The sequence below is a fragment of the Onychostruthus taczanowskii genome, unplaced genomic scaffold, assembly GCF_017590055.1.
Source record: "Onychostruthus taczanowskii isolate IOZ18803 unplaced genomic scaffold, ASM1759005v1 scaffold16, whole genome shotgun sequence".
NCBI lineage: Eukaryota > Metazoa > Chordata > Aves > Passeriformes > Passeridae > Onychostruthus > Onychostruthus taczanowskii.
The window spans coordinates 13,734,689-13,806,455 of record NW_024498795.1 but is presented as its reverse complement, the minus strand read 5'-3'; the positions used below and the strand labels follow the sequence as shown (position 1 = coordinate 13,806,455).

Genomic DNA, 71,767 nt, shown 5'->3' with positions numbered 1-71,767 from the left:
TATCTTTACTAATATTTTTTTACATCCCTTGTTAATACAAAGGAAAAGGACCAGGTCATTTATTTTCTATGTTAATGCAAATATAGTGACCAAGATATATTAAATTGTTTTGTTTGTCACAGTTACTCAACTCTTTAGGAACCAAAGACCGATTTCTGCTCCCATAAAGAATGGAAAGCAGTATATATAATAAGGATTGTTTATCCATAGAGTGTTCTGTAAGAGTGTTGACAAAGAATCCTAACTTTAAGTCATTACTATATGTTGGTTTCCTGAATTGCTGCCACAGATGGCGTGGTGCTTTGTATATTTTAAGTTTGTTCGCCATAAACACCTTTTATTTATTTGGCATCCCAGCAGCAAATTTTGCCCTTAGCCATCCTTCGGTAACATTATGAGCTTACCTGTAGGCATCCCAAATATTTAGTAGAAATATTATTATTTAATTTAGTAGTTGAGAGCAATTGTAAAGGATATTTTATACCATACTGGAATTACCTTAATATCTACCAGCTAATCTAATATGCTTTAGGAATGATGTAATAAAATGAAAATAACTAAAAGCATAAAGTGAAGAAAACATCCTTCAAAAGCATGCTTAAGTGGTTTGCTCATCTCCTGGCAGATTTTCTTATAACTGGGTGTATATAACATTCTGAAGCATATGGAGAAAGCTGAGATAATACACTGTATAAACAATTATATCTTCAAAATAAAATTAGTCTTATTTCATAGCAGACTGATACAGTTCTTTAAGAACAGTTGAATAAATTTTTAAATCCCTCATGTAACTTTGAAGTGATTCCTGGTTTTCAGTACAGGTTTACCTACAATTTCACACCTACAATAATGAAACATCCTTTGGTATCGTAGGTCTGTACTGTTTTCTGAAGCATGCTTTTGTTCCCATTTCTTAGGCATTCTGTGAAGTTTATGTGTAATTTAAAAAAATCTAATGCATATATATGTATATATACTTACATATATACATACTATATTACACATATGCTGTGGCTGAACTAATATAACTTTACAGCTTTAAGTGACTGATCATGTATGGTCCTAGAAAAATGTGAATTAAACCAGTATGTGAATGGATTGTGACATATAGCTGAGTTCTTAAAATTTTGCATTTTGGTGCCCCAAAATGATGGATGTTAAATTATGAATTGTTGACCAACACTCTTCTCTAAATACCTTTTATCACTTTGTTGGGAAGTTTTAGAAATTGCCATCTTAAATTACATCAAAACAGTGTTTGTATACTACCTGTCTGAACTCAGTACTCTTCTGTAGTGAATTTTAACATAGCCAGTGCCTTCAAACAAAATAAATATGATGCAGAACTAAGAGTTGTGCACATTCCTTTTGATAATTTCATGGTTCTTGTAAAATATAGAGAGAAGCCAATCACATTGGCTTTTGTATTGCTGACAAGGCAAATAAGGGATGTCTTCGAGGAGTGAACATGGAGGGAGAAGAAGAAGGGAGTATTTTACAAGATCCTGAAGGTCTTGAAAATTAGCAAGTAAAAACATTACTGAAATATTAAGAGTAGAATCTGATTAATATGCTAAGATACTCTCAAGCCCATTTTCTATATCTCAGATTTAAGTAGGAGAATATTAAAGTCCATTTTGCAAATAGGTGGTGTATTAAAAAGCAAGTGCAAAATGTCCTTTTTCTTGGATCTGCCACTCTATTTTTCTATTGTTATGTTTACTAATTGTTGTAGTGGGTTACTAATGAACCAGCTCTTTAAAAAAAATTAAAAGGATCCATTGCATATCAGCAAACGGAAGTGTACTTAAGATTATTTTATTTGTAGAGGTATGTAAGATAGGCTCAATGAAAAAATGCACTGAAACAAATGCTGGGAATTTCCTGTGTACTATCATAGTTTTGGTTTTTTTTGTTCATGAAAATGTTTGTACTTTTTTATCATTGTCTTTTATGAAATATAATGTTCTAAAGATTGTGTTGGTTTGTTTATTCTGAGCTTCTGTGGAAAAGATATCATCTTTGTGTTTTGTTTCTAGATAAAATGTTCGTTTTTCTAGTGCTCGGTACCCCAAAGTAACAGCAAAAAAAAAAAAGACACGCCTGTCCAAATACATCAGGTTAGACTGTGATGGGATCAAGCCTTTAGGCTAGCAGGGCATTTCCCTTTTTTTATATTTATAGACTTTCAGCTTTTGGTTTTATTAGGCTAAGTGACTCAACCTTTTTACGTACTTTTCCAAGAGAGGGTTGTTCTTCTGTTGAATCTCCTAATGGTTCTTCCCTATTTAGGAATCACTAGAATGGGAATAGAAGGATTCATCCATATTTTTCCTGGAATTAAATAGGAAACTGATTTTCTTAGGATTCATCAGTTATCCTTATTTTTATTTGCATTTTACAGCTATTATGAAAATGTCTGATGGTTTGAGGTATGCAAGTAATTCTGGGGAGTACTTTAACTTGGGACAATATTTGCAGAATTTTCTGCAAATATATGAATAAAGTTCTTCAAGCATGTTTGAGTGATATACTTTTCTGAAACACAGCCTTCTGGTCTGTCCTTGAAAATGTCACCAATTGTGATATATTGGAAAACAGGAAAGAAGGCATCTTAAGTATCTGTAGCCTGCTTAGCGTCTTTAAATGCTGTTCTACTATGCTGTCACCTTTACCTGCTTTCACTTCCATGTCTCCAAAATCAGAATTGAGAGGTGAGTTTATCTGATTATTATGGGGGGTCCTGAGTAAGTAATCCCATGTGACTTCTTCTGTTGTGGGCTTCATTAATAAAACATAGGAGATGGTAGTGGTGGACTGTATTTTCCATCTGCTTGCTTTTCATGAGACGCCTTTCACAGATGTGTTTTGTTCAATTCCTTTGCAAGAAGAAATTTAGTTTATCAGCTTCATAGAAGACTAGTTTGTTGTCAGAGACCCCATAATGGAATTACAATAAATTTTTTCCTGAGGTTAATGTGTTTTTTTCAAATCCTAAACTTTTACTCAGAAGGGCAATACTGACAATACAGAAATGCAGAATACTTTTATTTGGAAGAGTATTTGAAAACAAAGTCAATACACTTTCTTCCTAAAGTTAACAAAGTGAATAAAAAACTTAGTGATTTACTAAGAAATCTAAAGCTGTTGATACATTCAGATATGAAGTTCTTATCATTTATGGAAATTTTAATTTACACAACTGAATTTTCATGCTTAATGTCAGCTTTTATTCCACTGGCTCACTAACTACTGCTGTGGTTGAGTAAGAGAAGGGACTGAGGACAACAGCAATCTTGTAACGCCGATTACCAGCATCATTAGCTGTGAACACCACCTGGAAAAAGAAAAAACAAATATGAGACAAAATGAGAAATGATCTCTAGATAAAAGCCTAGATAGAAACATTGTGATCATTGTATGTAATTTCACATGAAACTTCAGAAATATTGCCACTCTGAAGTGTGACTGCTTGTAACACAGCTTTTACACTGGTTAAATACCCTTTATTAAAAGTATAAATGTCACATTATTTAAGACTTTATTCAGTCCCTTTATCCAAATTGGCATTTCCTTGTTGGTACTCATAAATAGCAACAAGACATTTTTCTTGTTTCCTTATGGTCTTCTATGAACCCCACTGATTGTCTTTATTTTAAAAAAAGCTAACACATTTGCCCATTCTTTCAAGTGTTGGAATGCTTTTGTTGCTCTTACCATGTTCTGTACTTCAAGGAACAGAATTAGACAGCGCTACATTAGCTGTCATTAGGCCAGAGTATAAAACAATGAGTTTCTTTAGTTCTGATTCAAACTCAATAGTTAGAGAAAGACTGCATTAGTTATCTGGCCACAGCATGATAATAACCTTATATATCAATTATTTACCACAGCCCTATTAACATCTCCCTGACCAGGGACATTCTGTCCTTTGATTTCTCACTCCACATAATACATTATTTTGTGTTGTGAGATAAGAGGTGTCAGCTTTTAAAATAGACAGTTTAATAGCATTCTGTGATGCACAGCTTGTGCTCCTTTCAACATTAATAAAAAAGATGCATATGAAACAACCAGTGAAGTGAGGGAAATGTGTTCCCTACTGAGGCTTATTTTTAAGAAAGAAGGCTCTTGGACTGTAGATTGAATTAATTTCCAAGCAACCATTATCTTGATATACAATCAATTTACTTACATGCTGTAAATCCTTCTTTTTCCCTTTTTTATTTCACTTCCCACAGAATGCAAGGCTATTAACCTTCATTATTGTCTAGTATAAGAATGTCACCTTTCGTTTGTCAGAAGACAGAGAATTTAATCCAGGTGTTAGCCACCTTTTCTTCATGGAGATAAGGAACAGCTAAGCAGATCTGTCACAGTCCAACAAACAACTAATACAGAGCTGCTGCTACTGAAAGCTCATAGGAAAGCACTAATGCTGTTGAGGGGAAGGAGACAGTCCCCAAATCCTCCAGCAGTACCTGGTTTGGAACACCTTTCTCTAACCAGTTTAGTTGTCCTAGGCAAATTAAAGAGGCATGTTGTACCTCTTTTTTTTTTCTGTTGTAAACTGGGGCTCCAAGCATCCAGAACATAGCACATACTTTTCTTTCTTTAAAAATCTAAATTATGAACTTTGTCTGTAGCCATACAACTGTTATCTGCAAAAGACAGATCAATGCTTTTCCCAGGGGACTTTACAGAGTACACCACTTGTTGTCCCTCAGACAGAATAATCACAAAAACAACCATGGGCTTAAGTAGAGGTAGAAGGAATGAAATCCTCTCCATAAATAATGTATGTAGGAGCTTTGAGACTTGTGGGGGAGCTAGCAACGAGGTTCTGTCATGACTGTGTTCCTACAAAGCTTTGAGACTGTGGATTTAAAGTGTTAATATAAAAATAATTTAAAGTGTAAATGAAGTTCAACATATGCAGTTAGTTGTAGCTATGATATTTTATTAAAAATCCTTTCCTAGGATTTTTCTCTTCCCGAGGAGCTGGAAGCCTCAGGAAAGAAATGTAAACAATAACTATCTGCTGCTGTGGAATGCAACAGGTGCATCTTCAGTTGGTCCATGTGGATTGTTTTCAATTGATGACCAGTCACAGCCACCTGTGCCAAGGCTGTGAGCAGGATTTTTGTTATGCATTCTGTTCTATTCTTGTTCTTTGTAGCCTTCTGATCTTCTTTTCTTTCTGTTCTTTTAGTATAGTTTTAATGTAGTATTTTAATACAATATATAACATAATAAATCAACCTTCTGAGAAAATGGAGTCAAGCCTTGTGTCTCCACACACGGGGAGTTACTGACAGTTAGTAACTGAAGTCCACGCATATTAAGTATCTTTATTCTTTGCAACTGAAGTAGAGGAAAAAAGGAATACTCACATCAGCATGTTGGTGGAAGGGATTCAAGCCCAGACTCTTCCAGTAAGAGGCTGTATCAATCTCAAGCTTGTATAACCCTGCTGCAAATTGTTCTTTAGTTGTAAGCTCTGGGAGGCTGCCTTTGTCATTGGTTTGCCTGTGTAATGGTAGAAGAACACACTTTTATAGTTTGGTTAAAAACCTGAGAAAGATGCATTTTTAGCAATTGAACTTGAGTGGTGTGTGGCTTAAGTAATAGGATGAATATTTCTATTGATCTGGAACGGCTTATGTCCATCTGTATTATGGATGCCTCAGAGCTTATCTTGGCATTTTCTACTTCCACAGTGACCACAGCAGATGGCTGCCTGCCATCTCATTAACTCTGCATGGTTTGGGGGAGAGCCAAAAACTGGCATTATTGTTCATAGACTCTTGGCAGAGTCTTGGACTTCAATTAAATGAACCCACTCAGAGGGAAATTTCACCACTGCTGTAAGCAATGTGGAAGCTCTATGATGCACTCACTTTTCAACTAAGCAGTGTCAAGTATCCTGAGTTTCCCATGGTTTTCTTTCTTATTTAAATTCTTTGAGTTGTTTTATCAGTGTAAGTTTTGTTTACAGTTGGCTATTAGAAATTTGAGATCTGTTATTTGTGATGACTATAGGTCAGCTAGCAGTGCAGCCTCATGGAATTCCTTGTGGTTTGTATTGGCCTCAACAAACAGGCAGTTTTGTTTGATTTGAAGGTACTATCAATGTTATATAAAGCCATAGCACTGGTATGATACCATACATCATTGAAAACCAACTCATTTAGGGGTCCAGAAGCAATATTGAATGCTGTCTCTCAGACATGTCTCTTTTTTGAAACACCTTTCTGTGTTTCACCTTCCTGTGAAATAAGTTTTGTAATACTAGGAGGTTTTTTATTAGGTAGGTTATTTACAAATAACAGAGCTGCCAGTGCCTAATTTTGGTATGTAAACACCACTGTCTTTTGTTCTAGCTGCCAAATTTTTTTGAACATATTTAATTCAAATTGCATGCAGAGGAAAATAATATCATTGTGCATTGCAATACTTAGGATTTGTTTTTTCATGTAGCTTAGAAAAAAAAGCATAGAATACCATTTATATCTCACAAGATGCTCCATAACCAGTTATCAGAAGTTTGATATCTGTTCAATTGCATCTTTTTTTTTTACTTTGTCATAGATTGATCATTGCTAGATAACTGGTCACTTCTCTATTAAGCTTTTTCAGATAATTCCAAATGCATCTTTGATTGAGAACATTTGTTACAGGACATCTTGCTAGCATTCAATTATTTACAAATTATCAAGGTGGGAGAGGTTGGTTTAGTATGACTTTTGCTTACCTTATCTTGAGGTTACTTTGCTCCTTTTTTCAAATGTTAAATGTGTTTTTGAGACTTCAGTCAACATCCAGCTGTTATGAGTATCTTTATATAGAGTCTCTAAGCTCAGAAGTGAAGATAAGTGAACTGAACACTCTTACTGGAAAATTTCACGCATTTACAGTGATAGAATATGTGTGAAATTTTCTTCTGACTTGAGGGAGTGAGGCAATTTAAGCAGGACAACATGAATAGATTGTTTTCCCCACATTGTACAAGTAAGTGTGACCTTCACTGTACCTATATTTTGCAATGACACATGAGAGCAGTGTTACTTGTGCCAGCCCACTGCTCCACGACACCAAAGAGGCATATGAGCAGTTTCTGCAGAAATGTATAGAAATGCATCTGAGCCCAGGATTCCACTGTTGAAGTTCATGTGCTATGCCAGCTCTAGCCCTTGAGAGCCCTTTCTCACTGTTTTTTAGAGGTGAATAGACTGTTAGCACACCTAGAAAGTTCTCAGGTGAGACTTTGCAACTATCATGAGGAGCTTAGTGTGAAAGTGGAATATTGCTTGGTGAATAAAAAATGCTCATTCTGCGTATCTCCTAAGAATGTTTCCAATTTAACTTCAGGCTATACTTTAAGTAAAAATTGCTTTTTATTTTTTTTAAGTGTTAATATACACTAAAATAGAGGGCAATTTAAAAAAAGTCATCTGTATCTTAAATTCTACAATTATGTTTTTCAAAAGACTTGGCAATATTTATATATCTGGAGGGTCTTTTTTATTTTTTGAGGTATGATTGCTTCTCTGTGGGGGAGAAGGTGAGAACAATGTATCCCCATATTTTCTCCTTTTGGCTAAGTCCTTTATCTTGAAGTAAAGAAGGCTACCAAATATGATGTGGTATATGTTCAAAACAGTTTCTTTTTAAAACTGTGGTGTTGTAAGAAATTAAAATCCATTTAGAAAGATGGAAAATGGCCAGTAAAGGTAGGATTCTCAACAGAGTCTTGGTTTCAAAATGTAAGAGTCTATCTGATACTGCTGGTAACAATGAAGCAGTTCATTGCTGGGTCCTTAATGGTAATATAGACCTTTGCAACAAAATTAAAGAGAAGTGATGATTCAATTAAAGGATAGTTTAAAATGTTTTCTTGTGTTTGTAAGATTTATAAAGCGCTATAAAACCATTTTTGTAGTTGAAACTGCTGTACATTTAGAAGAGAGTCTGCAGCAAGTTAATTCAACTGTATGTTAGCTATCCTCTGAGCGACACAGACATCTCACTTTAGAGAATGTGGAGTAGCTCTTTCAACTATTTGACCTCTTCCCATTGCTTTTCCTCTCTTTCACTCATAATTTTAGTGTGACTTACTTTGAATTTAACAGTTCCCAAGATCCATCTGCAGCTTCTTTATATAATTTAACTGCCACATTTGGAGCTGGACTTCCTCGGACGGAATCCACAACTTTTACGGAAAGAGGATGCTTGGCATCAAGAGGGTCCTGCAATAGGAAGTGAGAATTTTTATGTTTGTGAGAAGGGTAAGTAACATTGCATCATAAAATAGTAAGGAATATTATTCTTCAGATCTACAGTAGAGACCATATTTTCCACCAGAATATTGCTGTGTACTGAGGAAACATAATCTGAAGCTTTCTGTGGGCTGGATATGGTAGAGCCAGGAAGGAAGACTTCAGGAGCTGTTGGGCATGTAGCCATGTACACCAAGGAGGCGCTGCAGGTGTGAGACCACATTTCTATTTCTTCTTTGGCATGGCTTAGCTACACATCAGGTCCAGCATGAAGTTGTAACTAAATTGTGGCCTCAACAGGAAATAATTACATCCTCAAAGGTAGTAGGAATATCTGCCAAGTCTTCCTCTGTATTTTGGACTGGCAATTTGAGCGCAGCTTTCTGGATTTGAGAGCCTCTGATACCTTGTTCCGTAGAATTATCTCTGTTGCCACAGAGTTACAGTTCTGCTGTGAACATGACAAGCATCACATACAGACTCTCTCCTAACAGCATGTTGAATCAGATTTGTCAACCCTGACAGCTACACAAAGACAGGAGAGGAAAACTTTCCTTCAAATACAGGATGACTATGGTTTCATCCCGATACATCCATCACAAGTAGTGATTATGGCCTGATGTTTTACCTTTTCAAAAATAGAGTTGAGTCAGTGCTTTGACTTTACCTAATTCTGCAGATGAAGAGTGAGAAAACAGAGCTTTGTAGAAGGTGCTAAGCAGGGATGATCTCAAAATAGCAGCCATTTAATCATTGTAAAATGAATTGTGATGTAGATGGTTAAAAATTAAGAGCCTTCTCTTTCATTAAGAGCCAGGAACTCTGTCTAGTATCATACCAAGGTATCAGCGTGTATCTATACTGCCTGTATGCCCAGATTCCTCATGCTCCCTTTCTGGGATGCAGTGGCTCCTCACTGGCGTTACTCGTGAGGCCTTGGCAAGAAGGGCTGCACTGCCACCGCTGATTTTCCTGACTTTTGCACCCTGGGAGTTCAATGAAGCCCTAATTCCTCAACAATGTTAGTCAAGTATTATTTTCCCAAAGATCAGAGTTGAGAGGAAAAATGAGTAGTTGAGGAGAGGCTGTTGTAGGAGAATTTCAGGCTGAAGTGTCTGAGTCTTTAGCTTGCTTTCCTGGGATAAATGAGCTCTCTGGAAGAAGAATCCTGACTTTAGCTCTGTTCTTTACTTACATGGGATTAAGCGGTAGTGAGTAGAGCAGTAAGGCAGAAGTCTAGAGAAGGCCTTTCTCTAGCATTGATTTTGTAACAGGAGATTAATTTCTCATGACACAGATTATTCATTATGTTATGAATGCTCAAGGTTTTTTGTCTAGTGAATACAATAGTTTTCCTTTCTTGTTGTCCTTTGTTTTTCATGTAGTTGCTGTGTCTAATGACAAGTGCTACTTCTCTACCCACAAAGACCTCTCACTAATCACTAGAGCAGGAGAAAGAAGAACCAGAAAAGAGCAGCAGCAGAGAACTACAGTCAGTACATACTGTAAAATCAAAACAATAATGAAAAAAAGAATTAAAAAAAAAAGAATTGGGACTACATGAGTAGAAGGACTTCAGTCCTGAGACACTTACCAATGGTGCGGCTTCGGAGCAAAGTGCCAGGCCAGCTAAGAAAACCAGAAATACAGAATGAAAAGCCATTTTGCCTACCACTAGAACTCTGTGTCAGCAAGCAGAAAATGGTGAAAGCTGTGATTTTTATATCAAGGCCTCTGAAATGAAGCTACTTATCAGAAAACTCCTATGACTTTCAACACGTAGATTCATACTATTTACTTAGTAAACAATGAGAAAATAAGTAACCCATACAAACATGAACCTTGTCTGTGAAAATAAGCCTTTTCTATCCTTGTCTGTGGAAATATTGTGAACATAGCCTAGTACAACTACTGTGTTAATTTTCTTCGAAGAAATGTCTATTCTGTATTTTTCTCTTTTTATTGAGGAATAATGCTGTATTGAGGAATAATTGGTGTATATACCTGAGAGAAATACCAATTTTATGTCAACTCAGCAATTTCAGTGAGAAATTCTCTGTGATTATGGCTTGGCCTAACTGAGTCACCCATGCTCATATATTAAGAGATTTCTCTCTGTGTTGCTCTCCTCCCCATCTCTAATAAGATGTGTGGATAATCTGTGGGCTACTTTGTTATCTTACGCATTCCCTAGGAAGAAAAATATAGTACTTTTGGTTTTCAACATGGCATCAAGATACCTCCACACCAACTTCCTAAGCACATTTTAACAGTATTTTAAGTTGTGTCTCTTGTCCCTTAGATTCAGTACAAGCTCAGGACTTTCCCTATATAGCTGCAAGTCAACTCCTACTGGAAGCATCTGATTCATTTGAGGGAAATGTGGCTTCTTGAAATTCAACTTTGTATTTCTGATCTTTGCTCAGACATATGTACATACACTCTTTTACTAGATTTATCCTCTCATCAGATGGATGAGTACAAGCAGAGTAGTTTTTTTCTCTTTGTTTTGTTTTGGTTTTTTTCTGAGTATATCTATATGAGTAAATTTAAGTCCTATTTTGAGGGCTTAGCATAAGACGCTTCAAATGAAGCCTACTGGTTTTCAAGCTCCAGGAATAGCAGGATCCCATAAAATCTCCATATTTTATGATGGTTGCTGTTTTGAAACTGTTTGCACTATTTACAAGAGTTGTGTAACTATGGTAGCATCTAGAAATCCATGAAAAAGTAACCAGTGAAATGTTAAAGGCAAGCTTTTGTAACTTGTGAATTCACTTGCTATGCCGTCATCCTGGCAGAGTCTGGGTATAAACTCCAAGGTCAGTGGCAAATGAGTGCTGCAGGTTTCTGGCTGGCATGATTTCAGTTTCTTTCTCTGTAGTTTATGTAATCCAGTTAGAACAAATTCCTCTACTTCAGGATATTTTAAATACAATACAGAGATCATTGCTAAAAGCCTCAAAGCCTTTACTATAGTCAGTTTATCAGAAACTTCATTTGAATCACAGTCACTCTACAGCTTACGTTTTCCTATTTCTAAAAATATGAAGAGACTATTAAGATTACACTTCTCTTTTTGGACTTTTTTTTAATTTGACTTATTAGGGATTTAACTGGAATGCACCTATATAGGGTAGTCAGCTGTGTTATGTCAAATAATTACTATTAAAGATGTTAATAAGAGTGCTAATTGAAATTACTTCTGTAGTTCCTGGATTGATTGAGCAGCAAACTTTCCTCTTGAGACATCAATGTGTTGAGGTTTACCTGAAGTTTTAAGCAAAGGTACACAGATTTTAACTCTTTCAGCTCTCTGGTCATACTTATTTCAATGGTTTCTGCATTGTTTGTTCTGCTGCTAGGTATTCAGAATTTCACCTATTCACCCTGTGACCTGGTTGATAGTGGGACCATATTTTCTATGTGTAAACTTGGAGTAGCACAGATGACTTTCTTATTTTGAGCACGTTTATTTGTAATTTTTTTAAGGTAACACAACTATATGAATTTCCTGTTTTGAGCCAATGTATTTGGTGAGACTTCTTTAAGGCAATGGAGGAAGATAACAAAACTAAATTAAGTGTCATCCCACGTGTGCTTTTCAGATGTCCTTTGCACTTTAATGCAAATCATAATATTTTAGAAAACAATAAAATTCCCCTAACTGAGTCAAAATTATTTTAAAGAAGTAATATTTTATTGACTTGTTTGAAGTTTGCCAGGTTACAAAATGGAAAAAAACCAACTAATGTAGCAAAAAGTTATGCATTAGCAGTAGGAAAAACCTTCTCCCTAAAAGCCTATGATAGTTCTAGTGGAGGAAAGTGTGAAAAGATGGTACATGTTTATTCCTGGGGATCAGTGACAACAGCAGTGGTTGAGTAGGAGAAAGGGCTGAGGAGAGCAGCGATGGTGTAGTGGCGGTGACCGGAATCGTTAGCAGTGAACACCACCTGGAAAAGGGAAAATTTGTGGTCATGATAAACAACATACACTTATTAACAACTAGGCAGCCCACCCCACTTCATCTGCAGAGCACTTTGCTGGTTCTGTTCAATGCTTTTACCCTTCTGAAGGGTAATGCTTCCATTACTTTGTGATTGCCAGGGACTCAGATATTTGTGAGGTTTGGGTCGAGGTCCACAGAGAGCCTCAGCTGCAGTGAAGCTGGATGGAAATACCCACACCTGAGCCAGGCAAACTGCTTTGTGATGTGGAATAGGAGGGTAAGGGGGTGGTATCTCAAATAACCAGTAAGAAAGACAGGGGTGAAATTCCACCCAGGGAATTTAAATACAACCCTTGTGTGACGTGGCCAACAAGGCAGGCAGCTGGAGCCCAAAACAATTTTCTGTACTTCAGTGCCCCCTCCTGTTTTTAGGACCACTGGTGATGGGTCAGTTTTTGCATTAAGAACTGAGGGGTTAGACATCCCAGAAGAAGGAGAGACCCTTGCCCTAGGACCATTCAAATCTTCTGCTCTTCAAATTAGTCCAATGGGACTTGGGACACACAATTCCCAGGAAAGTATTGTCACCTGGGTTAAATTCCAGCTTTCTTTAGCCTGCTATTTGATCTATTTTATACACCATGAGACATTTTCTATAAGTGGTCTAGAGAGTTTTCTCCTATGACCAAATTCTAAGCTGCTGGGGCTTGAGGACTGCAGGCTTCAGTTACCCTGTACACAGTCAGTCCCTGAACTCTCCCAAGCTAGCTTGTTGGCCTGTAGGCTGTTGTGTCAAGGAAAAGCTCCTTCAGCCTATCTGGAACAATCTCAGTCAGGCACTTTTAAGCACCTTCTGAGGTGTAGCCCTTACAACTTTCAGACATCCAAATGGTTAGGGAATACTTTTGAGGTTTCTTTTTTTGACTTAAATCACCCAAACAGCACCTCAGACTTTATGGACCTGGGACATAGTATTTTGTTTTAGTTTTCCACTAGAGCTCTGTGAACCTGTGGTTTGAAATGTTCTACACCACCACCAGTAGCTGTTCCAGTTGGGGAAAGACAAACTTAATGACAGATTAAGACTGAAGAATTTAAACAACTTTTTGGATATGCTAAGTAAATGCAGTAAAATAGAGTACACAATAAATCAGTGTAGCACTGAAAGCAAAGGGAGAGATAGGACATTATCACATTTCTGGCCTGCTTGTGAAATTTGAGTGCCAACAAAATAGTCAATTTTCTTTTCCCACTATGGTTATTTCTTTACTTTTTTTTATACCTTCTTTATTTTTAGTTGTATATTTTGGTACTGAACATCATTTAAAAAAAAGGCACACCAGAAAGAATTGTTGCTTCCCTGTAATTACATGTCATATTAGAATTCAGGGATTTTCATGTCACTGATATGGGGGAAATACCTCTATAGGATTTAAGCATAGCTTATTTCCTGTAAAATTAGGGTTTCCAAATCTCTCTATTCTTTCAGCATGAGTAAAAGCAGTCTCTTTTTTTTTTTTTTTTCTTTTTGTTTTTCTTTGCTTGTTTTTATAAACACTGTCTACTATTGAATAATGTAGCTCTTTTCAAGCAAGACTCCCTACGGGTATGAGTGGGTGAATGGGCACAGCTACACTTTGGAAGAGCTGTGTCAGCATTTGCAGGGAAGTGGGCTTCTTCCTGTGGCTGAGCTGGATATTTACTGCCTCTATTTGCCCAGGCTGTGTGGCAGTGAACCACTTCATTGAGTGTTGCTGCTCCTTCAGTATTAAAGGGCTGTGTTTGCTCTTTCCAGCTGATGCCACTAGGGATTGTGTACAGGTTATCAAGGATATTTGCCACTACTCACATCAGCGTATTCATGGAATGCAGAAAGCCCGAGTGCCTTCCAGTAGGAGCTGGTTTCAAACTTCACCATGTACTTTCCCTCTACAAACTGTTCTTCTGTTGTGAGATCATGAATCTCCCCATACTCTGTGGTCTTCCTGAAATGATTAAATAGCTATATAAATATTTTATATTATCATTTAGATGCTAAACAGAAACAGTCAGTGTGGAATATTAAATAGCAAGATGTGCCTAATTCTACACTGAGCAGCATCTGAAATAATTTCTTCCCTCTGTGTAATGTATATTTCCATACATTGCAGAGTCTGCCCTTGCTACCAACTTACCCATATACATCACAAATCAAAACTGGCTGGTTTAAGGTCCCTCTTTTAGCATCATGTTTAACTTGTACCCAATGTCCTCTGGAACCAAAGGTCACTGTTTTAGGAGAAGGAATGTCATGATGAGAGGCAAGATGCCAAAACTAAAAATAAAACTAAGGACAGAAGAGAAATTTTATTGGAAAATTATTTTGTTTTCTAGTTATTAGCACTGAAGGTCTGGAGTTTATTCTTATACAGTGATGTGATTTTATGTGACTCTTAGTGGTAATATCTTGAAAAAGAAGTTTAGCATCATAAGATTTTAATAATTTGAATTACAATGCCTTGGTCAAAGAGCAGGGGCCTCTTCCACTGGGTACTATATAAATGAGCAATAGGAATTCCCATCTCAGAGCTTATGTGCTCAGCTCAGAACAAAAAACTGTGGACGAAGAAACTCCAGTAGCAAGAAGGAATTATAGCTGGCACTGCACCCTATTTGTTTGAAAAGGAGGCTTTTCAAGCTTTGTATGACAGCTGTTTAAATATTTACATACTTAGCTCCTAAACCCCATTTATCTCTTTTCCCTCCTTTTACTTAGTTTCTGATTTTTTAACCTTTTGTGTTTGTTTGTTTTTGTTTGGGTCTTTTTCTGCTGAAAATATTTATTTGATATTTATAGCACTTCATAATCACATCATTTAGTTGAAGGAAAAATGAAGAAAGCCTTGACTGGGAGAACTAGTGGAACTTTTCTGTCTTATGGCAAGGAGAAATTGCCTAGGCAGAAAACAAACTTGAGGAGGATGAGTGGAAGTGGAGAAATCAGTGGCATGCTGCTTATCTGGGACAGGATCACTTGTGCTGTTGGGCTTTTCTTTCCCAGTCCCTTTCTCTTCCTTCACCTTATTTGTAATCTTTGGTTAATGGTGGTAAATAAAAAAAAGACTGAATGACAGAACTTTTGCTAAATTAAGAGGTAGCAGGATTAAAAATCCCATGCTAATTTTCATTTTTCTTATTTTCAAGACTGACAAAATCTCACTGGTCCAATACTAGTGTAATCAAGTGTATCCAGGGCAGACCAAACTGCAGAGAATCAAAGTCCTATTTGAAAAGAGTATCACAGTCTGTTTGTAAAGTATATGCATCTGGTTTCTTTTAGTTTAATTAGTAATTCCTGCTTTGATCTATATTGCTTTAATAAAAGAAGAAAAAATTAATTTGTGAGTGTCCTTGAAGCTGTGAAACAGAATTACTGAGATCCTGCAGAAAAGAGAAGTTAGCAATCCATGTACTTCTGCCTATAATCTGGATAGTCTAGACAAGCAATTAAAAGGAAAAATGGTGTCTGCCTCAAAATCTTCATTCAGAAAAACAAATTAGTTTTAGTTTGAGAAAAGCATGGATGGAGCTGGAATGGTGCTTTCCCTAAGGGGTTCTGCTCCAGAGTGTCAGATGTTAACCATCCAGACCAGCTGGGAAACTGGAAACAAGAGCTCACTTGAAAAGGCATGCCCACTACCAGAAGTTAATGGCACTTTCTTTATTTTAATTATTAAGTGGTAGCCATTCAAAGCAACTGGTCTCACAAGGAAACCCTTCAGCATTACTGCTGCACTGACAGCCAACAGGACAGTGTGTGATTCAGAGCCTGGAGGGGATTAGCACAAGGCAGAGGATGCTCAGCATTCAGCACTGGTAGCAAAATGCTGTGATTTCTTCTGAACAGCACTTGTATTTCTGTCTGAGTGGGGGACTAAATATAACATGGTTCCTTATTCTTAACAGGATGTGGACTGCCGGCATCTGCTGTAAGATGGGCAGTTAAATTAAAAAGCTGTTCTTTTCCAGTAAAGTTACTACAGTGCCAGCCCATAGTGCAGTCCTTATCCTCTTTTTGACTGGACCTTAGCTGTGTATTGTGGTCTGGTTAAATCTACACTATCTGTACAATGATGTTTATGAACTCTTAAGACATACTGCACTGAGATAAACTGTGCTCTCGGATGCAGACTGATGAGGAAATATGTCAGGAACATTAGTTCTTATTTTGGAGTTAAAAAAAAAAAAAAAAAGGAGGGTTGGGTAACCACTGCAAAATACACAGAAGTCTTTTCTTTCATGACTTGTAACCTAGGTCACATGAAAACTGTGTTCACTGACTGCAACTTTTGAACCACATGATAAGACCTAGATTTCAAAAAACTTGTGAGGAGTGAGAAGATCAAAGCTAGTCATGGGAGGAGCTCATAAAGAATTCAAATCACATGTTCTAAAACCTTCCCCAGTATGTCTTAGCTCCAGTTATCTCTTCTTGTGTATTTTCAGATAGAGTCATTTTGAAATAAGTCTCTTAATAAAGTCAGCTCCTACTGTTCTAACTCCCCCACTACACTTTAAACACCATTACTCAAATTCAACAGTTGCTAAGTACATTTGCTTAATTCCATGTGTGCAAAGTAAACATAAGAAAACAAAATGGTAAAAACATAATTACAACAGACATTTGTACAAAATGTAACTTTCCTGTATGTGTCTACTAGGTACTGTAAGTTCAAAACGTTATTCAACTGACAGGAGTATTTACAGATCATGTTCATGGATTCATTCATATTTTCAGCTGTTTTAACACAGGGAAATTCTGGCTTCCCCAAAAGAATAAAATTGTAATTGCATATGAAAACTTGGTTCAAACAACTGTCATCACCTAAAGTCAATGGTATCACTGAAAGCAGCCTTGGTTATGATGCGAGTCAAGAAAAATGTCAAAATCTTTACCTGTAATAAAAATTGTGGTTTAATGTTCATTCACTGCCATCCCCCAGCAAAATGGTTCTCACTTGCCTATGGTTAATCTTCTCAATTTATGTTTAAGAAGGTGTGATTTGATTTTCTTATTTGTGCTAACCTAAAGTGTCAGCAGAAGTTGCCTAAGAACTACAGGGTTTGTCTCCATGGGCTTGTTGAGAGCAGGGTTGCAAACTGAACAAGAAAACACTGTTATGCCCCAGAAGTGAGGCATTTAATAATGTCATTACATTTCTCTTATTCTTCTGTAAACTGTATTTTGTATTAACTGCTAAACAATACTTGATGAAACATTTGAAATAATTTGGTTTTCTAATAATGAAAGGAATGTTCACTAGGGATAAGATGTTATCCTTGTCTTTACTTTCCTTGAAAAAAATGTGTCACTTTTCTTGGAGTTTCTCTGTTCATTAAAGTATATAAATCCATTTTAGGAGTAATTTGTTCATAGGTTAACACTCAGCACTTGAGAGTAGAGTTATTTGTTTTTTCAGACTTGTAAACTTTATTGCTACTTTTCAATGGGAAAAGCGTTTTTTGGTTTTCATTATATAAAAAGAAACCATTCAGATGGAGAGAAAGTTATTTCTCCTTACAGTCTTCTTTTCTGGACCTTTCTTTTTTCTTTTCCCCTGCTGCTTATGTGTAAATCATGCTATAAAAATCTTAGTAAAATACAGCTAAATGTACAGTTGACTCCTATCCATTCTTGTGCTTATCATTCTGTGCTTGAATATTCTGCTTCTACTGGAGACTTCTCTTGAGTTATTTAAAAATCTGTTCAAGTTAAATGTCTAAATACCTCAGCTACTTGAATTTTAGTAAATTGTGTTCTTCTGTTACCAATACACCTGTCAAAGACTGAAGGTATTATTGTCTGACCCTCTGTGATGTCATAAGGTATTTGTAAGAATGCTAGGTATCTGTTGGTATTGGTTTGTCATTCTAGAAAAAGACATTCAGAGCTAGAGAAATGGCCTCAAACTGCTGAGATTTTGCTTTTGTGCTGTGTTACAATAGCACTCCTAAAAACTTTCTGGTCAAGGAGTTTCTTCCAACCAGCACATTTGGTACAGAAAAGATGAATAATGCAATTATTATTTACATGTATGCAGACAAAACTTACAGAGAGGATTTTGTATGTGACTGCTGCAAATAGAGCTCTATATTCATTGCATATGAAGACAGGTTAGTCTAGATTACCTTCAAAGCACTGGTAAATAGGCTTTTTGTTTTCTTTCTATAGAAAGGAAAGATAATACTGAATATAGGAGAAAAAATAAGTATCAAAACTAGTACCTTACAAACATAAGATGAGCATCTGAACATATTTTTGCAGTTAACATTTCAGTCAGGATAAGTTCCACTTAAATCTAACAGATTTGAGATCAGAATTCACGCACTGTGAACACTGATAGTGTGGCACATGTGTCAGAAAACATATTTCTGCTTTGATCAGAGCTCCATTCCTTTAACTCCTCAGTTACTTGCCCAAGGTGCCTTGAAAATGTCTCTGGACGATCACACAACTTACCCAACAGCAAAGTCCTGCCAGCTTCCATCTTCAGCCTGTTTAAAAACTTTAACATTTACGTCAGATGCAGGGCTTCCTCTGACTGCATCCAGCACTTTCACCATAAGAGGGCATTTGGAATCAACAGAGCCATGGGAGACCTTGGGGAAAGGAGGAGAAGTTGTATAGGAACTGTTCACCAAGCCTGCAAAAACCTCCTCCCAAAGAAAAGATAGATTCTAATTGAAGAATTACCATTCACTTAGAAGCAAATTCTCTGCAAATGCTATTCAAAGTTAATTCCCAAACATCTATTTCTTAAACAGAATATCTTAGAGCTTTATACTGATACTTTATTACACACACACACACACACATTGCTTGATCAATATTTAGAGTTGTTCTAAATGGCTGTAGGAAAATGGTATAATGTTATACCTTTATATTATGACCACAAATATGAAAATAGCGAATTCTTTTAAGTGCAGACAAAGTATGTTATCTAGGGAAACCAACAAAGAAATACATATGACATCCTAATGTTGAAAGAATATCCCTCTCTTAGGCTTCATTACATTATGAGGAATCCTTAGTCATACCTCAAAAATATTTTTTAGCGCTTTAGAGAAGCTCTTGTTTGGTGAAGCTGCGTCTTTTTTGAGGATATGGGATGTGAGTCATGAACAGATAGAAACAAAGCAAAATAAAAGGTCACATCACCTAGATCCCTGACCCTTCCTTAATACCTTAAAATAGGTAGGTAAAATACAAGAAAAGAAAAAGGTTTTAAGAATTCTGAAGAATATTATTAAAAAATCCCAGAAATAGCATTCTGGAAAAAACCAATGGTTACAGAATTTCATGGATGAGGAGGATGCTAGTCATCTAGAAAATCTAATTATCATTCTTGTAATGATTGAGTTTGAAAACAAAGAAACTCACCAGTGGTGCAGCTTCAGAGAAAAATACCAGTCCAGCTAAAAAAACAAAGAGCACAGACTGAAAGGCCATTCTGCTTGCTGTTAGTGAGCCTTGGTGCCAGCAGGCAGGAGCTGAGGGGATTTGGGATTTTATAGCCAATCCAACAACAAAACAGGCTGCTTATTGGGTGCCCATATGACTCCAAAACTGCTGATTCTGATTATTTGCTTAGTAAATAGGCCAATCCTAGAGTCAGTCCATTGCTTCATGGCACTGCCATTGAAGTCAATGGAAGGACTGCAGGATCACTAGAGAAAAGAAAATAAGTAACGGACACAAACATGACCCTTGCCTGGGGAGATTACACTCATAGAAAGCCCTCCACAAAATAACACAAACGACCTTTTTTTGCCCAGAAATCCAACTAGTTCTAGGAGAATTTTTCTATCTTGCCCTCAGGTTGTGCATGATAATGCCCCAATGCTTTCTCTGCATCTGCCCCATGTTTCTTCTCTGTATACTCAGTGCTTTCTGAGGATCAGATCCCACATACAGGTGCCGACTCAGTACATGGGTGATGGAGTTTGTTCATTGTTGGCTCAAGCAGTGCTGGATTCCCAGTCAGTCTCCCTGCCTGTTGGAAAGGACAATGTCTCTGTTTTGAGACACAACTTAGATGGGATCTGACACAATCTGTGTCCCCACCAGAAGTTTGTAATGATTCATCTTGCCCAACCTTCAGGTAGACACTGAGGTTTCCTCTTAGTCACTGGGAAAAGACCTCTAGAGAGATGTCCCCCTGGGAAGCTAATGGTCTCAGAAAAGTTAAATGAATCCTCTCTTGCACCATGTACCCCAGAAGGAGCCAAGGCAGCCAGCAAAGACTGGTAGATTTTGTTAACATCTGGCTAAGATTCCAGTTGCCAAACCTTTATTATGCTGAGACCATTATTGTTACATGTATGTTTGTATATTTCTACATTTGCAAGTGTACAAATGTACATTTCAGAGGTTTTTCAGGGGTGGACTCAGCCACAGACTAAGCTGGGAGAAGTCATCTGAGGGAGTTGGCATGATATAGCTGGTTTTGTTGAGCTGCATCACATAGAGTGTCCATACTGTACCTTGTGACAGTTGAGAGAAAAAGAAACTGCCCTGTTTAGCACTTCTTTTTCCCCCACGTCCTAACCCTGAATCTACACTTTTCAGGAGCTGGCACTCATTTTTTACTATTTCACAGTATTCTAACAAAAAGCAATTTTCTTGAATAGGATTATGATGGAAGTCTTAGAGAGAAATCATGGGTGGTATTCTCCAGAGACTTTTGTGCCTTCAGGCTGCTTTAGGCAGTTTTTTTCTCTAGGCAAAGTTGATTTTTGAGAAAAAATCTATAGTACAGTAATCTCCTGCACTGGGATCAAAGTGCCCTTTGTCCTTACAGCAAAGCAGGCTGACACGTAGGTAACATTCTACACACATTTTGCTTGCATGTAAAAGTCAGTGCAAGGTGCCCAGCAGTAACAAACCATGCTGCAATCTAATGCTTGGGGGTTGTATTAAAATCTAGGAAAGTTAAATGCTGCTCCTAGATCTGTGCAACAACATATTACCTCATTGTTTTGTTCTCATTTGTGAATATTTCTCTGAAGCAATAAAGTTTTGTATGTCTGGAAGAGAAATGATCTGTATTCTAGGGCAAGTAGTCTGTCCTGTGTTTTGCTGTCATCTGTTCTGCAAGGAGATAACGCCAAGGAGTTAATTATATTGGCACTTGTCTGCATGAGAAATTGCTCTCCTACTGGACAATTACTTAAATAAATTATTATTTTCTTTTAGGTTTTCCTGCAAAGTAGCAGTTTCTGAAAAATCAGGTCTACAGGGATACTACATTTCAGCTGTCTATATTATTTTGCTTCCCTCTTTTATAACATTGATTGACTTTTTGGCAGCTGCTTCTTAGAGTGAATAATGAGCAAGAAAAATTCTAACCCCAATATGATTTTTATTCCTTGTCCTTCATTTGCTGTTTTTTTCAACTCTCAGCATCCCACACATAACTCAGACAGGGATTCTTTGAATACTAGCAGAGACACCAGTTTGAGTGGAAAATTAGTCTTTATGTTCGTGACTCTTCATTCACACATTTTTCACAAAACTAGATCATTTATATATATATATGTTATATATATGATATGTGAGTTCTAAGATATAGGTGGACTCAGTGAGATGGCAAAAAAAGAGTATCTACTGCATCTCTGATCATGAACCATCCAGAATTTATAGAGAATTCTATTAAAATCCATGTGAACCTAATTTAAAATTACTATAGGCTAGTGAAAGCAATGCTAGGTTGATCTTCCCCTTTCCATTGTCAGCCTCAACTTAGTACCAAAATGGGGTAATATTTTCCATAAAATGCATGTGAAAGCTCAGAGATTTGGAACAGCTGGTGGAGAATGATGGTTCTCCCTTGGCAGAGAATCAAAATGTGGTTATGGGAGGGAAAAGGAGAAAGAGGATGGATAACTGCTGAGCATCCAGCAGGTGCTGATTGACTGTTGTCTGCCTGTTGTTAAATGTTCTTAAACATTTTCTGTGCAACAGGATTCTGAAACTTACATACTGAATAGCTTATTCCAGATAAAAAATAAGAGAAGGTGAAATGAAAAGGGGGCTGAGCTCTGAAATGTAAGAGGGGCTGGCAAACTCTAGACCTTCTGAAGGAGGAAAGAAGCTGGCATGAAGAGAGGCAAAGAGGACAGATCCCAGAGACTGCTAGCAGGATACATGCCCCAGGAAAAGTTATGCCACACAAAGCCGTAGCACAGAGCAGTAGCATAAATGCCCTTTTGTAAGAAAAGAGTAAACTGAGTTACTGAAAACTCAACAGAAAGAGATATTTAGGAATCCTGGTGTGGAAGAAGCTGTAGGGTAACATAGCTAAAACAGAGGTAGTATGAGGATATATAGTGCAAGCATCTGGGATCTAGGGGACTCATGAGACCCCGAAGAAGGAGTGCTCACCCAGCACACAAGCACACAGGGTTATTAGCGTGCTGGAGAACAGAATGGCCAAGAGTCCCTGGACCCAGTTCCCTCAGCTTTATGGAAGCCAACAAGTGTGAGACCCCCAGTCATGGAAAAATTTAGATAACCTTCAAATATGTGAATGCTTTGAGGCTTATCTGAATTCCAAATCAATTGAAGTTCATCTCTGAAAAATTAGGATTAATGCTTATTTCTAATGAAAGTGTGTTCCCTGCTTGGAAGCATTAGAGTGTTCAGGTCAAGAGCAAACATGTCCTATGGCTAATACTCTTGTTTATGTCAAGGATTTTTCCCACTATGCTATGGTATTTTTCTCTCTCTTCTATGTAGTCTCACACACTTAGGCTTGCTTTACACAGATAATCTCCTTATTCTCTGCAGCATTCCCTTTTATTTGACTTTATTTAGAAAGCCAACTGCTTCTACATAGCAAAATGCTCAGACATGCTGGAATACCTGACTTTGACCATAAAAACCTGTAAGCTTCTCCTATGACATTGGAATGAAAGGGCCTCATAGATGTAAGCCATTCAGTAATCTGGATAGAATTCCCAAACTCCCTGTTTGAAGAATTAATGAATTCCTGGGCTCTGAAAAAATCCTTTCTATAATATGGAGACCAGAATGTGACACCTTTTTTCACTTCTCTGGAGTAACATTCCAGAGGGACTTACAGGAAAAGACCTGAGATTTACCTCTCAAAGGAGTTCACCTAAATTTTCTAGGTGAAAAAAGAGTCAAGAACTCTGTGAGTTTTACTTCAGGAGTCTGCCAGCTCAGTTGCATGTCAGAGCTCTGGCACTTAAGGAGAGTGCTCAATGCAGTAACTGCTTGAAGCCAGTGCGAAATCTTCTGCTGCTTTCACTATTTGCTAATTATATAACATTCTCTCTCCCTGCAAAGCCAGGGATAATGCTTTTCTAATTAATAAATGTGCTCAGGGAGGTTCATGTTTGAGCTTGAATTTCAATCTGTAAAGAATGGGATTAAAAATTGTGGCACTCCAGGTATGTGTGGTGTTTGCATGTTTATCAGTCTTTTTCATTTTCATTTTTGTTGAGGAGTACATCTGTATTTTGAGTTTTAATGGTCATTATCAGATTTTCACAGGACTAACACTGCCTAGTTATTTGGAAGTAAGGAAATACTACTGATCTTATGCAGAAAAATAAGAAAAACATCCTTATTTTGTATCTTAAATCAAATTCAGTTACTTCAAAAGTGAGGAGGTGGATACTGGTAGCAAACAATTTTGAAGACAGATGGGTTGGGTTGGTCTTGAGGTATAAAATCACAGGGTTTTTTTATAATTTCAAAGGTTGTGTCCGGGGAGCATCCTGGGACATAGCTCAAAGTCCAAAAAAAAGAAACATATAAATAGATGACTCTTGCTTTAGGGCATTTGTAATGTATGAATTCACCTGCTCATCTCAGCAGGCTCTGAAGTGTTTAAACTCCAAGGTCACTGGGCACTGATCATTACTTCTCCATCAGCTACCCCTATAGGTCTTGTGATCTCTCAAAACCAAACTTCTGTTATTCAACTTTGATATGGATTCATGTCTACATACTAATCTATCAGTCTAGACAAGTGATTAAAAAAAAAAAAAAACAAACTAATTCAGTTTATGCACAAAGCCAACTGAATATCCTTGTGCCAGACTTAATATTTCCTGTGTTTGAAAGATGCTGGAACTTGCCATGAGATCAATGTTTTTAAAGGTCAATCTACTTATTAGTAAAATGATTAGTGGTTTATATTTTAAATTTAGTTTTTGTGCCATTCTTACAGGAAGACATACACAATAAATCTACAGCATGATGCAAATGTTTCAATAGCAAAAAAAAAAAACCTTAACACAGGTCACTATTTTCCTGGGGTCTTGGCTAGGCTCTTTTGGGAGTGTATTATATTTTTAAGTGAATTTCCATCAATTATCCATTTGTTCTCAGTGGACTGCAGATATCAAATGATTAATTAAAACAGACATGACAATCAAAATCTTCCTCTAGCAATAATGACCAAAAGAGGTTCTGTAGAGTTAAATTATAATCTTTTCTTAGGTTATATATATTTGCTAAGCTATTGCAGCTATGTACTTTGTTCATCATCTTGCTGTTTAAGATTGTAAAATGCTGAGTCTAGGGCACTTCATTCTGGTACCTAAATACAAATAGGTGTGAGGAAATGCCTGTTTTTCCATCACTCAGGGCCACCTGAACAGGGTTTTGAAAAGCTTCTGCAAATTTGCACAGGGCCAAATTAGCCATTGGTTAATGTCTTTTGAATTACTCAAGTCTCTGTTTAGTGGAGATCATTGTGGATACAGGCAGATCACCACATAGGCTCACCTGGATGCAGCTTCCCTGCGAACTATGGCTGGTGTGCCTGTGGGTGCCTTTGCACTCTGTCATGTGTCCTGAGACATGTGGACCATGTCTCCCCCCGTCCATCTGTCCCACCTTGTAATAAGATCCCCATCTGCCCTGCAATAAAATCCGCTGGGCACGTTGTTGAGTGGGAAGTTACCAAGTGACAGTGACAGTGATACATTTATGCCTTTCTTTTTATTAATTGAACTGGTGCCTGCTTCCTGCCAAAAGCTCTGAGGAAATGCTATACTAATCATTTTATCTCATAAACAGAGTTCCTGTATCCACCACAGGCTTCACTGAACATTGGCATCAGCTTCCAAGCACATTTACCAATGTCACAGTGACAAAAACCAATGAATGCCTCATGAAAATGAATCTGAGAGGAAACAACCTTGTATCTTGTAAGGGATACAAAGAAAACGGTATTTCAAAAGGTAAGAGACAGAACAGATCATGACCCTATGTACAATGCATTAATAACATCTGTTTTTCCTTTTTTTTTTTTTTTTTTCTTTTTGTTCTTATTCAGATTTTAAAGACAAGAATAGAGTATACTACAGCATTTTTGGGAGAAAAGCCCAAGGGCTAGACACTTTTGTAATGTGGAACCAGCAAAATAAAAGTGTTAATAGCTATTTTAGGCAAGGCACTGGTTGTAGATTTTTTGCTTTCTGAGCCAAAAGCTCTTCTAGTTCTGCCTGTAGCAGATGTGAAAGCTAGTTCTGTGACCTAGGTAGGAAATATTGGGTGAAGGCATACTAAACAAAACAGGAGTAGCTTTGAGGTAGTGCTTCTCAGCATGTTACCCATTATCCTGAGCTGTACAGACAAAAATGATTCACACATTTTGAAATGCAGTGGGATACGCAAGTCAACAGGAGATTGGTATATTGTAAAGGAAAAATCTTGCTTGTGTATGAAATTCACAAACTCTCCAGTGTGCTTTCTGCACAAACTGCTGTGTGCCTTACACAGTGGCAAACACAGGTTGCTGTTTAAATGGATGGACAAAGGCAATGTGTGTATACTTTTCCATGGTTAAGCTTCTGTGGTTATATCCCCCTTTACCTACTGCCAGCCAAGCTGGGAGACTGAATTCCAATCACGTAACAGATACATGCTCAGGTTTATAGAGTGCAAGCTTGTGAATAAGTCAATGCAACACTTGCTGCAGATAAAAATAGCAATTTCTTTTCTCACTATCTCTGAACTAGGTTCAGAACACCTCCTGTACCAGAAAAAGAAAATAAGTATCAGCTGAGCCTACAGCTTAGCTGTATATATGACTCTTGTGCCACTGTTCTAGATCTACAGTCACAGCTGTTACAGAGAATGCTTTTTGCAGTTAAAGCGCATTTTATTCCTGCACTGTGTTAGTGTATATTCTTTCTGAAGAGCCTTTAGTTTCTCCTCCTTGGCCTGCATAGTATATAGGACCCCACATACCACTGCTGAGAAACTGTTCAGTATCTGGACTGTTCACAAATTTTTCTGCATTTGCCAGTAATTGCAGCAAAGCAGAGGCTACTCTGCCTTTAAGACAAACTCAAGCAGAACAACCACCATCCTATTCAACAGACCTCTATGTGTCACACAGTTTGTAGCGTCCAGGGGGTCCAGTGGCTGGTTTACAGCAGCCAGTTATGTCCCTGGTAGAGTTAAGAAAAATTATTATTGCCTGTACTCAGGTCCAAGAGGAATTATGTTTGAGCTCCTGGTTCCCAAAAGCTTGCTTTACAAACCTGGAGTCCACATTGTAATTTTAAGCATTTAAAAAAAATCCACTCTGCAAGTGGAGTGATGCACAGTGCTGGATGAGTATGGAGCTGTCAGGGAATTATTCCTACTCCTCACTGTCATGAGGTGTGGGGGTCAAGTATGAATTATCATTGCTGTATTGCTCTTCTAGCAGTAGTTCCCAGACCAGACCACTCCTGTTCCTTGTACCCCAGCCTTCATGCAGAGCTGATCTGGGAGCCACATCTGATCCTGGGGGCCAGGTAGTGCCCTCCCTGTTTGTAGGGCAGCACTCTGGTCCCTTCACTACTACACCATGCAGTGCACAACATCCCATGTCTTCCTGAAAGTGCATCACATTGGAGCCACTGGAAACCAGCTTAGGGAAATATGTACTGGTAAACTAAACTCGTTTAATCCCCTTCACCTCTCTGATTTTCTCCTCTAATCGTGAGTCAAAAGAATTTTAATCCCTCTCATGTAGGCTGGAGAAGGAATGGAGGCCAGCAGTTTGTCCACACCTAGCAGAACTGTTGCCACTCTTTATGTTCTCATTCTGCCTTAACAAACTCTCAAGTATGGCCAAATAAACAAGTCCTTGGAATTGCTTTGATGCTTCAAAAGGCTTTCAAAGTTCAGATCAAAATCCTTACCCACACTTGCTAACTAGCATTCTCCCTCAACAGAGGACAAAAGACCCATGCACTCTAAATGACTTTCTTTATTCTGCTCTCCTTCTTGCAATTTAACAGATTCCCTCTGTCCTCAGTACTGGACTCCACAACACTGTTGGCTACTGCTTTGTACTGATGATTTCCAATGAGCTTGACATCATTAGCTATTGAACTCCTGGTGGCAAGGGAAAAGTAAAAAAGTAAATTTTAGCTTTTTCTTTAAAGATGACACTCAGCAAGTAGGTGCTTTAGTCTTTGAAAAGTGATGAAAGAAGCATAGCTTGAGGTGGGAAAAACCAGCAAATAACTCCAGCTCACGACTATTATCTGGGAATATTTGACTATAGACAGAACTGTAGATCTTTTATTAGTATCAGCTTGATGAGTCTATTGAAGTTTCTCCACAAAGTACAGAAAGTCACATGAAAAGAGGAACACATACTAATTTTGCTCTTTCTTTGTGCTATTATGTGAGGAAGGCTGCAAATAGCAGAAGTGTGTAATTGCTAGTCACACTCCTTTCTGTTGAGCAATTTGGCTTTTTTTTTTTTTTACACCCAGGGTTGCCATGCAGAAGTTGGGGAGATCTCAGTGCAGGAAAGCACTGAGTTACACATGGCTTATGAAACTTTTTACCTCCTCTGCCTGAAGTGCAAGCAAAACTGTGCTGCATACATGCAGCCGGCTTGCTGATGGTGGATGGTGGATCTATTTCCTGCACAAGTCCATAAGTGCTCTTGTAACATCTACCAGCACAGGTGTAATTGCCTTGAGAAACATCCCCTGGGCTCTTTTGAAAGCCAGAACTCTACTGGCCCATGGCATGGTACCCAGCAGCCATGGAGCTCTGCAGGCCCCTTGGACAGACCCTGCTACTGTGCTTTGTTTGGTCAGGAATGAAGAACTCCAGCAATCTGGAGCAGAGCCATGCTGTGGTACACAGAGCCTCTCTTAAACAGGGTGCATGGGTCTGCATAGGCAGGTCTTGGCTGCTCAGTATCAGAGCAAAACACTACTGTAAAAACAAAACAAGCAAAAAAAAGCCATGTCCTTGGCTGAAGATAAACACAGCAAAGCAAATTCAATCCTTTTAAAATGTAAATATTAATTTAAACTTTCATTTTAACAGCACCCTTGGGTCTGTTGCCCTTTGGCTGAAATACCTCCCCTCTCTCCTCACTACTGGGATGGGAGCCCATCCTTTCCACAGTACAGGGAACAAATTGCTCAAGGTGGGAGGAAGCTGTCGTTGTAGGAGACTTGTCTCTGGGACAAGACACATGTAAAGGAAAAGGCATCCAAGCTGGACTATGGGAAGAATCTTCTGAATGCCAAGCAGACCATGCAGTCCCACCAGGCACTCCAAGATGTGGCTGAGCCTGGTTGTTAGGCAGCTTTCAGCATGTCTTTGAGCTGTCTCTCTGTCCCAGACTCACAGCAGCACCGCAAAAGATGATGCCTTATCTGACTGCTCAACTCTGTAGGCAAGAAGCACAGGAAAAGAAAAAAGGTGAGGAAAAGAATGAAAAACAAGGTAAGAAGGAGATGGAAAGAAGAGGATAAAAAGAGCATGGTGGCAGTCACTTAAATTTACCTCTTTTCTGATTATGAAAATAAGAGGCCTCAGGTATGCTGCCACTCTGTTGGGTCCAAAATGTCCCAAAGAAAGGACAATGAGGTCCAGTGGCTCTGAGTAGAGATCACTGCTAAAGACTACCACCCTCCTTCACCCCTCCTGAGCATCTCTGTGACACTGTAGATCTCCCAAAAATATGATGATTGCTGTTTGACCCAGCAGTTAAGAATAATTTCTACTGCAGCAGTTTTGGCTCAACAGTCCCTTCTTCCACATTCCCCCTTCTGAAGATGTATGATTTTAATGGAGTTTGTGGACATGTGTGTCTGAATTAATCTTGTGTTTCTGTGAGTAAAATTTACTAATTCTTATAAACAATGTTATTTGCCCAACTGAGCTGTTCTTCCGGCAACTTGAAATTCAGGTGTCTGAACTTATATTGTGCTGAAAGGCACAATTCCCAGTAGCTGGGAAACCTGTTGTGCCTGCTCAGCGAGGGACCTTTTTTCATCTCTGCCCAGCAAAGAGAGGAATTTTAAGTCAACCTGGCTTTCCTCAGTTTGTAATTCTGTTGCTAAGTGGCAATGAAAGAAGATTATCGACTCACAGATTAACAGAAACCTCTATTCAGTGCTCGTGTGTAATTATACATTTCAGTTACTTACTTGAGAACTGAGCTTTAGCTTCTGTGCTCCTACCTCAGCCTCACCCCTCCAGAGATTTTTATCCTCAGAGTCTGATCAGGATTCTGATAAACTGGCCTTTCTTTTCTGCACTTAGCCTCTGCACCCTGGGGTGGCTCTGCCTGCAAGAGTACCCTGAGGGTCTCTGCTCTCAGGGGGGTCTCAGAAACTAAAGTCCTACTCTAGTCTTTTGGAATTATTTATTTTGGGAGACAGCAGGAAGAGTATATTAAATGGTTTAAAGAGTTGAGACCCATCAGAGGCTACCCATTTTCTTCCTCCACTGATAAATTCCCTGTTTTTGTCTCTCTTTTCCAAGATAATATGTTCCACTTTCTCAGTCAAAAGTGACCAAGCAGCATCAAAAAGTTGAGGAAGACACAAGCCTGAGTGGCCAAGGTACATATTAAATGTTAAGGGTGAACCTCTGGCAGAAATTTAGAGTGGGTTTTGAGGGGAACACAGTAGAAAGAGCACAGAAAAACCAGGAAACAGCATATCTGGCTAATGTTGGAATGCAGACAGAAAGGGAAGGAGAAGTCTGGAAAGAAGATGTAGTTTGTCAGCTGTGAGAAGCAGGTAGTACACAGCATGTACATTCATAGTGCAAGTGTGAGGTGCAAAGGCCTCCTTATGGAAGAAAAATTTTTGATTATTTTAAGTAGAAGAACTGCACCAGGGAGAACCATGAAGGAACAGGAGACAGAAGAAGGGCAGAGCTGTGTGGGGATCCATCTCTGTAACTGAGCAGGAGGAAAGAACATGAATTAAGCATTCAACAGGAGAAGGGAAGGGGAATGGTTGGAGGAATCACCTGGCGTAAATTCAAGTAAAAGGAAGAAATGGCATGGAGGGATGGTGAGAAACAAGAGCTGCAAAAACAACAGAAGGGAAGGCTGTGGGCAGGGAGAGATGATACGCTTTCAGGTGGTGATGGCCCCAGACTGTCATACAAATAAAACAAAGAAACAGAAAGCAGCAATGTATAGAAAAGCAAATCTGTTGGCAGTTCAATATACCCACTTTACAGGGGACTGGTACTTTCAAAGTCTTATGCTCAAGTCTCCAAGGAAAGCAGCAACTCAAGAACAAACAAGGCTAAAATAATATTTTCTGAGTCAGTCTCTGTGTTTTAAGCTGTAACTGACATTAAACATGTGCTGCCCCTATGCCTACGCAGGACTGTGTTTGCTGGACATCCTGTTTTACAGGATGTAAAGGAGACAATGGGTTTTTTGCAAAAGAGACACTGGGTTTTTTGGTCTCAAATTTTAGATGGAATCAATACACACTTTCCTTTATTTCTGAAGAGCTTGTGTAATTCTCCTGTCAGCCCACTCTGCTGCAGCTTTGCATGTAATTTCTCTTTGGAGGTATCTGTGCTGTTTCCAAGTAGGACACCTTTTCACTAAGATCAGTTTTAGATCAGCTACCTCAGGGTAGCCACTGCCTAGAGCCATGGGTCAAAAAATGGATCTCCTCTTGGGATGAATCAGCTGTTCAAACACAGGTTAACATTCACCTTGTGGCTCCTACACCAGAACAAATTTTTCCCATGTATATTATGGGTCTCCTTCAGAGTAAAAGAAGAGAATTGGCAAACTGCAGGAGGTGTTTGCTGCCCTTGAGGTTTGGACACAGCATCCTGGATGAGGACAGGATGTTACTTCCTTTCTTTCCTCATCCAAATAAATTATAATCTGAGACACAGTGTTTTTGAATTTCAGTCTGAAGAGGTAGCATTGACATCATCATTGCAGTGCCCATGGACCACTCCAGAATTAAGGGCTTGGAAGAGCTTGCCATGTGGAGATGGCAGAAACCAGAGAAGTGAGCAAGCAGATGAACCAGCTTGTACTTCTGAGCAGTGATATATAGCTTGTGATTGCTGACCCCATGAGCAGCCTACTTTTGGGGGAAAAAATAAATAAATTGTGAAGTACCTGGTAAGGTCCTTTCTTCTGAAGTAATTTTGGAAGGAAGAAAAATACTCTTCAAAAATAGAAAGCATTCTCTTTTCATTCCTACAGACATCCTGCTGTTTTTGTGGTTAGTCATCTGAAGTATAAACTCCAACTTTAACCAGAGTTATCAAACACTAAATTGCTTGTACCCATGAAAAATAAATTACTAGGACTATGTCAGCCTTGCTGTTTGCCAGAGTATTCAGTTATGACAGGATGACTAATTTATCCCTCACCTTGTAATTACAAATGTTCCCCTATATGACTGATGTGATTAACAGAAACTCCCATTAGAATGACATTTTCCTCTCATGACAGGCTGAGCCCTGCTCACAAGGAAAAGAAATTTCTGGATCCTCTCATGGTGTCCCTGTCATTAAGTTGAAGAAACTACCTAGAGAACCCTGATGAAGCAAACACAATGGTGCCTTCATGGCAAAAAGGATCTAGTCTTGACCCTAGGTCAAGTTTAGTTTCCTCTTACAAATCTTCCAGAATAGTGAGGTGGAAAAAGAAAGAAGCATTGATAAAAGAAAAACTGCTTTCTGTGGAAATACTGTAAAGCATGGACAGAGAAAAGGGGTGGAAAACATACCCTAGTGCAAAGCACATAACAAGATGTTTCTTTTTCCGAGGGGACCAGGAGACATCCTGTGCTGTGTTGTGCAATATTTTTTATCAACTGCTTCCTAATTTTTGCTGTTTAAAAAAAAATTTCAAAAATCAACATCCGTAATAGGTCCCTTTTTAAAGATGTCACTGATAGGTTGCTCCTTTTGACTTAAGAGTGACAGCCATACAGAAGCTACCACTCAGTGAACTGCAGTGCTGAGATGCTATTTTGTCTCCTCCTGTAGCTTGCCTCACCACCTGTATAAGCCCAGCACATGAGTAGAGCTATCTCCGGCCAAAACTACACAAAGCTGAGAAGAAAAACAGTGATGGAAATGGAGATGGAAATGTTGCTCTGGCATTACTTGATGATTTGAGTGCTGATCCTTCAGGGCACTGTTTGTTAGCTGCAGTTCTATTAATCAGGTTGTGTATTGTTTCTCTTTTCTTTACAGCATGCGTCAAAACTTCTGAAAGAAAAATGCTGTAAGGGAGTCCTAAGGGATTCACCTTTTGAGAGCAGGAATGTGCTGCCGGTGTGTTGCCAGGGAACCTCTTATTTAAGTGATCAATGACAAAGCTGGGAAAAAAATCTTTATTATTTGGAAGGGATTTGTCACCTACATGAAAGGAAGCACTAGAAGAGAGAGGCTGTATTGCAGCCCCGGACCTCATCCTTTGTTCCCATGGGCTTTACTGAGCCCAGCTGGTTACAGTTCAGCGCCACTAGCGATGTGCTCGTAACCCAACCAAAAACCTTTCAGATGCAAGAAGGCAGGAGCGTTCTCAGCGGCAGTGGCGAGTGGTGTGAGGGCAGTTCTGCAGCCGCTCGCTGCCCGTCCCTGGCAGAGGTGTCGCCGTGTCACCCTCCCGCACCCCCGGCAGGCAGGGGACACGCGGTCACGGGCTGCCACCTGCTGGCCTGGGCGCTGCTCGCCTTTTACTCACACCCCCGGGCGTCTTCCACCGATTCTAGGAAAAATACTTCTTCTTATTATTATTTTTCTTCTTCTTTTTCTTCCTTTTCTTCTTTCTTCTTCTTTTTTCTTCTTCTTCTTCTTTCTTCTTCTTTCTTCTTCTCCTCCTTCTTATTTTTTTGTTGGTGGCTTTGCTTTGTGGTTTTGTTTCCGAGGTAGTGGGACAGGAGCGTTCCTACACAGGAGGGCCGATGGAATCCTGGGGTGCACAGGAAGAGTGTGGCCAGCAGGTTGAGGGAGGGGATGTTCCCCCTCTGGTCAGCCCTAATGAGGCCACATCTGCAACGTTGTGCTCAGTTCTGAGCTCCTCAGTACAAGAGAGATAAGGAGCTACTGGACAGGGTCCAGTGAGGGTCACAAAGATGATTTGGGCTCTGGAGCATCTCTCTTTTGAGGAGAGACGTGGGACCTGGACCTGTTTAGGCTAGAGAAGACTGAGAAGGGACCTCGTTAATCCATATAAATATCTTAAAGACAGGTGTCAAGAGGATGGTGCCAGACCCCTTTCAGTCCCAGACACATGACAAGGAGCAATGGCCATAAAGTAACACTCAAGACTTTCCACCTCAACATGAGGAGGAACCTCTTTCCATTGAGGATGGCAGAGCACTGGAACAGGTACCCAGGAAAGTCATGGAGTCTTCCTCTCTGGAGACGCTCAAAACCCACTTGGACATATTCCTGTGTCACCTACTCCAGGTCACTGTGCCTTGGCAGAGGGGTTGCAGTAGATGATCTCCAGAGAGCCTTTACAACCCTAACAATTCTGTAATTCTGTGAAGGAAAGATTTAATGGTTCTGCTTCACCTTTGGTGCCTCCTGCGAAGCAGCTGGTCATCTGTTGGTAATAAAGATAACAAACCAATTATTTTATTTTCTTTTCATTGACACCAGGAAAAATGTCAGCCATTCCTCTGTTGTTGTGATAAAGAAGCTTATCTGTGGTGGCAGACAGAGCCAAACATAATAAAAAAAATCCACCCAAAAAATAATTTTGTTACCGAAGGAAACAAAAAAAAATATATGCTGAAGGCAGATTTCCATTTCCCTTCCCTTTGAAAGCCTGGATTTCTTTTCTAATGCTCTGCAGACAAAGTTAATGCACTTAGATATTGTCAAACTCGAGCTCCTCGAAACAAAATAACACCCAGTCTGGTGGATGAGTAGGCGGCACTGTGGAGTATTTCAATTCCTGGTGATCCTTTAATCTGGCTGTAGAGCACAGCAGGAAGAGGTAGATGTGGGAGAGAAACAAAGAGGGGTTATCTGAGGGCCTTCCAAAGGAGGCTCTCTCTGAAATGAACCCTGGTGGTACTAATTGCTGATTTATTTGTGGTACAAATTCCTTCCAGTGCAGCAAACATTCCTAACAGAGTATTTCTCCCTAACACACAGCAGATAATTTTGTAAACCCAGACTGAGCAGTATGTTCAGCACATTCTCTTCCAGAAACAATTTAAAAAGCAACAGCTTCTCTTCTTCTTCCACACAATATCGTGACACATATTGTGTCACATTTTCCTTTTGTGCTAATCTCAAACTTCAGCTGATGCAGTAAGAGAGCCTCAAATCTTGTTTACAGCAGAACCTCACTGCTTGGAGGCTTTCTACCTCAAATTATTTTATTGCTCCTCAGACCACATCACATCAAGAACATTTTTGTGCCATTCATGTGCTTCAGAAGTATTCTTCTTTTTCTTTTGTCATAGGTCAGAATACTCCTTCTCAGTGAAAAACCTGAATAAGATAGCTGAGAAACAGGTGAAGACACTCAGGGACAGCATCACGTCCTGCCCTTCCCTTTGGATTCTGCACTGTGGATGTAGTGTCCTGGCTCAGTCCCTTCCTTGCCCATCCTCATTCTGCTTGCTGACAGGACAATGTGAGCAGCAGAAGAGGCCTCAACACATTGCAAGTGCTGTTCAGCAGTAACTAACACATCCCTGGGTTAGCAACACTGTTCTGGTCATAAATGAAAAGCAGCACCACAGGTGCTGTACGAAGAAAATTAATTCTATCTCAGCCAAAAGCAGTATGGTGGGATGCCAGACTGCACTAAAAATTATTAGTGTTATTTGTAGAAAGTTTATGATTTTTTTAACCAGAATGTTCATTTAAATATCTCCTTCAAAAGACTTCCTTAATCCCTCAACTGTATTTCTGTACTGACCTGGATTAATTTACAAGTCAAATTTTACTATTGCTGCTTTTCCAGCTCCTGTTACTGTGTTATTATACTTGTACCTTCTTTTAGTTCGACACTGGTTTGCAGGAATTTTCTTGAATTTGAAAGAAGACAATGGAAAAGGCACCTAAATTTTAAATTTTTTTCTTATTTTAACCCCATCTTTAAAAAAAAATAAAAATTACCCTGTGTGTCTCACAAGTATTTTGAACTAATCTTTTGAAGTAACACAAGCAGAGTGAGCCAGGAAATCCATCAGAGTTTATAACGATGATTGACTCTATTCAAGTTGTAAGGGGTATTTTCATGTGAGAGAAGACCTTGTTCAGTTCCATTCTGTCTTCCCTTTCTTTGATAAGAGCATCCTCACGAACAACAAGGGTGCTGTAAGGTCACTCTGTTTGCACTTGCTTCACATGGTATCAAATATTTAAATGCTCATTAATTCAAAGAACAGGGGTGTGTGAAAATGACCCTTGTGCTCCTTGTTCAGGACACGTCCTTGACACCCGTTACAGCCTGTTTACCTGCTGTAGTAGGGACTTCATCTGCCCCAGGTGCCAGCCGCTTATCCAAAATGCAGGAAGCTCAACTACTAACCAATTCCACTAGCACCACCTGGAAAAGGGTAGTTGAAGCATTTTTTTTACCCATCTGACACTAAGTGTAATTTGCTTGCTTGCTTGCTTGCTTGCTTAAAGAGATGCCTGAAAAACCTCACACAAAACCCTGACTGATAGGGTTTGGTTTGTTTGTGTTAGGGAAAAATATTTTATTCCAGTAAGTCAGAGTATAGGGAGTTCCAAGTTACCAGGACTATGAAAAATCTAATATTTTTGAATATTCTAAGTTACCAGGACTTTGAAAAAACAAATATTTGTATGGATCTATTTTTCATCTCTCCCACCTCATTCTGACAAAACCAGGTTAGGATGGATGACAAGAAAACTTCATTAACAGATCTATTATTTTGACAGTACCTGTCCTAGGGTTCTGATTCAAAAAGGGTGTTAGAGCCTTCCTGTCTTTTCTGCTGTTGCAAAAATCAAGCTTGCTGGTTACATAATGTAACACGTTTGATATTTATTTGATAAATAACAAAAGAGGGCACACAGGGCAAATCTGCCTATCATTACTAGCTGTGCCACTGACAGGTGTGTCAGGTGAGATGCATCACCTGGGAGATGCAATTTGACTCCATCAGAAAGCTGATGCTCTAAGTACATAATCCCTTCTTGTTGGAAGCTCTGCTTCTAGCCTTATTTTCAAGAAGGGGGTAATTGGTAATACTTAGGGGAAAATAACAATAGTAACAATAATGAAGTAAATCTGCCTTAGAGAGCTTTTTATAAGGGAAAGAAATCTAGGGAAGCAAGGAAGGCACCAGCTTGACTTAAGTGAGTGGCAAGAGAAGGTGGAAAAAACCACCCAGCTGGGATGGAGGTTGTCCTGAACTGTCACAGCTCTGCCCCTGGTACCCAGCCCAGGGTTTGTGCCCTCCTGCTGTGCAGTGCCATGTCACTGCCACTCAGCTACTTCCAGCAGCTCAGTGTCTGCCACCATCCCATGTCCCACAGCTTTTTGGGAGGCTGGATTCAAGGCCTGAGGGAGACCCATCAGCTGGTACCAGCACTCTCTGCTCGAACTCCTGCTCTCCCCCAGGGTTTAAACTTCAGCCATGCTCCAAAGATCTTGGGTAATCATTAACCAGGGAATCAATGCTGGTTTTGCGTAATCATTGCGAGGTGATATCTCTGAGTTCTATTTGCTCTAGCAAATAACAGATAACAGATCTAAGAGAAATAGTCTGATGAAACATTTGAAACGTAGGTCAGAAACCAGCTTGAAGCTGGGGTGGGAAGGCTATAAACACTCCTGCCTCTCCAGCACCCATAGAACAAACTTTGCCATGTGGTTTTCCCCCAGCATGTCCACAGCATCTTCGGGATGCACTCCTAATGTATGGCTGAAGACATTTTCTGTTATGTATTTCAAGGAAATGAGTTTCAGGGCAATTTTAAAACCAGTGCTACCACTCCATACACATCAGTATCTAACAGAAAATAATGAACTAAGTAGGGGGAACATCCTCCCAGTGTGAATCCCCTCTCTCCCTCAGCTTCCCTAACTTATACAAGATAATGTTGGAAATTTCACCATTTGTTATATTAAACATTTGCCTAGAATTACATAAAAATACAATTTTCAACAGAGGGCCCCACTGTCATGCCCCCTTTCCTTATAGCCTCCGTGGCTCCACAAATGGGTAGCTGTAAAACCAGGGTAATTTCCCCACATACCACCCCCACACAATAGGGAACAGGCATCCACCTCTGCATTTGATTTTTTGCTGCCAGGCTGCTGAGCAATATGATGTGGTGGGGAGACCTGACCACCTGCAGTGCTGGCTCCGGGGGTGAGGCCACAAGGAGAAACTGGGAGCCGGTGACTGCAACCACTTTGTGTGGTTCAGGAGTCACACTGGCTACACACGCGCAGTTGTTTCCTGGCAGCGACTCTCACTAGTCACACCACAGGGCTGGGGCACTAGGCATGGCTTATTGGGCAATCAGGGCCCTGCCCTACATAATTTTTTTTTGTTCAGTGATTGCTGTCTATGCAGGGAAAGCAGAACACCATTTCTCCTCATCCAGTCATAATCATTTTTCCTCAGACGAGCGCTGCCCTGTTACAACTTGACACTAAGCCCCTCCTGGGTCATGCCAAAAGTCCTTGCCATCCAGTATCCCATCTTTGTAGCAGCAGCCACCCAAAGGTGCCTGTGGAAGAAGGTTTTCCTAACAGGGCCCTCGGCTTTTCCCATGTCTGGAAGCCATTTCTGTGTGTTCAGTAACCCCCAGTGCCTTGCTTCTCCGTGCACTTGGGCCTTGAAAAGCTACCTTGAAACTGTGCAAACTCTATGTTTGTTCTGTCTTTGAAAGCCTGCACTAGCAGCAGGCAGAGTCCAATCTATCTGCACATAAGCTAAGAAGGACAGATGGCTGTCAATGCACTCCAAGCTCCCTGGAAGCCCAAAGGCCACCAGGAAGGAGAAGGGGCCAGTGGAGGAGACAGCGAGCAGTGCCAGCTCCACCAGTGCAGTGCACGCTGAAGGAGTGATGCATTTTTGAGATGCCTCAAGGCTATAAACACTTATCACCCTCCTGGGGATAGCAGCTGATTTACTGCTGATAACCCTCACAAGCTTTGAACCTTTTATGGTGGACTACGGGCAAATTCCCAGGGAAGAATGGAGCCTGGAAAAGATTGTACTGCCTTGCAAAGTCTAACCTAGCTCCAACTAGACACTGAGGGATGACACAGAGATACTTCCTTGTGGGTATGCAGGACACTAGCTGTATCCTTGTTGTGGCAGGCTGGCTCATACTCATGGAGTCCAACATACTTACCAAGGTTCACAGGTAACATAAATCACAGAAAGCAGCATGGATCTAATCCCTGTCATGCTGGCATTTCAGCATTACTGTGCTCTATTATTGTTAGATAAGAAAATTACAGACTTTGCTTTCCTTTTGAAGTCACAACAAGGCATCTCTCACAAAGATAAGTTCTGGGGCTAGTCTCCCACTCGGGGTTATCGTGTAGTCAGATGCTAACCAGGAACTTCCATTAATTTGGGTCTGTACATTCCTCCCAGCAGTCACTATCGTTTACAAAACATAGCTCCATTAGAAGTGAGTGACTTAATCTGATGGATGTTCTGCCAGCATTAACACATGCCGATATGCTGATAGCAGCTGCAGCCTTGGTACAAGCTTAAGTCAAATAATGAAGACTCGCTCTTAATGAATCTATTCAAACAGACTCTTTACAAGCAGATCTGTGAAAGCAGTTTATATACAAACATTACACTCTTACCTCTTCTCCTGAATGTTAGCAACTGCATGTTTTAAAATGTTATAAAATTGAGACTGTTCTATGCTATGTTGTCTGGAAGCATAAACTGATTTGAAAGGTATGACTCAAAGCTCAGTAAATTTATGGCAGGTATGCTGCTCTCTTGAATCAAGTTAGAACAGAATTTAGTGCACTTAACCACAAGGCAGAATTCACAATTTTGTCAGAATCTTTAAGTTATAGCACGACACCAATGCTTTTACCTCTGCAACATTCAGATATTCCTTGAGGCTGTTTGGGAAATCTCCATCCTCATTCTATCTTTAAACTCTTTATTTGCAGTAGGAAAGCCAGTGTTTTCACTGGGGTAGCTGTTTGAATGAAGAATTAAAAATACAGTAGAGCTCTTTATTTTAAGATTATATAAACCCACAAAGCTACTCTATAAGAAAGTCAGAAGAGTGGTGACCACTTAGAACTGCAGGCTTGCTTAGAAAAAAATACATGTATTTTAAAAATGTAGTGTAAGAGATAAATAACCAATAGGTTCAAGCAAGCAGGATATGTTTGGAAATACTATTTCACTTAACATAATGGCCCAGCTGTCATGGTTGAGCACAGCCATGGTTCCTAGTTTATGTATTTATGTTTTTGAAGCAACTTTTACTATTAGTAAAACTAAACACACTGAGAGCATTTCCAGTCGAAGACAGAACACATCATTGTAAAACATAGCACTGCATCTGCAGGAAAACTCCAGGAGATGGAGACAACCTGAAAGTTCTGCAGGTCCACGGGCTTTGCTGCACCTTATGACCAACTTGGTGATTTCACAGGTATGAGATAAATACGCTACTTATGCCTCATCTAAAATACTTCTACTCTGAGTAAACATAAGGAGTGTAAGACATTTTATCCTGTATAAAATTAACTTCAGAATGTTCCAAACAGCATAAAAATATTTACATGTGCATATATATATATATATATATATACACATACTGTCAAACAGTGCTGTACTGCCTTTTACTTTTACCATATAAACTTCAAGGAAAGCAAAATAAACTCAAATACTGCATAGCTAAGGGGAGCTTCCTGTTATCTTGTCACAACCAAGGGAAGCTGTCATTACACAGCACTATACCAGCCACTTGAGCTCTGGTACTGAAAGTAGTGAAACTTCACTCACACAAGGCTGACTTCTATGTCTGTGAGTTCACAGAACCAATTCCAAATACCAAATTGCACCTGTAAATCAGATCTTACAGATGTCCAAGGACCATGAACTTTGCTGACAAAGCCACTGACTGAATCTCTGGCTCTAAGGCTAAGGTAAGCCATGGCTGTTTCTCATAAATTAAATAAAGTGAAAAATGTGCACAATTCAAATGCTTACTTGTCCAAGTCAGTGTAGTCCCACACCAAGTAATGGAACTTTTAGACTGAGGTAATGAAAAATTGCAGTTCTCAGCTTTTTTGCTACTTGCTCTCTTTAACTGCTGTGGTAACATGCAAATATTGATTGCTTAAGTCACAAATTCTGATAACCTGAAATTGTGACATCCCTTCAGGAGATCAACACTCTGAAGGCATACTAGGTTTGGTGGCCTGGGCTTCTCAGGAAGATTTCTTAGCAAGGTTCAGGAGGAGCTACCATGCCCCACAGTACAGTGGCAAACACACAATGAGAAACAGAAGGACTCAATGCCCTCACAGAAGGACTCCAGATACACCCAATAGCAGTTCAAAAACTTTACTTGTGCTTTGCAGGCTACTATCCATCACTAGATTGGATACTTTTTTTCCTGTTTTCTCATAATTATGTAGCTCTGGTTATGTGGCATTGTTACCCTATCTGTACAAAAAAAAAAAAAAAAGCAATAAAAAATAGCAAATTAGGAAAAAAAAAAAGTATTTCCCACATCTTTGCAATTCAAAGGCATCCCTGCCAATGTAACATAACACTAGATTTCCTTCTTGCTTCCTGGTCATATAATCCATATTTATAAAAACTAGTGCAAATGAGTACATGTCATTCTGGAAGCTCCAGCAAATTTGGATCTCATGGAAAAGCCCGAGGCAGGATGCATGCAGACATAAGGGTGCTGGACACTGCCACCCCTGCACGGAGCCAGGCTAAGAGCGAGTGTACTGCACTGTGCTGTATTTGGTGACCCTGGAAGACTTGCTCAGTGTGGCACTGGCAGGAGGTGGCCCTTGTAAGTGGGAGCCCATCAGGTTTAGTGGGGAGTCTGTGATCAGAGCATGCTCTTGCCTTCCTGAGCTGGCACCCGCTGCCTGTTCAGCTCTGCTCTGCAGCCCCGAGGCTGACACCGCCCTTTCATTCAGCACCGTGCTGCGTTCCTCTGTCGAAGTGGGGAAGCTGAGGGAGCCCTGCTCTGCAGCAGGCACAAGCACCCTCTCTCGCTCCCTCACCACGACATACTGCGAGTCATGAAGATCCTGAACTGTCAGGGCTCCTGGTCCTGCACCCACCGACTTCACCATCCTTTCTGTAACCACCACGTTACTTCCATGTGGCAAATCAGGGATTTTCACCATCCCCTGAATGCTTGATGCAGGTGCCAGCACTCTCTCTGTCACCACTACATTCTCCTTAAACTGGGGGTCTAAAAAGACAGGGGCTGAGTGGGCAGGAGCCCCAACAGAATAGGATGTTTCTGTCATGGTGACATTGCTCTCTGCATGGCCTGTGGGGAGGTGCTGGGCATTGTGCTGCCCAGAATGGGATGATGAAAAAGTTGTTTCTGTGACCACCTCCTTGGACAGGGTGCTTTCTCCTGTGCCACTGCCTGCATGGATGGGTGGGATGGACTGGAAACCACTGCCTGAGGCAAAGGCTTGCTCAGAGGTGGAAGCATTTTGCTGATGTAAGAACTGTGACTTTGCTTCACTAGGACCAAAACCTGATTCATTCTTGTAGCCACTGTCTTTCATGTTGATCTGTCTACCTATACATATTTCTGCTAGAGTCTTAAACTTATCTCCTAAATCATCAAGAAAATGGTCATCAAGATCCCCCTCAATAAAGCTGCAGCAGCCAACGGAGCCGTGAGGGGAGCCTGATTCTCCCTGGGAATACACCAGGAGACAGTCTTTTGCAGCTTGCTCTTCATCTTCTTCCGCAAAAGAGACAGCTTTCTGCAGGCAGAAAACAAAAGCAAGCAAAAGTTCATTAATGCCAGCTCTAGACTTAGTAATTTTGAAAAATCAGAAATGCTTGGACAAGTCAACAAATTCAACAAAAGTTGAAATTAGAAATTGAACTGATCCCACAGAAACTGTCAACCAAGTGAGGGCTGTACCTAACGTGTTCTTTTGCTTTTCTGAAATTAGTCTGAATTTGACAGTACACTTGATGAGAAGAAAAATCTGAGATTATATTTAAAGCCTTGGATACCACCACCACCTGCTGCTGTTCCTTCCAGTAAATGTGTAATTTGTGATACTGCTGTCCATAGTCATGAAGAAATTGTTTTAGTTTTAGTTCAGTGAACGAACTTCACCTTTAACTAGGTTTTTGTGGGAGAACACCAAGACCATTTCTGAGAGTATCCTACCATTTAAACAAACATTTACTGAGTACATGCTGACATGTTATCACCTACCATGGCCCTTTTCACTAGCACAGACTACAGGATCACATCCAAGGTGTCCAACAGGAAACAAATCAAAAAGTTAAATGGATTGGTAAAGCATGGATGCATAGTCCATCATGTAAATTCTTAGCTTCTATGCAGGCCACCTGGCAACAAGGAGGGCTCTTGAGTTCTGGCTACAATGCTTACAGGGTCAGCTCAGTCTGAAAGCAGTATCATGGAGCTGCTGCAGTGCTGCCAAAAATATCTGTGTATGTGTTTGCATCAGCTTCAGCTCCAAAAGTGAAGACAGCCAAATCCCATGGGCCTGCTGAACCAGCTTTATCTAATATGGCTCCTGGCTTGTGCTCAGAACCACCTTTCTGCCACATCTGAAGTTCTGGACAGCAAATTAGCTCAGGTGTCTGTGTAATGTGTTATATATCCAGATCCCATTTGACTCTGCATGTTTATCTGCATTTGATCCTGGAAGCAGGCACACAAACCAAGATTCTGCCACAAAAATCAGCAGCTGAAACTATTTGGTTTGGTTACTCATCTGTTTCCTCACCCCTAATTTGAAATATTTTAGCCTCCCAGAAGTTGTATGGATACTGAGTATGACTTCCCTCCTGCAGACTTCATCAGGCAGTTACGCTTAAAGTTATGTCTCAAAGAGTGGAAGAAAAGGAGATTGCTACTGTTGCATCTGTTCACCCAGGAGACCAGTGGCTAGAGCACTCTGAGACATACAAGTACCTAAAGCTCAAATCCTTCCCTGGCTTGAGGTGGTGATTGGAATCTGCAAAACCACATCAGCTGCCAGCTGTAGGGTGTGAAGAGGTTTTGTTTGTACAGGTGATGGTGCATGGAAGTCAAACTTTCACTACAAGGAGCTCACCAGCCAAAGTATTAATGATGTGTGTAACATGAAGAGAAGTAGCTTCAACAAGTAGGAACAACCTACTGGCCAATGGTTTGGTCAGTAAAAATAAAAGAAAGGGGATTGCAACATATGCCTCATACAATTTTGATGAATGGCCCTTTACCCAGGCTGCCGGGCAAACAGACAAGTCAGCACCACTTACTGCATCAGCTACTTTGAAAATACAGCCCCACCCACTGGTGTATGACATCTTCGGCTTATCTTTCAAAAACCTGCTCTGTGGTAAAGCTTGGAGTTGTGACTCATGATGAGTCACAGGTGCCTCCCTAGAGATCAGTTTCATGTTCTTAAGTCCTTGAGATTTAGATCACACAGTCTTTCTCAGGGCTTTTTCCTGGGCAAGGCACTCCTATGCTATTGCTGAATATTCTGGATCCCATCCACAAATACCTCCCTTGAGAGAAATGTCTATTTGCGTGACACCTTGCAAGCATTCAGTGCTAGAAGACTGAACATTGTCACACTCCAAGTCCCACTCCCAGTGTGGCCAATCCAAAAATCCTTAATGCCCCCAACTCCATGTGCACGATATCAGGACTGTTTATATCTACGTATCTACTCAACTCTGTCTGTCATAACATGATATTTCACAATGCTAAGTGCAAACATCAAAATACTGTTATTTTTGGGTCATATGCTTACATCGTTGAAGTAGTCTCTTAAGAATTCTTCATTCATGGCTCCAGCCGCTCCCACAGCAACTCCTCCTCCAGACACGACTGTCTTGCCGTCTACACCTGCCATGCCTTCAGCTGCTCCAGCTGCCATGGCTCCATAGTCAGCAGCAGAAAGAAGACGCCTTTGCTCTTCCCATCTTTCCCTGGTAATGGTGCTGTGATGCTCTCCTACGCGAGAGGCAGAGCTGCCTGCTCCTATTAGAGCTTCTTCTCCACTCATTCCTGCTGCTGTTGCTGCTCCTGCTGCCGCTGCTGTCGTTCCTCCTTTCACGTTCCCAAGTGCAGTGGGTGGAATGAAGCTTAGCACTGGCTACATAAATAAGACAAATTAAGATGTGACATGAAAGCTTTGCTGTCTAGCACACAGAACTCACCAAACCAGCAGTGGGGCTGGGTGGGAACAGGGAGGGTGCTGTCTTATGACTTGTTTGAATTTGCACTTATACATGTTGCTGCAAAGAGGAAAAGGCCTCCTAAAACAGGGTGCAGCATCCACAAATGTATTGCCAAGAAGGTTCATGGAAATGTTTCTATAGATCATTGTTTTCTTGAAACTCAGAGGATTGAAAAAAAAAAACCCAAAAAAAACCGAAACAAAAAACCCCACCAAAAACAGGCTTGCAAAACTCTAGGGAGTTCAGCTGTTCCAAAAAAAACTCTGCCCAGTTTTCCTCAGAAACTAAGTGGGGAAGCATGCACTGCCTGTCACCTTTGTGGTGCTGCCTGGCCCTTTTTTCTTCCCTAGCAGTGTGGCTTGTTAATTATCTTTTAACAAGAATTTGGTGTGAGCATTGGCCCTAAATCAAAGTCTTTTACCTTCTGTTTCTGTTATTGTGCAAAAGCATTGCAAAGTATCATGCCTTTTTTTTGAAAACCTTGTTTTGTAGTGTAGCAACAAAGAGCAAATTTCTCTTGGTATTTACTGTTCCCTCTGCAGATTTGCACTTTTTCTGCCTTTTTCTTTTTTACTAAGGAATTTCCTCTGTTTCAAAAAGAAAATACATAGAGAAGTAATTTAAAACAGTCTGAAACTTTAAATCAATGAAGGGAAGCCCAGCATTATAACCCTTATTTTGCTGTTTTATCATGCTCCCAAAGGGGTGCAGAGCATTCCAGGCATGCAAATGCAAATGTTTTACTCTCTATTGGTTCAAGGCTTTTCCCACAGTCCTATCTTCTGCTCAGATATGATAAGCATTTGCTTAATTGCTTTCCCTATATTTTGGGATTTAAGTGCTATGGTTGCTTTTTCTACAGCTGCTGGTGGAAGTCATCTCCCACACATCCTTCGCTGAGCCTCGCAGGGTTAATTTTAATTAATGTTCATGTGTTGTTAAAATCTGTTGTAGAGCTTCGAAATATCCACCTGTAGTGTGGAAGAGGCCCCAGGTGCCAAACTGGGATAGAAATCAAAGAGAAGGACTATTAGAGATACATGCCTTCTCCTCAGGAGCTGCTCCTTCACTGTTCCACTGACGCAGCATCGCTTCACTGTGGTCCGGTATGTCAGCAAACGTCTTTGCTCCACCAAATCCCTTTGCTCCAAAGCCACCCGGACACAGCAGCAGCAACAGTGGAACAACTACAGGGAAATAGAAGGTTGCCATTAACTGTGTGGTTATCAGGACCTTAGCATACTTACAGCCACTGTAAGTTTGGCCAGCTCCCATACCCAAATGTATTTTTAATGACCTAGTGATCAGTATGAGGGCTGGCAAGGACTGAAGACAGGTTCCCAAATATTCAAGGCATTTCCTAGATGCACATGCTGAGTCCAGTTTTCAAGAGAGTAAACTGACAACTAACACGTCAGGGTCTGAATCATGCAGATGGCCATACATGTAAGTAGCTATACTTCTATCAAAAATCTCACATATCAATTCCAAGCCCTGGCTATCACTGTACAACCTCAGCATTTCTAACTCCTCCTCTTCTTTTACTACCAGATAACAACATGGTGTCATGTAAATTCCACCTCACTATTCCTTTGACATGCCTAGAGTGTTGCTGGGGGGACCCAAAATAACCCAGTTTCAGAAGGAGAGAATACTATTACTGTGGCATGAACTTTGTTTTATCACAATTAGATTGTTGCCAGCACAAGCAATAATCTATTGGGAGTTTAAATGCAGCACTGCTACACCTGGCCACAGCAGAATTTCAAATATCCTTATTTTTCTTTTATTTTATCTCACCAAAGAACAATGTCACATGCTGCTCTGAGCAAGGCAGTGAATCTGCAGCGACAGCAAAGACAATGAAGAATGTGCTGTGGTTTGAGTAGGAAGAGCTAGGGTTCACCTGGGGACATCTCAGAACACCAAAAGCATTCCTCACTGTTTCCCCACTTGTTATTTACTGCACCATAAACAAATATTAGAAGTTGTTTATATTAATTTTAAAATACACAGCTTGAAATCCTTTGAGGGTGAAATGCTGATGTTACCAAAATTAGCTGGGGATTTGCCATGACCTCCACAAGACTAGGAGTTTACACAGAATATATCAAGATGATAAAACCCGAGAGCTGGATTGTTTCTTTCCTGATGCTTTGCAGATCACATTTACAGTGCTTCTCAGATAATATGAAACAATTACTTACGCAGCAAAAGTAAAAATGCCAAGATGATTAGTGCAATCGCTGCTGGTCCCAGACCCACTGACTTCGCACCAACAAACCTCTCCTGGCACACACCATCGTCTGTACATTCACAAACAGTCAGCTGCAGAGACTGGGGCAGAGCACAGCTGACCCCTTGGAAATCCTTTATTAGCATGGGAACTGCAGTTCTGCCTGGCTTCAGGTTTTGTGGTACCAGCTGTATGCTGGTGTCTGAGACAGAAGTGGAGGGAGGTTAGAGAAAAAAAAAAAAAAAAAAGACATGCAGTGAGCAGAGAGAAAATGGACACCTGTAAATGAACAAAAATACAACTCTTTCAGTCTTCCAACAAACCCCCTCCAGTTAAGCCCAGCCAATGCAATGGAATTAAGTTTAATTAGCTGCTGCTACAGTATATGTGCTTTTATTTTTATCAAGTAATTCATGCTGGTAAATGAGCAGCCATGCGCACTTGCAGCCTCAGATAATTGTAAAATTTCACATGACCAGAGACAGTATGGAAGACAGCCCAATCACCTGTACAGCATTAACAATGTCATCTGGATAGATAAAGGCTGAACTCACAGAGAAACAGCTTCAGTCTTGAGGAGATCAATCTGTTGTAGGCCACAGGCAGAGATCAGGAGCCAATGAAACACCTGCTCCTGTGGCTGTCATGTCAAGGACTAACTAGGCAGAAGATCACAGACTGATTAAGGTTGGGAGGGACCGCAGTGGGGCATCTCCACTGGGCCCAATCTCTGTGATCAAACAGAGCCATCCTAAAGCACATGGCACAGGATTGCATCCAGACAGTTGTCGAGTATCTCCATTGAGGGAGACTCCACACCTTCTCAGTCCATTCCAATTGCACAGTCACAGCACAGTAAAGAAGTTTCTCCTTGTATTCAGGTGGAAACTTCCTGAGCATCAGTTTCTGCCATTGCCTCTTGTCCTAATGCTTGGCACCCCCAAGGAGAGCCTGGCTCCATCCTGTTGACACTCTCCCTTTATCAGAGACTTATAGATGTCAATGAGTTCTCCTCTCAGTCATCTCTTCTCAAGGCTGAACAGGCCCAGCTCCCTCAGCCTGACCTCATACGAGAGATGGTCAAGTCCCAATTATCTTTGTTGCCCTCCGTTGGGCGCTCCAAGAATTCCACTTCTCTCTTGTACCAAGGAGGCAGAACTGGACACAGCACAGAACTGGACACAGCACTCCAGATGTGCCTCACCAGAGCACAGGAGAGAGGCAGGATCACCTCCCGTGACCTGCTGGCAATGCTCTTCCTAATGCACACCACGACACCACGGACCTTTTGGCCACAAGGACACTGCTGGCTCATGGACAGCATGTTATCTATGCTCAGATAATGCATCACTGCATATTATCCATAAGAAGATGGGGACAGCTTGTTCCTAGCATTATTAATGAAATCCTGGTCACCACACATGGGGTATCAAGCCAGACAAAGAAGGTCAAACTGAAGGAAGGTAACACACCCAAGGCAAGAGGACATGTCTGGACTTTTATAACCTTTAGAGAAAAGGGAGCAGAATGCAATTTATGATCTTAATTTCTGACTCCATATATAGGGTTGCTGTATTGGTCTCACTCAGCCAAACTGGCAGTTTGACTGGAATTATTAAATTACGACCTTAGGACTTCAAAGAACTGAAAGTAATTAAAAAACCATTTTCTTACCATTTCCAGATGCAATTATCCATTTTTCTGCTGTCCCTTCTGGCTCATCAATGACAGTAAAGCTGAAGGGATAACTGTATGGGTAACCATCCAAATCATGAGCTGTAACTTCAACTAATTTTGCATCTGAACACACAGTCCGCACAGGGTTCACAATAACCGGGCAGTTATCATTCTCATCTTTAACTTGAATGACGACTGTGCCAGTGACTGTTTTCCTTGGGGAATCTAAGAATTTAAAATATAAAAAATTAAATTGATTTGTGCACAAAAATTTATCTTAAAATAAAAAAACCCCAAACCTTAGTATCTTCCAAAACCCCGACATTGCTAAAGTAAGTTGAAAGAGATCTCCCTAGAGCTTATGACAACAGTGCTTCATTCCCAATGCTAATAAACATATTGACAAAGTTTGTTTGAAGACAAGATGTTTTATTACTTTAACTTGAAAAAAAATCCTGTATGGTTACGCAGTAACACTTAGATTATAAATTATGAATTCTACTTAGATACAAAAGAAGTTCAGAGAGTCTTTGTTGCTTAGAAGTTGAGAAAACTTAGGACTATGAAGTTTGATGATAGGCATATTGAGATACTGGCAATTCCCACCTTGCAAACAGAGTTTCCTGTCAGACCTATCTTTGAAAACTTTTATAAAAGTTCACCTCCATCTAGTCAAAGGGGAGAAACAGATACCTTAGGAGCCCATTCCAAAAAATTGAGTTGCCTGTGTCTCTCCTTTGAATATCAAGACTGCACTTGCTGCCTAACTTAAGAGATGGGTAGGTTAAACCAACAACCCTTGTAGATAGGCAAACAAACCAATTTGTGTGAAAACAAAACCCTCTCAACTTACCAGTAGTTACACCCAACATCGTGATAGTGTAGGTACCATTTACTACATGAGGTGATTCATAATCAAGATTTTTAGCAAGTCGGATTTCACCTGTGACTGAGTCTACAGTGATCCAGTTTGCTGCATCTTTTCCTTTCAAGTACCTAATGAAAATAAGGCAAAGATGGACAATCAAAGATTTAGGTATGCGTGAAGTACAGAAAGTACAATCGGTGAGTGAGACTGGAACAGCAGACAGAGCTGCACTGCTGGGCACTGTCCTCTTCCCCCCAATCTGGGCTCCCAGAAAAAGTTGAGCATTAGACACCGGTGAAAAACTGTATTACAGGCATGGGGGAAAGATGTCCACCCCTGGGTGTGCAGCTCTGCTGTGCACCATTTGTAAAGGCCATGGTGGTGGTTAAATAACATTCTAGCTGAAAAGCTATGATTCAAAACCCAAGTGCACACATGCAGACGTATCTGTGTTATACCCTTTCTGTCTGACTGATAAATGTTTCTGCATATTCCTTCCTAATTTTACAGGAGACAGTGGAATCAGATTGGTAAATCTAATCTCAAAAGTAGACAGGTATGACAATCACACCATGCAAACACAACTTCAACCCAAATACTCAGGTCTCACCATATACAACAAAAGAAGGAGGATTTTCATATCACCAGTTTTCTGCATAATAGAATATTGAAGATCATTATGATGTTTAAGGTGTCTTAGGTGTTTAAGGTGATCTTTAGCACAAAATTATTGCCTTTGAAATTATTTCAGTTTAACATGCAAATTTTGACAATAAGATATAACTTCTGACATACTCCGTTATGATGGTTATAAAAAATTCTTACGTAATGTGCTCTGCTACTTTTCCAGTGTCTTCATCATAGGCTTGATACTGTCCAATAACCTGTTTTATCTGCAGTTTCTCACTTGCTTCAATAATTTTTGTGCCACCAGGGAACACAGGGCCTTCCTGCACATTGATCACCTTAATTTTGATTGGAATTGTTTCTGCTTTGTAACTGGGTTTAATCGACTTGTGGAACTCTGCTTTGTTTGTAACAACAATGCCTAAGTTTAGGCTTTGCATTTTTTCATAATCCAGCTCCTAGAGCAATAAAGAAAATAATGAAAAAAATCAGAATTTGTCAGAATCCAATACTGAGACAACACACATACATTTAGTATTTAAATAATACTACAACATCCTTATTTGAGTAATAGGGATATAAATATTTAAATAATATTTAAGCAGTAAGGATGTTACAGTGCAAGGAAATTTCTTAACCTGTTACTCTTGCTCATTTTTAATGGATGACACCATTAAAGTATGGCTTTATGTTATTGAATTAAACTTATTCAATATACATAAAAGGAGTCCTACCCATATATTCTGCCTGTGCTTTCAGTGAATCAGTCCTCAATTACCTGGCTTCTCCAAATTTATGTGTTTGCATTTGTTTGTTTTTTTTTTTTTTTTAAACCTAATAATTCTCTTAGTAATGCTCATTTAAAAAAAAATAATTAGCAGTTTTCAGATTAGGAAACCTGAGCAGGAAAAAAAAATAGCTACTTAGGGCACTATACATCTTCAGTACTTGCGGACTAAAGAAAAGTGAAAATTATAAAATATACATTTCCATTAATGGAAAATATTTTCATCAACATTTCAACTTGCAGAAATTCATAAAATTGTCTGAAGCTCATGGATCATGGTGTTGCCTGCAATATTAGCAGTGGCCAGGGGAAATGAAGAAATTTGTATAAAGAAATCAAGGACAGCAGAAACGTGAAAGTTTACAGCATGTTTGTGCTGTTGCCCAAAGGGCAAGGGAAGTCTGCGGACTCCTGCCCTATTAGTTATATTTGATTTGAGATCACACAGAATGCAAACAGAAAAGCTTGATAAAATTATTATTTTGCAGGGAATTACCAAATGCATTAAAAATATGGCAAAGGAGGAGTATCCACACATTTTACATATTGACTGAATAAACACAATTTGTCAACATAGATGGATAAATTATTCTAATATTTAAAGTAGACTCTCTAAAATCTCTACTTACCTTCACAACAGTCAAAATTCCTTCATTTGTTTGGGTATCTGTTACAATTTTGAAAAAACCACCTTCATTACCAGAAACAAATGTAAAGTTTGCCAGCCAATTATCAGAAAACTCTTCATCTTTGTCAAATACTTTTATTCTCATAATTTCCACATTTGCTCTGTTTTCTTCAATGCTTCCTTCAAACTGCAATTAAAAAAAAAATCCAGTCTTTAAAAATATGTCATGGTTTATCTCCTTTCATCAGTGCAAGGAATTTTGCACAATGTCTTATTATGGGATACTGGCAGGTGTAGGAACATGCTAACAATTGTGATAATTGTACTTACTGTACGACTTTCAACAACAGGCAGATTGTCATTGACATCCAGAATCTTGATTTCTAAAGAACATGTTGCAGCATTCCCACCTTGTTCACCACCACGGTCCTTTGCTTCCACCACCAAAGAATAGCTACTTTGTGTCTGTCATGGTAAGAAAAAGGTATTTAATCCAGGCTAAAAATTCTTCCTTTGCTATATGACCTCTATTTAATTTTGGTAATGTTCTCTTATGGTCAGTTATAACTCCTAGCTAGAAGTAAATCTCACACACAAGTGCCTTGACAGATTCTGCTGGAGTAGAACTGAGGCTTTGAAAAGGGTACAGGACTTTCATATCTTCCCTACAAAAAGTCAGACTGTACTTACATAGCAAAGTAAAAAATTCCAGTGATCACAAACAGGGACAGGACCAGTGACACCTACATGCCAGGACATAGGCAGAGCCACATCCCTCAGCCACAGAGCCAGCATTCCCATCACCATCTGCTGGCCAGGGAAAACTCTGCAAGCACAGGTCATGTCCCGGGTAATATGCGACTTCCAATGCATTTTCACGGTAGCACCTGTCCTAACTCTTTGAACCACGATTTGCACGGAAGGCTACAAAAAACCAGATACAGCCAGCAACTCTGCAGGTGGCGGTCAAAGTTATCTTTGCCATACACTCCCCAGCAGAAAGAATGACACCTTGTTTTGTGTAACTGCTGCTCTGACTGCACAGGAGGGACAGAAAGCAACAACCATCGGGCTGGTGCTGTGCCAGGGAGGGGATGAGGGGATACAGCCTTAACCCCACTGCCTCTCCCTTGGTCCCTGAAAAGCATGCATCACACAGACAAGGCCTTAATCCCAAGGGAAGTTAAGAAAGGTAAGAGGGCCAGCTCTTCACCATGCAGGCAGGGCTGAGGGTGACACAATGGGCACCAGAAAACCATTACTAACAAACACCAAAACGGGAAGGTATTTTTTTACCTCTCTGTCAAGGTTTATTTTTGCTACTCGAACCTCGCCAGTATTCTTATCCATGCTGAATGCATTGCTAGGGCTTTGGGAAACAATCCTGAAAGCAATTTTGGAATTTATATTATTTGGTTCATCTGCATCTGTTGCATTTATCCTCATTACAATTGTACCTGGAGAACACAAACAAAATACGACATTTGTTTACACCACCATGCACTATATATCTTTATTGCAATATCAAAGATAAGAGCATCTTGTTAGATGCATTGCACAAATTTCTGATGCTCTTGACTTTATTTATTTAATGCATGAATTTGAAGAAGTTCTTAAACCCAATAGATACCTGTTAAAGGTATATGTTCTAGCCAACAAAAAGATTGCATTTACACATCTGTAACTCATAAAATTTAATGTGCAAATTAAACAACAGGTTAAATTCCCAGTAATTCTGACAGAAAAATGTACATATCACACAAAGCAGAAAGTACAAGCTTTTGAACAATGAGCTACATTTCCCTCACACATTATTATAAAGAAAGCACTAATTATTCCTTTACTTGAACATTATTAAAACCACTGATCTGTATTGATGCCGTTCAACAACTTTACTCAATATATGTGGTGGCACCCATGGTGCAATCCCCTTTTAATTTGTTTCTTCAGATTATAGTGGCACTGAAACAGACATACTGCCAGGTATTTATTAGGTAGTTTTATTCCAGCTTTTCCAATCTTCCTTCTGTTGCTCTTATGTTTACCGATGTCAATAGGAAAACTGCCATTAACTTGTTCTTCAATGGTTATGGCACAGCCATATGTGCTTACCAGCAAACTACCTCTCCAGCCCACAAATAAAGCAGGGCTTTGGATGAGGATGGTAGAGTGAAGTCCCTCCCAAATAGGCTGTGACTACTAGGCTAGAAGGCAGACTGCATTTCCTGTGCAATTCTTGCAGACGAACCCTGGTTCCTGGATTTGTGGTATCTCTGACAACAAACCAGAGATGCCACAAGAGGAAATACTGTTCTCTCTTGCCCCTAGGGGGACGCTCTCCCTTAATCACACAACACAGGCTTGAATAAAATCCTTCATTCACACATGGATGACCTGGCTTATGTCAGGAAGAGAATGTGCCCTTGCTACTGCAGATACACTGCTCCAAAGTGCATATTCACTTGTCCCCATGCATATAGTGGGAAAAACAAAAAGAAAAAAAAAATTAGAAGTTACCTCTTTCACTCAGTTCTTCAATTGAACCAACAAAAACTTCATGTGAAAACACTGGAAAATTGTCATTTATGTCCACAACTTTAACTGGGAGGTCTATTGGCTCTTCCAGTTTTGCCCCATTCTTATCTAGTGCATGGCCTCGGACCTGATAACACAGACATAAGCAATAAATTAATCCAATGAGTGACTGTCATATATACAAACATATATGCAAAACAGAAATACACCCACTATATATAACAAAGTCTAAACATTATAAAAGCTTATTACACAAGTAGGTATACACAAATATCCAGAAATACATTATATATGTGTATTATTTCCAGCAGACACATTTAAAGAAAATAAATAAAAAATGGATAGGAGGGGACCTATAAAGAAAAAAATTAATTTTCAACTTACAAGAAGAATGGGAGTCTTTTCTCTGTCCACCCTTCCTGTTATGTTCAGGTCACCAGTCTTTCCATTGATAACAAATAATCCATATGGGGGTTCTGTTACTCCTTGACCAGATATAGTGTAAGTTACTACTATTCCTGTGTCTTCAAGATCTGAATGTATCTAATAGGAATATAACAAATTAAATAGCACTCAGTAAATAAAACCACATTTAAAAGTGCAACGAAGTATTTTTTCTATCTTGTAATAAACAAACAAAAAATATTTAACACATTTCCCTGCACTCCTCTGACTGTGGAAATGTATAGATGAATGCAGGGAGGGCTGCATGTTCTATTTGAGAATCTGGTGCAGGGAGATGAGAAACATCTGGAGCAGGGAGCTGACCTGGGAGGTCAGACCTCAGCTAGCAAACATACCAGGACTGGAGAAGGGATAGGGTGGAGGAAAAAGGTCAGACCTGGAGATGAACACATAGAAGAGGCTGCAGAGACGAGAGATTACACCCTTTCTCTGCTGTCAGCAGATATTCACACCATCTGGAAAAGTGTGCATTGTACCAGTATCACCATCAAGGGGCATCCCAAGCAGAGGGCAACATCTTCCCACCACCTGCAGTCACTTCATATGCTGAAGCAGCAGGAGTGGTGAATTTAGGTTTGAACACTTGTGCTGAACCAGATGCATATCACTCTTTCACACAGGATAACACCTGGGTTATTTTTAGCTCTGTTTCCTAAAAGACTAGGCATACATAATCATGTTCTAGGTACATCCTTCTGCCCAATCAGCACCAGCACATTTGGGACCCACTTGCCAAGTTCAACCCCACCTGAGCAGGAGTAGTGGGGTGAAAAAACTCAAAGATATTGCATTCCCAAAACCTAATGAAAAATGGGGCTATGAAAAGATGAGAGACTGAGCCAAACCAGGCTTTAAAAGTAAAGGAAACAGAAGGAAATGTGTCAATCTTCAACTGACATTCAAGTCCTCTAAAATGAAAGAAATATTCATGCATGTGTTTAGGGAAGCCACACTCTCATTTTACATTTTCATCTCTATTTTTGCATCTCTAGTATTGCATATTTAACTGCTTTCTGGGCTTACTCTAGCAATTGGATTCTTATAGGAATTGTCCTCCTCCTCCCGTATGAAAGCTGGAGGGACTGTCCATTCTCGCTTCTGTCTGACTAGGCTGCTGGGATGAGACAGCAGGCCACTCCTGTCATTTCGATTATAAACCTGTGAAAAGACAAGACGGAATGTCAGCAGTGCATTTACTCATTTCAGATAAATGCTTTATTGCTGCTGTAGCCAAAACTTCTGAGCAACTTTTGCTCTTTCAATAGCTAGTAACTTCAAAATCCTGGAGCAGCATCAGCGTTCTGAGTCACAATCTAAGAGCTACGAAGTCCTCAAACTGGTTGAAAAGGAAAACTGCACTGGTCTTTTCATCAAGACAGAATTAGGCAGGACAGGCTTTAAAAATATGAGCAAGTTTCTATGACCAGCAGTTTGTGAAAATACACCTGCTCTGGAAGATTTAAATGCTTGTCATCAGATGTGGGAAGAAGTTTGGCACTAAGGCTGTTTTGAACCACCATTTCTGCATTACCACCGTGTTTATCTTCCCACCAATACTGCCTCGCATATTTAACCTTCTCTCTGAAACAGAACACATGGAAGAGCAGGACTCTATTCAATCCACCCAATGTCTCTGCTTTCCCGATTTAACTACATCTCATTCTCACTCTGCATGAGAACCCTCATCCTTCTGTCCACTTTATTTTTCCACTGTCTCTGTTGACTCCCAGTTTAGCACATTCAATAAAACAGTGATTTTTCAACTACTGAGTTCAAAAAAGCAATCTACATTTTTACTGTGTTACTGGAAAGTTTCTTAAGGTTCAGTGCCACTCTAGGTGAGGGATGTAGGAATCTATTCACTTTCCAGCTTTCATTTCTCTATTCATTATGCAGCTTTCACATTTCAGAAAATAGAATTCAAGATATTTATCAACTGAAATAAGGCATGACTTTGACACGTTGCTCAGAGAACCCTTCTACAGGCACTGATAAAAGAAAAAGCTTTCCATTATATCCTACCTTCACATAGAGCCCGTGTCCATAATTCAAACAGATCTGCAATGCAAATTATGATAGTCATTATTAATTCTATGTCTATTCAGCAGCACTAAAACATAACTTTTGTGACCTGCTTTGCAAGAGCAGCAAAGCCATAAGGAAGAAGGCTTCTGAAATGTATAAATTAATATTTATTATTTACCCATAACGTCTTCTGAAAAATTCACCCATAACCATTGACATTAAAAACATGCAGCATTTTGGAGAAGTTCCCTTTTCTGGGCAAGCCTTGCATTTGTGGCTGTGGTGGGTTATCAACTGCACCAGAGAAGAAAATTGGAAAAATGGTGTGTAAAGGTAAGGACTAACCCAAACATCTGCTGAAGCGTACACGACAGAAGCAGCTCTCCTACTCAGAACCTTGCTGGGAGGATAAATGGCATCACTTATTTAAACAAGGCAGAGGCGCTTGCTCTGACAAAACCTTGCAGGCTGCAGCCAACTTTTCAGAGACCCCATGTTTATGTCTGCTTTGCAGGCACCACAGACTCTGCAAGTAACAACACTGCTCAAACTGCGAAAAATGTAGGTATTGGGAAGCACCAACAATAAAAAGTAGGCTATTACAACATGGGAAACCTACAAATCAAGCTTTTGAACTTGGTACAAGTAGTGAATACTGTTATTGTTCTGAAAACTATTACCACTTATATTTTGCAACTTAGGTGATTATTTTCTTAGGCATACTGCTGCCTAAGGCAAAGCAGGCTCAGAAAAGGTGGTTTTCTACTCAAATAACTCAATCTCTGACTGGTTTCCAGTCTGTTCACTGGGCTCTCCTTAGTCTTCCCTCTGACTCAGCCTTGATTACTGAATTGATGACAGCTTCTTTCTTCTATCTTGTACCCACACAATCCAGCAGACTGTTGAGCAATACAGTAGATTTCTGTTTCAACTTGTTCAACAAAACTGTTTCTCAAATGGTATTTTTCCCAATGTATAGATTCTGAAGACAGAAATTATCAAGCAGTAAGTTTCCTAATGGATATGCATCAGGAAGGGTAAAGGATCTCACACAAAGCTGTTTTCATGGATGTTCTTAATATTTTTTGTTCCTAATCTTTAATCTTAATACTTTAATAATAGTAGTATGGACTTTCAAAATTTATTTCCATGACTAATGAGATTATCCCAGCAAGAATGTCAGGAGAATTTTGCTTTATAGTCAAGGTTTTCCACAGACACTCCAACTCTTTTGGAAGGTGAATAATTCTGAAGATATCATCAGCAACATCCTTGGTTGTTCTAACTGGTAAACTGGAGGGAAAAGTGTTTCTGTCCCAAAACCGAATGGAGACAGGAGGCATGTGCTGAGAAGTTTCCTTGCATTGGAAAGTTGAGAACCCAGTATAAACAAAAATGTCTGAAAGCCAAGAATAAGCAGATCTTCCACTGAGATGCGTGTCACAAATATGTAAAAAATTCCAGTGGTCATTATAAAAAGACAATCTTTCATTAAGATAAGTAAAAGTAAAAAATCAATTTGTTTGCATAGTAGAAAATGTCCCTCAAAACTTTCTAGGTTAATGCTAAGACAGTAAAAAATACTTTTGCTCTTGTATTATTCAATCTGCAGTCCACAGGTAGCCTCACAAGAGGCTTAGAAGACATCTACAAAATTTTTTTAAAGAATGATTATTTTATTCACAAGATGCATAAATACAAGGGAAAAAATACATAAAGGGATCCAGCCTTTTTATTGAAAAAGATTTCAAGTTTCACAAACTTTAAACTGGGGGAAAAGCACTTTTTAGTCACTTTTTCTTCAAGGACAAGTGAAATGTCAAAATTTACTGCCTGTCGAACATGTGAATTTCCCCCTTCCTCCCCACATTTCTTTTCAGTATCTTTCAACTGCCTTCTGTTAAATGGCTCAGAGTAGGAAAATTGTCATTTGCTGTGGATCACAGCACTGGCTCAAAAACCAGACATCTACTGATGACACCTGTTGACCAGAGCTGAGAACACATTGTCAAAAGAAAATGAGATGGTTACAAAAAAAAAAATCTGAGGCTTGAAGTAATGAAATTGGAATGAAACACTACAGGAAAGCAGCAGGAATAGGCAAGAGGGCATGGGAAAGAAGGGAGTGACTGCCATGGATAGTGACTGCAAGGCTGCTCTTGCCCAAATCCCTGCTCATCTATAGTCAGGAAGTGACTAAAGGACAGATTTTCAACACAAAGCTCAGATTTAAGCTGTAAAACTATAAAGACTGAGTAACCAAGAAGGTATGTGTCTGTGTTTATTACACCAGGAAACACGAATGCCTAGAAACGCGATCTTTTTCGTGTGCTGTGTGTTAGGAGATTTGGAGCTTGCACCTCCTGTGAGTAAGTTTGGTGTTGAAGACAACAAGTGAAGATCTCAGAGAAGAAAGCAGAGGGGACCCTCCAAGGTCATCTACTAGTACATCTCCTGGCCCTGGGGAAAAATGCTACACCCAAATGCTTCCTGACAACTGTTTATCCTGTTCTTAAAAATGAGGGATTGAAGTCCCTCAGCCTCATCAACCTAAGGAAGCTCCTAGATATTCCTACAGATGAAAAGCCTGTTAATAGTCATCTTTATTTTATTATCCTAATTCTTAGCTCCTTGCAAGTTGACTGTATTGCTGCTTGCATGATATTCACAGTAAGGCACACAAATTTACATATCTATGTAATGAAAGCTAAGTGCCTAAACTTTCATTATGACCAGCAGAAATATAGCCAATACCCACAGAGATCGGAGCGCTGCTCAACTTGCCCCCAAACTAGTCCATATTTATTTCTCTCTGAGCTCTACTGATTGTAAGTACGTCCAATTAAGTATTGGAAACCCAACACAGGAGGATTTGTAGAGCAAAGCATTTGATGCAGAGAACTCAACACCATGCAACTCATGGTTTGATGGATCCTTCAGACTAGAATTAGCTTGTTCCCACAGACCAAAATCCACAAGCACATGATTGCATCTCCCAGCATGGTTTCACTCAGGAGGGATACAATTCACACACTCTTGAGATTTTCTTCAAAAGTACAATATGATCCAATCAAACAGGTGCACTCAGCATCCACTGCATCTCCATATACATTAACAGAAACTTAAACATCTATATTGAGATGTCTTAGCCTCAAACCTAACCTCCTTTGACATCTTGACAATGCTCTCATTGTATGGTGCAATTTCCCTGTCTTCTACTCTTCATGTATCTTAACTTATTAATCTTCATGTAAACTTAACTTATTCATTGTCTTTTCTCACATACTGGTTCTTTAATTTCCCTTAAAAAAACATAAAACGGGATTTTGTGACTTTAGATTGCATTTTCTTTTTTGCTTTTCTGTAGTCTCTCCTGGACAGAATCACTTTTTTTTTCTGAAGTCTGGTATCAGAAGTAACATACCACTTCAGTTCAATACGATGGATAAAATACTAGACTTTATCTATTTCTCAGCTGCTTTCAGACCTTACCACTGGCTGTCAAAAGCTGGGCTTTCCCTCATTTTTGGAATGATATTAAAACGTTGAATCGATCCACAGATGGTTGTAAATACTTTTACCACGTTTCAACATGTTACTGGCAACAGAAGCTAGGTTGCTTTGAATTAGCTCACCTTTGCTCTTCATAAAACCAAGCATCACTTTGTAATGGTTTTTATTTAACTTGTTTCTATGACTTCTGAAAATTAATGGCTACTGACTCTAACATTACAGTAGTGATCTAATATATTCAGGCCCAAATTTCATCATACCCAGTCTAAGTCTACACATCCCAAACCTCAACAAAGTACAATCTGAGGAAGACATTCAGAAAAAAGGCAAATTTTGCTACTCCCATAGCAAGATTCATACATCTCTGTCAACTATTCTTTCACTCAAATGCAGGAAGTGTTCTAAGACTTCTTCTCTTGAAGCCATGATGTCCTTCCCCTTTAGAAATGACCGAGAAACCTCCCAGTCTAATAATCCTCGATAGCCGTGCCTGCCCGGCAGGCCCATGGCTCTGGGTGTGTGCCCTGGACACTTTCCAAGTCAAGCCCAGCCCTTTGGGTGCAACACCATGCAGCACAAACGTTCCTGGAAAAGGGTCAGAGGCAGGGGGCTGGGGAGATCTGCTGTGACCTCTTCGAGGTACCCAGGGATGATGATACAGGGATGCTGCCTGCAGGCAGGGAGGGAGCACTGAGATATACTTCCAGGAAAAACTGGGAGAGGAAGAACCTACCATTCCTGATGCTTCTAAGGCAGAAGATGCTTTGAGAAGACACTACTTTTAGACTAATTTTGTTTTTCAGTAGTTTCTTAGGATTCATAAGAAATAAATGACCATAATCCAATACTCTCAAATAAGAAACTCTACTTTTTGCTACATGAATGCCCAGATTAGGAAAAAAACCCCAAAATTTCAAAACCCAGCAGTGCCTCTCTTTCTCTTCTGCCACCAGCCAACTTCATTCATGCTAATATTCTAACAATGTGTCTTTTAGGCTAAACTGAGTTGACTCTCAGTATGTCATATCCTGACTCAGCCTTAGCTGAAACTGAGGATGATGAGGATTGAGAAAAATAATGCTCTTCAGGCAAAACTAACAGCACCTTGAGCCAGTGCAAGCCCACCAAAATGGACAATGGTGTGGCTTCAGGTATTGCAGGAAGAATATGTAAAAACTTTTGCACAAGTGGTGCTCCATGTTTTCCATCATTAATATGGACAAAATTAAGACAAAACATTTTCCAACCAAACCCCAACTACCAGCTTGCTGTAAAAACAGGTTTAACTGTTGCTGGCCAACTTATGCACAACCGTATGTCTGTATTAAAGTCATCAGGCAACAGGTCTCCAGACAATAATTCCTGAGCTCAGGGAACAAGGTCTTGACCCCAGTGCCTTCCACTCTGTCCATGCAACAAGCCATTCCTGATCCCAACCCAGCTACTCGGCAGCTCTCGGCACAGCCCAGGGCATGGCCTCCACCCTCACCTTTGTCTGAGTGGCGGCAGCCCAACTTGCGCAGGCGTTGTGCCAGCCTGGAAAGGTGAAAAGCAAAAGAAAATGCGGCAGACACAATGAAGAGTTTGCTGTAAACCAGCTAGAAAGAGCTAGAAAACATTAGTTCAAAGCCAACAAACCAAGTGTTTCTATGTTTTATATGAGACAGTCGTTGCTTTTAGCCTGAGAAAGTATTACATAGCATGGAATATCTAAAGGCTGATGGCTGAAAAATAGTGAGAGAAGAAGAAAGCCTAAAGAGTCCTGGATTGTTAAGAATTTGGTGTAATTTTTCTAAGGCGATAAAGAATTCCAAACTTTTGATTCATCTTCCCTCCTGACACTGTTCCCTCAGAAGGGAAATGCAATTTACTAGTATAGAGAGTATGTTGAACATGAAAACAACAACAATGTGAACTTCTCGCTGCGTTCCTGTTCCCCCCGGCGCCTCAGCAACCCCACCCATCCCAGATACCGCTCCTGTTGGGATTTCCTACCTCCACCTGCTTTCAGGCAGCAAACGGCCATGGCTTTTATCTAATTCCCAAAGAAAGAGAGAAAACCAGTTCCCAGCCACATGCAGCGCTGGGAGGGCTGCCAAGTGCCGATGGGAACACCTCTTTCCGGCAGCCGCACTCGGGACCCCCGCGGCTCCATCCCGCGGCACCGAGGGAGCCCCGAGGCAAAGCCGAGCCCCGGTCCCGAGGGAGCCCCGCGGCAAAGCCGAGCCCCGCACTCACCAGCAGCGCCAGCAGCCGCACCGCTGCCACGGGGCCCCGCGACATGACAGCCGTGCCGCGCCGTGCTGGGACGGACTCAGCTCCTCCGGCCGCCCAACCCAGGAATGCCGGCAGCCCGGGGACGGGGGCACAAGTAGCCGCGGGTGGGTGGAGTGTGCCGGGCGGGATCCGCGCCGGGAGGGGGCAAGAGGCAGCCCGCGGCGAGCCCCGCCCGGCCCGCGGCGGCGAGTGCCGTCCGCGCCCCGCCCGCGGAGGCTGCAGCGGGCAGCGCTCGGAGCGCCGGGCCCGGGTGCCCCAGCGCTCCCAGAGTTTGCGGTTTGTTTGCCCCTCTTCCGCCGAGGAAGGCGAGCCACAGCGTGCAGGAGGTGCGCAGGGCTGCGACAGTAAACCGATACGTTAAGGTATAATACCTTAGTATATATATATATATATGTATATATAATATATATGCTGTATATTATATATTATATTAGGTATAATACCTAATTGATAGGGGGAAGCACAGTCTCACGGGGAAATATTTTTTTTTTTTTGGGGCGTTTTTAGGACAACCTTCCCTGTAATCCTCATTTTTTATACCCTCCGAGCCATGTCCTTCCTACTCTTATCTGACAGAGATCTTTCCTGGATACACCTGATTAATTGATGCTCACGAAGGCATAACTGATTCTTCAAGATGGTGAAACAATTAAACTTGCTTTTTTGTACATCCTCTCTGCTGAGGCAGTTACCCAGTTAATCTTTCCTCGATCACACTCAGTTGTGGTGAGTAACTTCAGAAGCTGCTGGTTATACTATTTGTGATACTATTGGGGTCAGAGAGGGGAACCAGCCTTAGGGGAGTCTTTCTAATCACATTATGTTCCTTTATTGCATGTTGTAACAATGCACAATAAATAATTCAGTGTCAGTTGCAACAATTATAATTTCCATTGCCATCATGAGGGGAAGAGCTTTACCTCAAAAGTTTTTCTGAAGTCACATATATCTGTTTGTGCTATTTACTTAGAATATACCACTTCATGGAGTTTGCTGATACCCCTGCATAAAAATAGTTGTCTTAATTTAAAGAAAACAAAAGGCATAAATAAGCCGATATAGGTAAAATGCACAGTATTAAGGGCTTTTGTATGCCTTCTTTGTTCTGTCACTGTGCTGGACTGATCACTTTATCACCACACAGAACTATGCACGTTCACACAGCAATACACACTGAGATCCTGTGAGGATTCTTCTTCAGGGTCTGGAGGACAGGGGTGTATTTTGGCCCAGGTTTAACAGCTGTTGTAGCTACAGCAGCTAATCGTAATAAAAGTACTGTGAAGTTTCCTTTTAGCTATTCGTGTTTGAGATAAATGAGGCAGAGCATGTCTCGGACAGCATTCATATTGCAACCCTTTTAGTCTGGTGATTAAGAAGTAGATTCTGCTTTCAGATGTATATTACATTTCCCAGACTGATGGTTAAGTATTTCTTTACATCAAAAGGCTGTAAGAGAAGAACCATGATTTGTAACTTTCTTTTCCATCTGCAGGTTGCTTTGTGGAATTCCGAAACAGTTTGTTGTTGCCAATCCAGCAGACTGTTAATGCGATGATACTATATATTTACAACTATTTGCCAGCTAGAAATCATGACATGGTGGGGTAAAAACCTAAATGAATTTATTTTGAGAAATTCTTAGCATTGATTTCCCTTTGAAGTCATATGTGCTTACAGGAGAAATGAATAGAATAATATTTTCCCAGAGCTCAATAGCACAGGAGCTCTTCTGCAAATTACCTTGCCAGAGCTTAGATGTCTGCTCTTAAGTTGTTTGTGGCTTAAGTGTGGGCCAGCTACATGTCTTGGACATCCTACAAGAACTTCAGCTATTATAAAAAAAGTTGTTTGTTGTTTCTTTTCCATTTAACTTGGCTGCCTTGTATGAAAAGCGTCTGTGATCTCTATTTTACAAAAATAATTATCCTGCTGTTACAAAAGGAATGTCCAACAGTATCAATTTTGCTTTCATTCAGCTAGTAAGTGTGTCAGTAACCACTGAGGCTGCATTTCTTTCTGTCTTTCCCTCACTTTAACCTGGCAGCAGCTAACCACTCCTCCTCCCATAACCAGGCTGAAGTTCTGTCCCTACAGTCAGTTTGCAGAGGAGGATCCACTGATCTTTGTTTTCCCGGTGGGGACAGCAGCAATTCGGAGTTCACGGACACTGCAGAACAAAGAGAACGTTAATCTTTGCTTTTCAAACCATAAAAGCAGCTGAGCCCTTCTTGGTACCGGGTGAGGAGAGGGGCATTCAAGGTGTGAGGCATGCACTAGGTTGCTGTTTTCTCAAAGTGCAAACATCTAAAAAAAGTACAAATGTCTAAATTCTCTTGATAAAATTATAACAGCAATTAATTATCATCCAAAACAGCCAAACTTTTGTCAGGAGGGAGAGTGTTTTCTCCCAGGAATAATAGCTGTAAGGACGGGTGTTCTAGAAAGTTACAATTGCACCCTTGCCATAGTGGCTGGATCTTGGTGACTCCCTTGAAACCTTGCCTTGCTCCTAGCTCTGCCTGCCGCTCCCTCTTCATGCTGACTAATCTTCCTTACAGCAGTGCCAGGAAACTTCTGGCTTCCCTGGGGTGGAGGACAAGGACATGTTTGATCAGATCACCAGAGTCCACCTCTGCATTAATCTTTTCTGCATTGTTTAAAGATTCTTTACTGCACCTTCGTCACAGATGCCACCCATTTTTTGGGAAGAGATCCCAGTAGAAAGCAGTGTATCAGGGCATTACACAGATATATCAAAGTAACATTTATTTATTCAAAATAGGTAATGGCTAATGCATAATATATAAAAATTTATACACATCACAGAGGGTTTCTAACACCCAGACAGCTCTTGAGACCAGAGCAATTGCAATAGGTAGAGTCACCAGCTTCAAAGTGCTCATGCAACCAAGCACCTGCATTTTTTTTTTGAGAGCAAAAATGCTCTAACTGAGGAGAGTAGATTAGCACCAGGGTTTGATACTTTAAGCAAACACTTGGCATTCTAAAAATGGAGTCATTGTTGTTCCTGTGTGGGTGAACTACGTTTTTGATTCTCCATGCCTCCTGTCATGCGCCTTAGACAAATTCAAGCAGGAATAATCACCCCTTTCTTTTACATTACCTCCTCTCTCTTACTTAACTACTTTCTTGTTATCTTTCTCTGTTCAGCTCTTTCCCTTATATGCATTCTTCTATTTGCTTATTTGCTGCTTGCCTGTTGTTTTTTTTTTTTTTTCCTTTTCTGGTGTGGCCAGGTTGTTTGAGTTTTCGGGTGCCAGGTGCAGCTGTGGAAATGAGTAAGCCTGCTGAGCTGAGAGCTGTGGGATTGGCAGAGCTGTAAAACAGTCAGGCCAGATCCTTGCCCTGAACAGAGGCATTTTGTTACTGACAGCATGATATACTGTCTTTTATGTGTGTGTGAAACAAGGCGTGGCAGAGTAACCCTTTTGTTTCTTTCCTCTGCGTAGCAAATGGCGCTGCTGTGAAATTGCCTGTAGACTTCTTTCAAGGTGGTGTGGCTCTCTGTCTGGGAAAATTCACAACAGAGAGCATTTAGGTAGATACAAATAAACGACTGCTCTGCTGTGCAGCTAGTAGAATAGAATAAAATAAATGGAATAGAATAGAATAGTTCAGCTGAAAGAGACCTACAACAATCAGTCAGTCCAACTGACTGACCACTTCAGGGCTGACCAAAAGCTACAGCATGTCATTAATGGCACAGTTGAAAAGCCTCTTAGCTATTGATAGCTTGGGTCATCAACCATGTCTCTAGGAAGCCTGTTCCAGTGTTCAAACAGTCTCTCATTAAAGAAATGCTTCCCAATGTCCAGTTTGAAACTCCCCTGGTGGAACTTTGAGCTATTCCCACCTGTCCTGTCGCTGAATACCAGGCAGAATAGATCGACATGTCCCTCTCCACTTCTCCTCTTTGAGAGGCTGTAGGAAGCAACGAGGTTGCCCCTTAGCCTTCTTCTCTCCAAGCTAGACAAACCCATAGTCCTCAGACACTTCTCATAGAACATTCCTTCCAGCCCTTTCACCAGCTTTGTTGTTCTCCTCTGGACACATTAAAGGACCTTCACATCCTTCTTAACTTGTGTGGGGCCACTGCACACAGTGCTCCAAGTGAGGCCACACCAACACTGAACACAACGGAATAATTTCCTTCTAAGACTGACTGGGTGTGCTGTGTTTGATGTACCACAGGCTGGGGGTTGCCCTCTGGGCTACCAGGGCAATGCTGACTCCCACTGAGCCTCTTGCTGGCCAACACCCTCAGATCCCCTCTGCAGGCTGCTCTGTAACCACTCCTTTCCCATGTTATTACTTGTGTTTAGCATAAGTGGAAATATTAGCTTCCTTTTGGTCTGTGAATTTTTATCTAGTGCTGAACTGTATTCAACAGAATTTTGAAAAGTTGCACCTTGGAAAAAATCTCTGCTGATTTACTCTAATCTGTCAAGCATGGTATTAGCTGCAATGGTACAGTGTAAGTTTTCAGGGACTGTAGAGTCAGGAATGTGGCATTCCCAGTCTCAGAAGAAAAAGAGTATTATTCTATTATTTTTTTCTGTCACAACTGAGGTACATGAGCTAATAAACGTAAAACTATTGTCTGTGCCTCTATGCTATGTCAGTAAGTAACCCTAGAAGTGGCTGGTTTAGCAAAAAAAGAGGGCTCCAACTGAAGAACAATGCAGGCAGGAAACTAGATATCAACTGACCTGAAGTTTAGTCTGGAAATTGGAGGAATGTTGAACTCTGATTGGTGGAGTTTGGAATGTCTTGGTTGGAAATTCAGAGATGAGAGCTCAATGGATTTTTGGACAGATTTCAGTCAGCTCATAGAAGAGATTCTAAATGTGTTTGCCAGTTATCAATGGACTGGTGGTGATAACAGAAAGTCACTTCACATTTTTTTATAAGTCATAGAATGGTTTAAAGGTCATTTAGCCCAATGCAATGAACAGGAACATCTTTGACTAGATTGGGCTATAACAATATAATAATATAATCTATTAATACTAATAATTCCAAATTAACTAAAAAGACCCTCAAGATGCAATAATCTCTAATTTTTGAAGACTTTGATATATAAACTTAGACGTGTGCTCAGGAAGAGTCACATGATTCATGCTAATAGAGATAAAGTGGTCAGTCTGAAGATAAAAGGGAATCTTGGTTCCCATGTCCTTACAGGCTCCAAGAAACTTCAGTAAGGCAGTAATCACAAGCTGAGGAGACTGGACTAGATAATCTTTTAAAAGGTTTCCAAACCAATCCATTCTATGATTCCGTGATTTTTAAAAGGTACATTAGAAAAAACTTAGGTGCTCTCTGCATTTACAAAGAATGACAAATTGCAAAAAAGGAAGATTTAAGTAGTAGAACTTTCCAGTAGGAATAAAAGGACAACTGGGAGCCTGTTGAATCGTCCTTACTGGAAATTCGTAGGGTTAAGATGTCCATTTGTCAGGAAAGAGTGCTAGAAATAATCTGTTGAGTCTCTACTGTTTGCATTAGGCAAGTTTGACTGAATAAAACAAACAAGTTAGATGGGACAGTGAACTCCAGTCCTTTAAAGCACCGGGCTTTCCTATTCAGTGTCTCCTGGTGACATGAGAGGGGCTGCTGATGTAGTCAGGTGCTGTTTATTAGTGGCTGGGGAGGTAGAATCACAGAATCTTAAGACCTTAAAGATCATCTAGTTTCAGCCTCCCTGGATGGAATGACTTGCAGAAAGATCTAGATAGGTTGGGTCATTGGGCAGTGATTAATGGAATGAAATTTAACAAGTTGAAATGCTGGATTCTGCATCTAGGATGGAGTAAAACTGGGCAAATATAAACTGTGAAAAGAGACCAGAGATCAGCCCTGCAAAAAGAGGTAGGGACACCTTCCACTAGATCAGGTTACTCAAAGCCCCATCCAGCCTGGCCTTGAACACTTCCAGGGATGGGGCATAGTGCCTCAGCACTCTCACAGTAAAGATTTTCTTCCCAATATCTAATCTAAACCCTCTTTTCAGTTTAAAGCCATTCTCCATTGTCTATCACTACATAACCTTGTAAAAGGTTCCACTCTAGCTCTCTTCTAGGCCCTCTTCAGGTACTGGAAGGCTGCTGTAAACTCCAACCTTATAACTTTGTGTGCACTCCATTTTTCTTGTAGTTACTTGAATGGATGGTGCTGTGGTCTAAAGCAGAATTCCCAGAATTAGAATTTTTCCCTCCTCTCTTTTCCCCTTTTGTCCCAGTTTAGTTGGTATTTGTTGACCTGTTACACATGATTTTCTCCAGTCCATTTCTAAGGGTCTTGGGGCACCTACAGCCTACCATGGAGTCTTTTATTCAGTAATATATTAACTAAGAAGGTCACAAAGATAAAAGTCAGATGTACATACCCAGAAACAACACAAGAAAAGCATTACTTTCCTATTAGTATTTATAAATTTTGCATGTCCAATAGCTGTTATTTTGCTATTTATATTCAAACATTTGATCTAGAGTAGATTTTACAGTCAAATAGCATTCATATAATAGACATAGAGCATCAAAGACTCCAGATGTCCCTCTGCATATGTGCTTCAGGCACATGGCTGACAATGTATTTATGGGGGTTACCAAAACGCCTTAACACCTGAGAAGCTTGCAATCATTGATGAATTTGAAATCATATTCTTAAAGGGAAGAGATTAAGTTGCAATTCCCCTTTTCAAAGACAATTTTTTGAAAATTCAGAAAAAAATAAACGACTTACCTAGATGCTGTAGGGAATCCTGGGGAACCTTTAACTCTTGAGTCCTGTTCTGGTGTCACAATTCACCTCTCTGACAGCCTGAGCCTGCAGTGACTGGCAGAGGAACAGACCCTCACCTAGATCTTTGGTACTGGAAAACTGTAAAATCAAAGCCTGCAGGTAAAAAATTACCATTTGTTTTACCTAGATTTTGACTGGCTTGAAACCAATCTTTAATGAAGGAGCTGGAAGGAAGCCTGTAATAATTGTTGTTGTTTTTTAGAGTTTTTCCAAAAAGTAGGAAAAAAAAAAATTAAACTGGTAACTATCTAAATTTGCAGGTAGGCCCAAACACGCATGATGAACATCAGATGTGAGAATACATGATGGGTGTCAACTAAGAAGCTTTTGTTTCCGAGTTGTCATTTTGTGACTGTTCTATTTCATAACTTATTTCACTGCATCCTGAATTACAAGATGCTGTTTAACATATGGTCACCATAAGAAAACATGACAGATTCATCATTATACAAACATGCATCTAAAACTGTCACCAGTTATCATTTTGCCATTATTCTTCTTTTTTAGAGAATTTAAGTGCACTTGGAATATGAAATAACATTGTCTATTGACCCATTTTTGACTTCTATCTGTACTCCCATATATTTCAACTCAAGTTGCTTGAGCATAAAAACTGATGTGTAACATAGCTTTGATTCATTTCTGTTTAGACAGGTTCTAAATACACTAAAGATAAATGATAAATTATCTTTTTTGCACTGGAATTAGCAGCATCATCAGACTGATAGCAAAGTTGCTATAAGTTTGAAGATGGACATTTTTTTAACTTAACTTCCTGAAAAGACACTTAAATCATTATCTGAAATATGTATGACTGCCCATAATAATTCTGTATGAAACTGCAGAAATAAGATGTCAAAGTGTAAAGGCAAAATAAAATGATAGATTAGATGACATTTACTTAATACATGTTACTGTTTTTAAAAGCAGTAATTTACTGAGTTCAGATAAAACTTTTGGAAAAAAATCTCTGTACAAAAAATAATGATTACCATGAACACTGATCTGAAACATTAGAAAGAAATTTGATTTTAGAACCAAAGTGCTTTTCCTTAGTCCAACTCATTCTGACCATTATGCAGTGAATGTACCTGTGATGCCTGTGCTGCTCAAATACTGTTTCTAGAGACTTCTGCTGTCCTTCTCTCTGTGGCTTGTAGTCCCGCATTAATTTATACCTCCTCTGAAGCACAGTTTCAGAGTTGCAGGACAGAAGGGTATCACAGAAAAGGCTGTCTAAAGAGAGAGAACAAAGCAGAGAATGATGGGTTGAGGAAATTGTATGGTAATTCTTGTCAGACCTGACACACATTTCTGCTTGACAACCTGAAATAAAGTATTGTAGTCAATTTGACACATGAAGTAATTTTATTTTGGAATTACCCGACTTTCTAAATAAACACCTTCTATTTCTTTTTTTTTTTCTTTCTTTTTTTATGAAAGAAAGAGTTTTTTTTTCTGAAAAAAACCCATCAGTTTTAAGGAAACTGTATTTCCCACTGATAAATGGAAAAAAAAATATTCTGAGCCACTCTATGTAAAACATGATGTTCCAAATGATCATTTATTGTATTTTTTCAGTGCCATTCAGAAATTATTACAAATAAACCTCTAATATTTTTATTTATGAAAACACAACCCCATAGTAATATTACTTATATTTTAAATAAAATGATGCATTTGGTGACTCAACATTGAGGAGCATTTGAATTATGCAGTTATGTTAATTCAAGCAAAATGGCAGAATTTTTTTTAATTGGTGCTTAAATTGTGTGGCCTTTTCATATTACGCATAGTAAATGCTGTTCACAACAGTTTTAAAGTGTTATTTATTACCACAGAATTAGGACAGAGTAAAAAGTATTGAAACTTGCAGTTCAAATTGAGACAGTGTTCCTAAGATAGAAATCTAATGAGATCCTCAGCTTCTGACTGTTTTTTTCCATGTCAGTATACTTCTTATCATGCCAAAATCTCACTGAGCCTGTTTAAAACTGTAGGATTCTATTCCCAAATAAACCCGAGTTAAAGAAAAAAAAATAGAGAGCTATACACTTGGTATTGCATGTTGCTGACTCTGAGTAAGAGCATTTCTCTTGAGCGGTTTAGAGCAGAACTGATATCACCACTGTCTTTCTTCCCTGAAAACCATTCCTTCTTCATTATTAAACAATACGATTAAAGATAAGATAGCAAACAGGCTTTTAAATTGCAACTGGAAGAAAAGAAACAAAACTAATGTCTGCTGGCCAGAATTAAGCTATATGGTATTTTTTGAACCATAAAGCTAGAAAAAGAATTTCAACAGAATTTTTAATGAACCGAGTATTTGTTCACATCTTCACATGCATTTTTTTCTTCCAC

The 71,767-nt window shown here is 39.9% G+C and overlaps 3 protein-coding genes across 3 annotated transcripts; all 3 read right to left on the bottom strand.

The window, feature by feature from the left end:
• Window positions 1-3,073: 3,073 nt before the first annotated feature.
• Window positions 3,074-9,980, bottom strand: LOC121333216 (transthyretin-like). Its single transcript, XM_041399370.1, has 4 exons — window positions 9,874-9,980; window positions 8,119-8,249; window positions 5,394-5,529; window positions 3,074-3,337 (listed from the first exon to the last, which is right to left on the bottom strand). Exons 1-4 carry the CDS (start codon window positions 9,940-9,942, stop codon window positions 3,230-3,232), a joined length of 444 nt encoding a protein of 147 aa, XP_041255304.1. The 5' UTR covers window positions 9,943-9,980; the 3' UTR covers window positions 3,074-3,229.
• A 1,980-nt stretch (window positions 9,981-11,960) lies between these two features.
• Window positions 11,961-19,831, bottom strand: LOC121333159 (transthyretin). The gene is made up of 4 exons (XM_041399263.1): window positions 19,652-19,831; window positions 18,731-18,870; window positions 14,081-14,216; window positions 11,961-12,235 (listed from the first exon to the last, which is right to left on the bottom strand). The coding sequence occupies exons 1-4, from the start codon at window positions 19,718-19,720 to the stop codon at window positions 12,128-12,130; spliced, it is 453 nt and encodes a 150-aa protein (XP_041255197.1). The 5' UTR covers window positions 19,721-19,831; the 3' UTR covers window positions 11,961-12,127.
• Window positions 19,832-41,456: 21,625 nt separating this feature from the next.
• On the bottom strand, window positions 41,457-62,581 carry LOC121333208 (desmoglein-2-like). The gene is made up of 15 exons (XM_041399362.1): window positions 62,537-62,581; window positions 56,783-56,818; window positions 55,784-55,918; window positions 54,680-54,838; window positions 54,278-54,422; window positions 53,057-53,217; window positions 52,091-52,225; window positions 51,762-51,947; window positions 50,544-50,803; window positions 49,704-49,846; window positions 48,848-49,075; window positions 47,145-47,375; window positions 45,982-46,124; window positions 44,508-44,852; window positions 41,457-42,482 (listed from the first exon to the last, which is right to left on the bottom strand). The coding sequence occupies exons 1-15, from the start codon at window positions 62,579-62,581 to the stop codon at window positions 41,457-41,459; spliced, it is 3,378 nt and encodes a 1,125-aa protein (XP_041255296.1).
• Between the last annotated feature and the right edge of the window lie 9,186 nt (window positions 62,582-71,767).

Coding starts and splice junctions, on each gene's coding strand:
- LOC121333216 (XM_041399370.1), bottom strand. CDS start 9,942: ATGGCTTTTCATTCTGTATTTCTGGTTTTCTTAGCTGGCCTGGCACTT. Junction 5,530..8,118: donor TGGGAACTGTTAAATTCAAA/GTAAGTCACACT, acceptor ACCATTACACAG/GCAAACCAATGACAAAGGCA. Junction 3,338..5,393: donor CCTTCCACCAACATGCTGAT/GTGAGTATTCCT, acceptor TTCTTTTTCCAG/GTGGTGTTCACAGCTAATGA.
- LOC121333159 (XM_041399263.1), bottom strand. CDS start 19,720: ATGGCCTTTCAGTCTGTGCTCTTTGTTTTTTTAGCTGGACTGGTATTT. Junction 18,871..19,651: donor TCTCTGAAGCTGCACCACTG/GTGAGTTTCTTT, acceptor CCTTTCCCCAAG/GTCTCCCATGGCTCTGTTGA. Junction 12,236..14,080: donor CATTCCATGAATACGCTGAT/GTGAGTAGTGGC, acceptor TCCCTTTTCCAG/GTGGTGTTCACTGCTAACGA.
- LOC121333208 (XM_041399362.1), bottom strand. CDS start 62,581: ATGTCGCGGGGCCCCGTGGCAGCGGTGCGGCTGCTGGCGCTGCTG. Junction 56,819..62,536: donor TGCGGCTGCTGGCGCTGCTG/GTGAGTGCGGGG, acceptor TTTGCATTGCAG/ATCTGTTTGAATTATGGACA. Junction 44,853..45,981: donor GAGCAGCTCCTGAGGAGAAG/GCATGTATCTCT, acceptor TTATTTATGTAG/CCAGTGCTAAGCTTCATTCC.